Below are 60948 nucleotides of genomic sequence, written 5' to 3'. Positions count from 1 at the left end.
CTGCGAGAGTACAGGTTCGGATTCGAAGTCTTCATTGTGAATTCATTGTTTTCGTCAGAACATGCTTCAGTCGGAACGACCCGGCACAGGCCCGACAACGGCGCTCACCACCCTGATCTAGCCTTAATAATTTTCACTTCTCAACGTTCAGTTTATTCCCTTTAAGCGGAACGTATCCCAAGGACAACACAAATGAAACGCTTGCATGAGGGATTCACTCAGCAAAATGAGTTTTCCGGACAAGCTTACAGTGTACGAACAGATGAGCATCATAATAGATAGCCTTGATATTATGTTCCAGCTTGAGCCTGCATGCACTAACATTTACCAGACTTTAAAGGTAGACATGTCCCTTCTCGAACGGGTAGTCTAATTGACAACCCCCTGCCCCACCTTTCTTTCTTTTTTCGCAATAGTAAATAAAACTCAATAAAAAATAACGAGCACGAAAATCAAGACATGGAAAGCTAACGCAGATTACACGGTGGCAAAGACATCTACGTCGGTGAGAATTATATGAGGAGCAGAGCTCAAATATAGCACCTTGTTTTCGAGTGTCGGGTAACCGAAATCTGAGAAACAGCAGGACCGATAGGATACACACTTTGTAAAAGCATTAACCGGTATACAGTCAAACGCCATTGCAGGTTTTGGTGCCTCCGAAATCCTATGTTATATGGGTCACTTCGATGTAAAGATCGCCCACCGTACTGCTCAAAGTAGAGCAAGCTAAGTACATTGAGCAAGAGGAAATCTTTACTTAAGCTGAATTAGACAGACTAGTGAAATAATTCGCAAATTTCTTGCGCACACTCCTTCTGACAGAATGTGCGACTGCAGCTGACCTTAACGTGCGGAGGCTCAGGGCGTGCTTCGCGGAGAAACGCGGGCGCGACGCAAGGTAAATCTCCGCATCGCCAAATCATGCTGTCGCCTCCCTTGCCGTAAAAATGATTGATTCGTTTACAGGCTCTTAGTCACTGTTGCTTCCGTTGACATTCGCGTCCTTTCTGCCCTAGATGGCTTTGAAGATGTCGTCGGTCTCCAGTTACGATTGCATCACCATGACATCATCAACTGTAGCGTATTTGTGAGCCGTTGCATTTGCTGCTGTGTCACAAGCCACGTACGAATTGAAAGATTCGTAGAATATTGCAGCAGGAGTATGAAATACGCTGACGTTGTCACACTCGTCAAGTGAATCGCTGCCATTTCCGTTAGCGCTAGCGCAGCTCAGTGGCAATCTGCTGAAGGCAGACTGCAGTGTCGTCATCACTGCGCGGCTTTCCTTGTAAAGCAAGAAAAGTCAGTGTCCTAGTTGTACAGCAAAATTCGTTGTAGTGTACTTCGTTGTATAGATGTTCACAATCCACGTGAAAGTGATAAAGTGGGCCGCGACATAATCAATCCTTCTTTATACAGATGAGTTCGTTGTAGCGGCGTTCGCTGTAGTGGTGTCCGACTTGTATAAATAGACCTATTGGATACATACATCGCAAAAGCGTTAACCATTTATGTATGTATGTATGTATGTATGTATGTATGTATGTATGTATGTATGTATGTATGTATGTATGTATGTATGTATGTATGTATGTATGTATGTATGTATGTATGTATGTATGTATGTATTTCCATATTAATTATTACAAGAATTCACAACAACCATTCTTTACCAAACTAAGCATTAGGTAGGTATTAATGGAAGTTAGATTCAGCGTGACATCTTTATTCTAGCTGCCATTGCAAGCATTCTTATGCCATCGAAGACAGCGTATGTCAAAATGTTTAAAAAAAAGTATTGGCGGGAATACTCATGTTCTATTTTGTGTTCTTTGTAATTTATTTTGTGCTTGCTTTTAGCTCCTGCAAGCTCAGGGCGTGTCAATGAAAATAGATGAATAGCTACAATTATATTTTGTACAAATATTGATTGAAATATATTTTGCTGACTGTCTTATGAATAGAGACTAGAAAATGCTGCTAGAGAGCCTATCATAGGCCTTAGAGTTGTTACTTAAGGCGTATATAGGTGCCAAATAATGCCTTTTATGCATCTTTAGGTTGCATTAGTAAGAGCTTCCGCTGTGCATCCGAGCACAAATTATGGCTTTCTAAGGAAAACCGCCCACTAAACGCCTGTTTTATAACATTAACTTTCTTTTTTTCTAGAAAACGTAATGAGGGAAGTCGCCTAGGTTAGAAGATATATCTGCAATTTAGTGTGACTTGACTCCACAAGTTGAGAAACAGGGACAAACGATCGCCATCTCAAAATTTTCGGTTATCGTATAGCGTTTATTTCAGTGAGTATAGTTTTGTATGCAGAAAATGTACGCTCAACAACCACCGAAGTTAGGGGCACATATCTGTGCTTCGGAACGTTCGATGATTCAATGCCATCTAGAATTCTGCAACGTTCGCCTGTCTGGAATTTTGACAATTCTTTCGGTACCCACGACCAGGGATTTTTGGCGGAGACAGCTTGAAGTTTCGAACTCTATCAGCAACTGGTCCATTGGGGATGGTAGCGAAGATTTCCTGAAAGTCCAAATGGAGCCCACATTCCATGACGGAGTTGCGCCCAGGCATTCAAGTTTCTCAATGACGTTGACGTATTCAAAGTCATCTTTAAGTGTATTGTCGCTTAGAACAGTTTGAACCCTCTTCACAGCGATCCTCTCGTTTGATGTAAAGCTTTTAATGAGATCATCTACACCAGCAAAGTGTTTCGGGTAATAATCAAGTGGCTTCAGCCAAGTTTCCCAGCGGGTGATAATATTATAAAAAGACAATTCTACGATAAAGCCCGAAAAATAGTTATTTTTAGGTTCTTCAGACCTATTATAGGCACTGTCACTGCTTGTCACCCGTTCGGCGTCGGCGCGAAGTCACCGACCGGGTATACAAGCCGGTTGGTCGTTCTGCACTCAAGCGAACAAAGCGAAGGAGTCAGAATCAGGAGAAAGAGAGAAAAAAATATTTCTAGACTGAAAACGACACAGAATTTAAACGAAACACAAAAACCCAAGAACACTAACACACATGCACTTAATCTAGATCAATGATGAAGACAAGAGAAATACAATGAACGGTTAACAATAAACATAAGAATTACCAAAGAACAAAACACAATTAACCGTGCGCAACTAAAGAGACTTCAAAAGAAAACAAATGATGGCATACGCATGGCCGGGCAGCAGCAAATCCATAAAGCGTGGAGTCGACGGCAGAGTTTTCCCGAAGAACGCTGGCAAGCCGATCTCGTTGCGGTGGATGCGATTGCTGGGCTAGGTTTCCCGGGAGTCTAGGTCTGACGTCTCCCCTCGAGCAGGTTAAGCTAACTTGAGGGGAACTACAGTGATCTACGTTGCAGACGTTAGTTTGTCGTCTCTTACGTCAACTAGTAACTCGCAGTTGAGACGCGGCTAGGCGGCCCAGGCGATACTGGACGGTAGTAGCTCATTGACGCTTCTCAGCAGATTGTAGGCTCAGCTTCTAGACTGCTTCACTTCTAAATCCTGCGTTTAAATACCTTCTCCTTTCCCTAGTTCCCTGTGTTGGGGAAAGGCAGATATTGGTGACGATCCAATTAAGTTCACCCAATTGTATCCCTGCTCCTCCCAATTGTATCCCCGCCCCTAATTAAAAGGGGCGCGACCATACTAGAGTACAACTGGTCATACTGGTGTGGAACCGTGGTAGTGTGGCCGCTTCAATTGTGTTCTGAGCGCCGATGACACAACTAGTGCGCGTACTCTCAGGGATAAAATACTGCCGTTCTTATTCGATTGATTAATGAATTTGCTTTAGAGGATGTGGGAGAATGCCTGGTGAGCAGGTGTCCAGTTAAGTACACTCATTTCGAAGGTAACAGCCACGCCCGACTCGACAGGATTTACGTGTCTGCATGTTTGGTCCCAAACTGTCATGGCTATGACGTAGTGCCCGCGCCCTTCTCGGATGACTGCATGGTTCAATGTTTCATTGCAGCAAAAAAGAGAAGCAGCTGTTTTCAGTGGGATCTTTGGAATTAAACAACAAACTGCTCAATGATAAAGAATTCACTAAGGGTGCGGAAGACGAAATTAGTAAAGTCACTGGAGGTGGAATACATGAATTGGGCCAGGAATGGGAACTGTGCAAGCAGCAGATCAAAATAAAAGGAATTGAAAGGGCGAGCTGCATACGGTACGAAGAAAAACTAAATGAAACGCCGTTAAAGTCTATGCTAGAAAAATTATTAGCTCTGGAGTGCAAGGCGCCGGGATTACACATAGACGACGTTAGGAAAATAAAACAAAAACTAGAAATTAACGAAGAAGAACGCTATCGTGGAGCGCTTGAGCGCGCGAGAGCTGAACATCTAGCCGTGGCGGAGACGCCCACAAAACGGGCGCTAGGGATGGAAAAAGCGCACGCAAGAAGAAACTATGTCACTGAGGTACAATGGGCGGGTCGCACCGCAACAGATAATAGAGAAATCGGGCAAGCTTTCTTTGAGTATTACCAGGCATTATTCGATTTGCGTTATGTCGAACTGGACCGGTTTAAAGAATCGTATCTGCGGGCGATGCCACGACTAGACGAACAACGAAAAGCAAGACTGGAAACGGCAATTAGCGAGCAAGAAGTAGAGCGTGCAATTGATGATTTAAACCCTGGTAAATCGCCTGGGCCTGATGGCTTGAGTGCAGCGTTCTATAACGCTTTCAAGCAAACACTAGCTCCATTGCTGACTGCGGTATTCAATGAGGCATATGAAATAAATGCATTACCTCTGTCGTTTGGAAGGTCACCATAAAGTACTTATTCCGAAAACCGACAAAGTAGATAAACTTAAGCAGGTATCGTCGGACAGACCTATCGCTCTGACAAACGTAGACTGCAAAATCTACATGAAGGTTCTTGCCAGCTGATTACAGAGTGTTATAGGCGAAATAGTTGGCCCTCATCAAACGTGTGGGATCTAAGGCCGTTCCATCGTTTACAACATTCAGAAGGCGAGGTGTGTACTTGAATGCTGTGACGCCACATATGCACGTGTCGCACTACTACAATTAGATTTGGAAAAGGCATTTCATTGTGTGCCACATTGTATTTTGTTTAGCATCCTGGACTACATCAACATAGGTTCGGTCATCCGGGAGGGAGTGAGCTTGGCGTACCGTAACTGCACTACGAGGCTACTTGTTAATAAGTTGCTGGGGGCCCCCATAAACGTGAGACGTTCGGTGCGCCAAGGTTGCCCCCTCAGCCCTCTGTTGTTTGATATATATATTGAAGCACTGTGTCTGAACATAATACAAAGCGATGAAATTCGTGCATCTAGACTACAAGAAACAGAAGTTAAATTGCTTGCGTATGCAGACGATGTTGCGGTTTTTTGCGGGGACAAGAAAAGTATTAGTGAAGCATTTGAAGTGCCGTAGTGAAGCGTTTCAGTGAGGTAACCGGAAGTCGAGTGAATTGAGATAAGTGCCTGGGATTTTGGCTCGGAGAATGGTCTTCAACGACAGACGCATTTCGTCAACGTGGCTTGGGTTACAACACCTCCGAAGTACTTGGGGGTGCCGCTGGAATTTTATAGAGACACTTATCCGTACTGGCGAGCGCAGCTGCAAGAGACGCGAGAAAAAGCAGACAGATGGACAAGCGCTCGTCTATCTGTCTTTGCAAGAGCTACGGTATGCAATCTTTTTTTTTTATTAGTAAGTTGTGGTATGGGGGGTAATGCAAGTGCTACATTGTTCCCGAGTAAACGTGCAGAAGCTGCACCGTGTATTTGCTGTCTTTGTTTGGGCGTCCCCGTGGGAGCGGTGCGGCCGCACGAACTTGTTTTGGCAGGTGAAGGCCGTCGGATTAGCACTGGGACATTTGCTTGTGCGACAGATAGTAAACAGGTTTTTATTTTTTCGTGATGTTAGAGACCCATTCCTGCGCACAGTGTGTCAACAAAGACTCGTGAAAGCTTTGCCTAAGTATGTTGTTACAACGAAATGTATTTCAGGGGGTGTTTGGGGTTTTTTTAGAGCAATTGTTCAAAGTCTCAAATTTGTAAGCGTGCGTTTTTCGACGCAGTATTTGAGTAGCGTTAAAAGGAAAACATTGTACAGGGCTGTTTGTGACGCGCTGTTTCCAGTGCCCTTGTACATGATCATATACTCTGGAGGCCCAGGTGGCAATGTTTAAAAAGAGTTTAAAAAATGCAGGTGTCGCCGGGAGCCAAAACTTTCTTTTTCAGGTTACACACTGGAACTTGGACTGTTAAGTCCTTTCTAGAGGAAGGGGTTTTTTTTCTACCGTGGGGTTCCCACTGCCTTATATGCAAGCAGTTTGAGACAATAGATCATGTTTTTCTTCATTGCTGGCAAGGGGTATTTTTCTGGGACATGCTCCAAAGAACCACTAAAAAAGAATTACCGCTAGACTCTCACAGGATCAGGTACCTGCCAACCGATAATGAGGATGGCGTCCCTTTTGACCAGATTATGCTGATGCGCCTCCACAGTATATGGCGCTCCCGAATGGCTGGCTATTTTTGTGACCCGAACGAACGACTAACACGCATGTATTTTCGCTAAAGCATACACAGATTCCTGGAGACTTTGAAAGAGCAAACAGATGTTCCTGAGTGGCAGTCAAGGCTGGAGCCTTTGGTAGCGCTCAGGGAATATTAAAAATGACAACACCGGGCCTCAGTGGCATTTGGGCAACTTGTACCTTCTGGCGCCTTATATATTTTGTGTACTTGATTCGTACAGTGTCCAAGACCGGCAATTAAAAAAAAAAGTGGTAGTGTGGCCGCGTGGTCTATGGCGCTGGTTTTAGGCACCAGTATCTTCGGAGGCGTGGGTTCGAATCCCACCATTGCCAGAATTTTGCTTCTTTACGTACGCGCCCCGGCGAAATGCGCACGCGATCGTCATACAAGAGTCGAATCGTGGTAGTGTGGCCGCATTTTGCTTCCGGCTCCTCAGCTAAACGGATCGTGGGAACAGGGGCTCCGATGGACCGTCATATGCGGCTGTAGCCGCGGCAATAGGCTTTCGACGCAGGAAGATAAGGTCTCCGAGATTATTTTGCCTCGGCTACCTACAGGACGTATCGTTTTAAACAGGATTTATTTGCACGGCGACGCTCCTGTTCGCCCGTTCCATGTAGAAGATTTGCGGGACGCGTTTCAAGCTGTTGGTATGCTCTCTGGAGTCGTTGACTTTGGAGCGTACCAGATCAACCATGTATGGGCGGTGACGATGAAGACAGCCGAGGCTGCCCAAAAGCTGGCTGCACTGAAGGAGTTGCAGGTCAAGGGGCGTCGCTGCCTGGTCATCGACCCTAAAGAACAGCAGGTGAAGCTTCGTCTCCACTGGCTTCTTCATGGCGTGGAAGACGATGACGTAAAGACAGCGCTGGCCTCCTTCGGCAAAGTGACGGAAGCGACCCGCGAGCGCTGGCGAGTGGGTGGCGTTTCCGACAAGGGCTGGACGACCCGGGCAGTGCTGCTGCAGCTCAAGACTGGGATGAAGCCTGACGACCTGCCCCTGCAACTGCACTGCGACTACAAAATACTGATGAAGGTGCTGGCACGGCGTATGCAGTCAGCCATTAAGGAAATAGTCGGCCCACACAAGACGTGTGGCATTCGCGGAAGAACCATCTTTACTAACATTCATCAGATGAAGTGTGTGCTGGAGTCTTGTGACGCCATGTGTGATGCAGTTGCGATCCTCCAGCTTGGTTTGGAGAAAGTGTTTGATTGCGTTTCTCACGAGATATTGCTCACCATCCTTGAACATGTTAATCTTGGCCACATAATCACTGAGGAGGTGACCATGACGTACCGTAGTTGCTATACGAGACTTATAATTAATCAAACGCTGGGGCCCCCCATTAACGTGAGGCGCTCAGCTCGCCAGAGTTGTCCACTCAGCCCACTCCTGTTTTTTTGTTTACATAGAAACGCTATGTCAGGCCATCATTGAAAATGAATACATTAAGGGATTTTGACTACAAGCAGCAGAGGTGAAGTTATTGGTATATGCTGACGATGTGGCTGTATGTTGTAAATATACGCAAAGTGTATTGAACACTGTCAGTACCGTCAGACAGTGTGGTAACGTCAATAATATCTTTGTGTCAATTGTGCGCGCAAAATATTTTACTATGAATATCTTCGTGAACAGGCAGAAATATTTGGGGTTTTGGCATTGAGCATGGGCGTCCATACCAGACCACTTTTCGAAGGTAACCTGGGTCACGACGCTAATTATGTACCTTGGCGTACCCCTTGATGCCTACAAGGACACAAGCGAGTACTGGAAGGAGCGTACAAAAGAAATAACAGAAAAAGCCGACCGATGGAACGCCGGTCACCTGTTAATATTCGCGAGAGCAACAGCGTGCAACATGTTTCTCGTGACAAAGACCTGGTACGTAATGCAGGTCCTACAGTGCTCTCGGATTAATGTGCAGAAACTGCACCGCGTGTTGGCTGTTTTCGTGTGGGCATCGAGCTGGGAGCGATGCAGCCGAGATAATATCTTCCGGCGCGTGAAGGATGGCGGTCTGGGGTTGGCTCACCTCTTCTTGCGTCAACTAGTAAACAGGTTCTTCTTTTTTCGAGATACAAATGACCCATTTCTACGCACCGTTAGCCAAATGAGGCTGTCAAGATCACTTCCCGAATTCGTTGTAGGCACACAAATAATGCCAGGACCAGTTCGTGGTTTCTTTAGGAAAATAATTCAGAGTTCCTGTTTTGCGTGTTCGTTATTCAAGTGCATATTTGTGGAGTGTAAAACTTAAAAAGTTATATCGTGATTTGCGTGACAGTGTTTTGCTGGTACCTATGTACAGTCGCAATCAATATGAAGGCGATCGCGCGAGCATCGACCGGCGGGCCTTTCCAGGTGCATAGTGGCCGATATCGGAACTGCGACGATAAAGATTGCGTTGCCTGCTTTCCCTCGTAGGCTCGTTCGAGCTAGAAGCATCACCCCTATAACTTCCTCGCCACATTTTTCCTGTGTTTGTTCTCTGGGCTTCCCTTTATCTGCATTGTATATCATTTCTTTCTTCATTTTTGCCGATATAGCAGGGGCGGGTCTGTCTGCCGTCACAGGTTTTGATAACACTGTCACTGTTTCTACGGCCCACATGCGCCGGTCTGGTAATGCATAGAAGAAAAAGTCACCGGGCGTCCTCAGTGTGCAGCTTCCGGCGAGCATTTCAGAGTTATCAGAGCCTCTTCGTGACACATAAATGCCGTGTCTTTTGTTCCTGCCTTCAGTCGCTCCCAATATGCCACGGCGGTTAACTGCGGAGGAAAGGAGCGAAATAATCGGTCTAGGAAAGCCAGGCTTCTCTCAGAGTAAAATTGCTGCCATAGTAGGCCGTCCACAGAAATCTGTAAACCGTACACTCATGTTATCTTCGACTGGTCGCTTGTATGCGCCGAAACTGAGTCGTGTAGATCGGCCGTTTCCCGAGGTCAAAGGTAGGGGACAAGCGCGCAAGCCGAACGTGCGACTCGCTCTCGGAGGAGGAAATTGCTGATGTGAAACCACGTGACTACTGGCAACGTCCGATGTTTCGCCTATCCAAAGCTCCCGGCGCTGCCGGAAAAACCGGCGGACGTGCCGGCGGGACGAACGTTCGTCGAGACGCCAGCATGCAGCGGCCTAGGTTGCCAAGGTTACGGTGGTCCTTCGCCAACAGCAGCGACGCGGCGCTGCGATGACGTTTCAATCTCGATGACTGCTCCGACGACAGGGCTCGGAGCTCCTCAGGGCGCTCCAAGATAGAGGAGAGCAATCGAAAAGAACCAGCCGAACGCAGGGCGCGCACCCTCTTTCAACTAGCCGAAGACAACGCCGCTCGCGAGAGCGCTCCAGAGTGCTCAGAAACGACCAGCCAAAGATAGCATCAATGCCTATTTCAGAGAGAACCGTGTAGCGTATGCCCTTCATCGTCGCAGGCCCAGGAAAACGACTGAATATGAAGACCACCTCATCGCAGCTGCAGCCGTCCAAAACCCCTTCAAAACAGCAAAAAAATTGCCGAGCAGCTCGACGTTGATGTTAGTATGCCCACTATTCGAAGGCGACTTCATGAGGCAGGACTATAGAGTCACATAGCTGCAAGGAAGCCCCTCCTTACAGCAACTCATTTTCAGAAACGGTTAGAATTTGCAACCGTCACAGAAACTGGACGACGCACCAATGGCAGCAAGTTATATTCAGCGACGAGTCCACATTCTCCACTTGCTGGAATCAGCGCCTCCGCGTCTGGAGGGTCTCCGGGTCCAGGTGAAATAGTAAGATAGGAATGTGCATGCTTTTTGCGCATTTCAAAATTGATTTTTTCTTTCTCTTTTTCGGAAGGTGCGATGAGGAGAACGTCCTGAACTTTGCTGCCAGCGGGCGTGTCTCTGTGAACGTGTGGAGTGCCATCAGCTACGCAGGTCTTGGCCCGCTGTACCGCATTCCGAGGAGGCTGGCAGCTGAAGCTTACATAGAAATTTGTAACAACATTCTTCTCCCATATGCTATTAATGTACCCTTCCCGGACGGTTGCTCTCATTTTCAACACGACGGGTGCCTTGTACACCGGTGAGCATAAGTATACGGACCACGGGAGCGCGTGCCAAACTGCATCGACGCGCCGTCTACCGACGCGGCGCCTGCTGTCGAGAGGGCCGCTAGAGCAGCGGTACGCACGCGCGTCCCATCATATCTGCTGGCCTGACATGTAGCTTTGCCTGACGTCGCTGTGGTGCTCGTAGACTAAGCGTCCACTGGGCCTCGTTTTCGCTGCTCCATCACATCTGGGCCATTGTTTTACGCAGCGGCTGCGGCTGGGCTGGCACGCGCGTCCGCCGCGCTTCGCTTTCATTCTTTCGTTGGGGGAATTATCGCACGCCGCACTGCCTTCTCTGACGCCTTTAGATGACTCGCACAAAGTGGCCTTCTGCGGCTTTGTGTTACCTCGAACTGTTCCAATGCTTGCTGCCACAGGTAGAAGCAAGGTTTTGCAATCGGTGTCCGCCGTCGCGTTAAGAAGTAGAACTGAGCTGCAGGGGCTACTATGCTCCGCAAGCAGCAGGATGCTAAAAGGAGAAATTAGCGGCACCGTACTGCCTTTATTTCTTCAAACCCTTCAACAAGGCTTGAACAAGAAAGCACGCAAGGGTGCCACTACAGACAGCAGCGACAACGCTGACACATGCGCGAGAATATACAACCAGGTTCAGCTGTGCGGTGCACGCTGCCGTGAAGTTCCAATTACGGTTGCCTCCTTGCGAATTATGCCTTAATTCGTTTTGACTCTTTTATAGCAACTTGTGCGGCTGCAGGCAAAGATTAGAAACGAATGGCAGTGTTAAACACCGAAACAGTTGATAGTACTATAATATTCTAGTATTGTAGTTACAGGAAAATGAAGGCGCAGTAGATGTCACTCCTGGTACAGAAGGGAGTGAAGAAAAGGACGGAGAAATTGCGTGATAGAGGGCACCGGAACGATACGGGGGCACTTGAGACTTTTTTCGTGCTGTTAATGTGAAAGTGTTGATTGGAGACGTCATAGATCAGTATCTGATCTTTAATCGGTTGCCTTTAATAATCGCAACCATGAGTATTCAATTATAACCCCCCCCCCCAAGAAGACATAGATCATGCCTTCACTTCCTTGATTTTCCTCCATTCACTCTAGTGCTAACCGAAATTCAGGTGTGCAGTTATCCCTTTTAGCGAAGTATCAGAGCCCACGTAAGAATGGGATAGAGAAAGCACCTTTTCATTCCTATGACCGAGTACCTTGGGTGGTTTTCGGTGTCGTTTTTTTCTGGACGCTGCCACGTCCGCCGCTTTCTCCTGCCGATTACTCATGTAGAGAGAGAGAGAGAGAGAGAGAAGGGAAGACGGAAAGGCAGGGAGGTTAACTAGACTGAGTCCAGTTTGCTACCCTACACGTGGGGAGGGGAATGGGGAGTGAAAGAGGAAGAGAGAGAACTTAAGTGTAGGACGTCTATAGTCGGGCACACAAGTCTGTTGCCCTCAGGTAGCGAAAAAGCGCTCGAACGGCTTTCTGGGCCAATGAACTGTGAGGCCAGGCTCCCAAGATCTTCGCTTCCGTAAATGGCCTGTCATCCAGTCTATTTAAGGCACACTGGAGAGTCTCACGTTGATTATCGAAGCGAGAACAGTGGCACAGAAGGTGACTGATGGTCTCTTCACACTTGCACTTAGCGCACATTGGGGAATCCGCCATTCCAATACGGTAGCTGTAGGAGTTGGTGAATGCTACTCCTACCCACAGCCGACACAGCAGTGTTGCGTCACGTCGTGGAAGGTTCGCTGGTAATGTAAGTTTCAGTGATGGGTCGAGGCTGTGTAAACGACACTTAGAGTTCTGTGGTGTATGCCAGCAACCTAACGTGATTGCACGAGCGAGACTGCGAAGCTCTCTTGCAGCGTCGACTCTGGATAAAGGTATAAGGAGTGTCGGTGAGCCAGCCTGGGCACGTCGGGCAGCGTCATCGGCGAGGTGATTACCAACGACGCCACAGTGTCCCGGCAGCCACTGAAATATGATATCATGTCCTCTTTCAGATGCGCAATGGCAGGTTTCGTTGATTTGTGAGTTTTGTATGATCAACCACGTAAACGTCGTAAACTTCGCAAGCTCTGGAGGGCTGCTTTCGAGTCACAAAATATTGCCCATTTGTTGGGCGGTTCTTTTTCAATGTATTCGACAGCAGCGCGAAGAGCGGCCAGTTCAGAACCTGTAGATGTCGTTACGTGTGAAGTCTTGAACTTGATGACGACCGATTGAGATGGTAGAACAACGGCGCCCGTAGAATTTTCCGAGACGGAACCATCCGTGTAAACATGAATTCGGTTAGCGTATGAACAATGCAGAAGTTCCAATGTGATCTGCTTGAGAGCCGCGGTGGTCAGGCTAGCTTTCTTCACTATTCCTGGAACAGCGAGGTACACAGGAGGCTTCTTCAAGCACCACATAGGGGATGGCGTTCTTGTTGCGGGTGAGTGCCTCAAAGACAAAGAGTGCCGGTTAGCCGCAATTGATCTGGAGAACGCTGCCTTGGGTCTTTTCTCAGGCAAGTGAGTGAGATGGTGGTCAGGAACTCTGTAAATATGGCGAACATGCGCCCGGAGTGCGTCGATATCTATATAGGTCCTTATTGGGTTGTCTCTCGCGGTGGCAATTGTTGCCACGGTTGAAGCATTTCGAGGTAGCCCCAGACATGTTCGAAGGGCTTGGCCTTGAATGCTCTGTAGGACATGGATGTTAGTTTTGTTAACATTGGACAGCACCGGTGTGCTGTATCGCAAGTATCCTAGGAAGAGCGTCCTGTATAGTTGAAGCATAGATGCCACGGATGTGCCCCACGTTTTTCCGGCAAGAAACCTTAGTATATGGGAGATAGAAGTAAGCCTCTTCTTCAAGTATGAGATGTGGGGGCTCCATGAAAGGTCTCTGTCTATAATAACGCCTAGGAATCGGTGAGTTTTTGCGTAGGAAATTGGTTGGTGGTCAATAGAAATGGGGTACCAGGTCATGGGCTTGTGGGTAAAGGCGACTAAGGCGCACTTCTCGGTCGAAATGCTGAGGCCTTGCGCACTCAGGTACGATGATGTTAGGGTCACTGCTTTTTGGAGCCGTGCACGCACCTGGAGACGTGTAACTGCCGAGGCCCATATGCATATGTCGTCAGCATATATTGAAAGGTTTACTGTATGTGGTAGAACGTCGGCAAGGCCAAGGATGGCAAGGTTGAACAAAGTGGGGCTAAGAACCCCACCCTGAGGGACGCCACGGTAAGTGTAATGGTCAGCAGTTCGGCCATCTGCACTGTGCACAAAGAAGGATCTTTTGAATAGATAGCTCCGAATCCACCGAAACATGCGTCCACCAATTCCGTTATTTTCCAGGGCATCAAGGATTGCTTCATGCGTTACATTATCATAAGCGCTTTTCACGTCGAGGAATAGTGCAACCGATATACGCTTGTGGTGTTTTTCTTGTTGTACAGACGTGACTAGGTCGATGACGTTGTCAATAGAGGAACGGCCTCTTCTAAAACCAGCCATGGCATCGGGGTATACGTTGTGGCGCTCAAGATACCATTCTAGGCGGGTGAGAATCATTCTTTCCATGACCTTCCCAACACAGCTGGACAGCGCAATGGGTCGGTAGGACGCTAGGTCAAGTGGCGACTTTCCAGGCTTCAGGAGTGGTACCAAGCGGCTGGACTTCCACCGCTCAGGAACGACGCCATCATTCCATGACTGGTTATAACATTCCAGTAGTCTGCTTCGGCCATCTTCACCTAGGTGGCATAAAGCAGCGTAGGTGATGCCGTCTGGTCCTGGCGACGATGAGCGCCTGCAGGAGGCCAAAGCAGCGTCCAATTCCTCAAGTGAGAAGGACACATTCAATTCTGGGAAGCGTGTCGCAGGAACCTCACCCAGAATTTCGCTACTGATGGTGACCACACTGCCCGCAATCTTCACACAGAAGGATTACTCATGTAATAATTTCGATCAGCTGGGAGCTTCAATATGTGCTGCACTCGCAGAGCTAATAGATGCGGCAGTGTGCAGTGCAAATGAGGAATTAAAGAAAAAAGTGAAACCTGACACTATCGTTACTGAGAAGACCGCCCGCTCTTTGTGGAAGAGCCTGACTGTAACGGAAGCTAGCATAACTTTATTCCTGGAACATAAAAAAAAATGTCGCGCAAGGCGGCTTTTCCTAGCATAGGTTGACGCTCGCACGATGACCTTCCAATTCATTGCGTCTGGTCTAGCAGTATACAAAAGATTACGACACGTGCGTATCGGTCTGCTGACGCGTACAAGAAAAAACGAAATTTGGGACTTGCTAGAAGGTAGTGACAGCAGCTCAAGGAACTGCGAAAAGAGAGAGGGAATGTACCCCACCCCACGGATGGTGATGACGTAACATGGCGCTGCTCCTTTCCTCGGTCGCCGCTCGAGCGATCACCTTCATATTGATCGCCACTGTACAGGGCCCCATACAGTGGAGGCCCAGGCCTAGACGTATTTAAAAGGGTAAAGAAGTTGCCAGTTCAGCCAGCCACTAAATCTTTCTTCGTTAAATTACATACCGATACTCTACCCTTTAACATCTTTCTTGAACAACGTGGGTTCTACATGCCATGGGGAACCCACTGCCTTATATGTAAAAAACAGAAAGCATAGATCATGTCTTCATACACTGTTGGGAATGGGTCTTTTTCTGGGACGTGTTGCAAAGGACTCTAAAAAGGGAGCTACCTATATACGGAATCAGGTTTCTGCCGGTACATGAGGACGAAGGTTTCCCGTACGACCTGATCATGCTTACGGGCCTCCACTGTTTATGGCGTGCAAGAATGGCGGGCTACCATTCTGACCCGGATGCCCGACCGGCGCGTGTGTACTTCCATGAATGCATGCAGCGGTATGTGCAAGTGCAGAAGTTGAAACACCCTGTTCCTGCGTGGCTGTCGAGGGTTGAACCCCTGACAGCACTAAAGAAATTTTAATCCGACAACGTCGTGCCACAGTAGCGGACGGCAACGAAAGTAAATATTAGTGGTCTTTGTTCGGTTTATGTATTCATTCCTTTTTGGTTCTTTGGTCTTTGGGTATATAATTTAAGGAATTTGTGTTATGACATGTCGAGGACTGGCAATAAAGAAAAAGAAATGGTAGTGTGGCCGAGTCATTCTGCTTCCGGCAGCCGAGCTGAGCGGTCAGCAGAATCATGGGCTCCAGTGGAGCAGCGACAGCGGCCACTTTTGGCCGCGGAAACAGGCTAAACGACGATAAGGAGTATGCCTTTATATTGCCGCAACTGCCTAAAGGACAAATGGTGATTAACACCGTCTTTTTGCACGGTGATGTTCGCGCCAGACCTTATAAGGTGGAAGATTTCCGGGACGCCCTTCTGCCGACGGGCCTGCTGCCTGATGTGGTATGCATAGGGGCGTACCAGATCAACTACGTCTGGGCAGTGACCCTGAGCGATGCGACTGCCACAAAAAGGCTTCTGGACCTTAAGGAACTCCAAGTGAAGGGACGACGATGCGTCATCGTTGACCCGCAGGATCAACAGATGAAGCTAAGGCTTCACTGGCTGCTGCACGGCGTTGCCGATGAGGACGTTCGAACGGCATTCGCGGCTTTCGGCAAGGTGGAGGAGGTGAGCCGGGAGCGGTGGCGCGTCGAAGGCATGGCAATGAAGACCTCAACCACCAGGACCGTCATTCTCAAATTGAAAAGCGGCATGAAAGTGGAGGACCTGCCCCATCAGATCCGCGTCGGCGGCGAGTTGGCCTTGGTCGTCGTGCCCGGTCGACCGGTGCAGTGCCTGCGCTGCCACGGCACGGGACACGTCCGCCGTGAGTGCAGAGTCCCCCGCGGTTCTCTATGCAGACGTTTCAGCCACGTCGACGCTGACTGCATAAGATCTTATGCCACCGTAACAGGCCCAGTAACTTGTGACGTTGCGGCAGAGCACGTCATGGACGTGGCCGAGGCGGAGGACGCTGCTAAAGGAACTCTAGCCATGGTCCCGGCAGCGACAGCCAGTGGGACGACGAGTTTGGCCGGAGACAGCAAGGTGGCTGAGACTACCCTGAAGCCGAGTGGGACGGTACAGGTCGCAACCGCTATGGGCCAGTCTACGCGGAGCAGTAGTGAAGACCCGCTCGACAACGGCGCGACGGCGATGCAGCAGGACGAGGCCGTCCACGATTCCGACCGGACTGCGACTCTTGGTGCCCCAGTTAAGCGACCCCACGACCAGACTAAGGACCGGAACGAGGGTGCGACCAGCACCAACGAAGGGCCGCCTACAAAGACACCTCTTGGGAGGCGCACGAGCTTGAAACCAAAGCCGAATATCCCACCTGAGAGAAAGCCTGCGGACAAAGTGCCGTCCACAAGCAACGCCGGGAAACCGGGAGGTCCCGGAGGCGGCTAGCCGAGGGCTAGTCGTGAACGGTAAGCACCATGCTCCGGGCCTACTTTTCACTTTAGCTCAACATGGCTCAGATACCGTCCCTTAATATTGCCACCTTAAACGTGAGAGGGTTGGCGGCTAGTCGTAGGCAAAGTCAGGTCCTACGGTTGGTCACTGATCACGATGTCGACGTACTAGCCGTCCAGGAAACTAAGGTTGACGGGGAGGAGGAGACCGGGAGCATGGTGCGCCGTTTCACGACTAGGTATTTTGCGGTGGTAAGCCATGCGTTAGGCACGGCTGGGGGGTGCATTCTTCTTGTGAAGAAACTGCCTGGACTGCAGATTCAAAGTACCTTTTCTTGTCAGTCTGGAAGGATTGTTTTTTGCGTTATTGTTTTGTGCGGTTTTCAGTTCCGCGTCATATGCGTATATGCACCCAATTTAGTAGAAGAGCGTGCCCGTTTCTTTTCGAACCTTTCGCAGTATGTTCGATGCGATAAGCGCGTTATGCTGTTAGGAGACTTCAATTGTGTAATGAGCGCTAGAGACAGAGCCAATAATGCCGGTGTGCGTGACAGAAGCAGTGAAGTCTTGTCAAAACTAATTAGTGAAAATGAACTCGATGACGTTTTTGAGTGTCTGGAAGGGGGGCGTGACGTGACTTTTACACGTTTTCAGGGCAGTAGCCATGCGCGATTGGACCGAATCTACATTTCGCTGGATACAATTCCAAGATTCCACGGTTATTCTGTAGTGCCCGTATCGTTCTCAGATCACTGTCTCGTAATATGTAAGGTCGGTATAGGGAAACGCAAACATGAGTTTAATTGGGAGATGTGGAAAATGAATACCTTGTTATTAAATGATGAGTCTTTTGTAAAGGCAGTACGGGATGCCATTAATGAAATACGCGAAGATGCAGCTGAAACAATAGGTGAAAAGTGGGAATGTTTTAAACAAAAAGTTAAAATGAAAGCCTTAGAAAGGTCAAGCTGCCTCAAGTTTGAGAGGAAATATAAAGAAAAGGGGTTGCGAACGCTACTTCAGCAGCTGATAACGCTCGAGTGCAGAGAGCCTGGTCTGTACAAAGACGATGTGCGGAGCGTCAAGGAAAAGCTTGAACAGTTCGACATAGAACGTTACCAAGGTGCCATCGTGCGAGCACGAGCAGATGTATTAGCGGCGGGGGAGACGCCCACAAAAAGGGCGCTTGGACTCGAGAAGGCGCACGGACGGCGAAACCATGTCGATAAGATTTTAATGAACGGGGTTGTTGTTGAGGACAACAAAAGCATAGGTCGCGCCTTCTTTCAGTAGTACCAGTCGCTCTTTGCATTTCAGGCCGCGAATGTAGAGAGTTTCAAAGCCGATTTTCTTCAGCGGATGCCGAGACTGGCAGATGACGCTAAAGAACGATTGGAAGGCAACATTACCGAGCACGAAGTTGAAAAGGCAATCGGCGATTTGAACTCGGGCAAGTCGCCTGGGCCTGATGGACTCTGTGCGAGGTTATATAAGGCTTTCAAAAGAGAACTGACCCCATTGTTAGCAGATGTATTTAATGACGCGTACGAGAAGAAATTATTGCGCCCATCTTTTGGAAAAGCGCACACAATACTAATCCCTAAGAGTGATCAAACAGACAAACTCAGATTCATGTCATCCTATAGACCTATATCACTAACAAACATTGATTACAAGATCTTTATGAAGATTTTAGCTGCGAGACTTCAAAGCGTCATCAAGGAAATTGTCGGAGACCACCAAACTTGCGACATCAAGGGGCGGTCCATTTTTTCGAACATCCATCAGATGCGGTGCGTGCTCGAGTGCTGTGACGTCACCGATGGTGGCGTTGCAGTTCTTCAGCTCGATTTGGAAAAAGCGTTCGATTGTGTCGCTCACGTTATTTTGTTGGGCGTGGCCTTGGCGTACCAGAATTGCACAACAAGATTAATTGTCAATAAGTCTCTGGGGGCCCCCATTAAAATCATGCGTTCAGTACGCCAAGGCTGTCCCCTCAGTCCGCTGTTATTTGCCATCTATATAGAAGCAATGTGTGTAGTAATTAACGGAAATGACAAAATACGTGGTTTCAGATTAGCAGCGACAGAGGTGAAGTTGCTCGCATGCGCAGATGACATTGCAGTGTGTTGCACAGACAAACCAAGTGTAACGGAAACAGTGTCGGTAGTGAAACATTTCTGTGATGTCACGGGTAGTAGAATAAATTGGGGCAAATCCCTAGGCCTGTGGCACGGGAAATGGGTGTCTGCACCGGACAACTTCGCGAACCTCAACTGGGTCAAAACGCCGACGAGGTATCTGGGTGTTCCTCTCAATAGCTACAATAGTAGCGATGAATATTGGAGGAGCCAAGCCGATGAAATGAAAGAAAAAGCGGACAGATGGAAGGGTGCGAAGCTGTCTATTTTTGCAAGGGCGACAGTCTGTAATATGTTTTTTGTCACCAAGTTATATTATGTCATGCAAGCGTTGTATTGCTCGAGAGCAAATGTGCAAAGGCTGCACAGAGTGTTTGCTGTTTTCATCTGGGGGTCAACACGGGAAAGGTGCAGCCGAACAAATTTGTTTAGAAGAGTGAAGGACGGGGGTGTGGGTTTGGCTCATCTTTTTGTTAGACAACTGGTAAACCGATTCTTGTTTTTTCGCGATGTGCGCCATCCTTTTCTGCGCACCGTATGCCAGCTCAGGTTGAGCGGCGCTTTGCCGGCACATGTTGTTAGTACTGCAAGCGTTACCGGATCACTTCGTGGCTACTTTAAGGAAGTGGTCGAGAGCGTAAGATTTCTTTCTGTTCGCTTTTCCATGGAATACCTTTGCGAAGTGAAAAGTAAAAGATTGTATAAAGATGTGTGCGACATTGTTTTCCCAGTGCCGTTATACAGAGCCATTTACAGTGGAGGGCCAGGACTGGATGTACTTAAACGGGTAAAACGCATGGAGGTGCCACCAGGGGTAAAAACCTTTTTTTTAAGCTTCACACCGGAACGCTCTCCGTGAAGACTTTCATGGAAGAGCGAGGTTGTATCCTACCATGGGGAACGCATTGCTTGATCTGCAAAAAGCAGGAAACCATAGATCACATTTTCTTGGAATGTTGGGAGGGGTTTTTTTTCTGGGACATCTTAAAGCGAACCCTGAAAAAGATTTACCAGTGGACCCCCAAGGGATAAGGTATCTGTCAATTAAGGATGATGACGGGGTTCCATATAATTTTATTATGTTGAACGCTCTCCTCTGTATATGGCGGGCTCGTATGGCAGGGTACTATTGTGATCCTGACGCTAGGCCCGCTCGCGTTTATTTCAGAGAATGTATGTCGCGATTTATAGAAATACAGAAAATGCAGCAATGTGTTCCGGAATGGCTGTGGAGGCTAGAACCTCTTACATCCATGAAGGAATTTTAAGTTGACAACGCCTGTCCAATAGAGCAAACGGCTTTGTTGTACGGTGTGACTCTTTTCTTTCTTTTCTTTTTGTTAGTATTGCAATTGTGATACTGTAATGTGTGTAACCTGCACGTTCTGAGAAAAACCGGTAATAAAAAAAAAAGTAGTGTGGCCGAGTGGTCTAAGGCCCTGGTTTTAGGCACCAGTCTCTTCGGAGGGTGGGTTCAAATTCCACCACTGCCAGAATTTTGTACTTTACGTACGCGCCTCGAAGAAAAGCGCACGCGATCGTCATACAAGAGGCAAATTGTGGTAGAGCGGTCTAAGGTGCTGGTTTTAGGCACCAGTCTCTTCGGAGGCGTGGGTTCAAATACCACCACTGCCAGAATTTTGTTTCTTTACGTACGCGCCTCGAAGAAAAGCGCACACGATCGTCATACAAGAGGCGAATTGTGGTAGTGTGGCCGAGTGGTCTAAGGTGCTGGTTTTAGGCACCAGTCTCTTCGGAGGCGTGGGTTCAAATCATACCACTGCCAGAATTTTGTTTTACGTACAGGCTTCGAAGAAAAGCGCACGCGATCGTCATACAAGACGCGAATTGTGGTAGTGTGGCCGAGTGGTCTAATGCGCTGGTTTTAGGCACCAGTCTCTTCGGAGGCGTGGGTTCAAATCATACCACTGCCAGAATTTTGTTTTACGTACACGCTTCGAAGAAAAGCGCACGCTATCGTCATACAAGAGGCGAATTGTGGTAGTGTGGCCGAGCGGTCTAAGGAGCTGGTTTTAGGCACCAGTCTCTACGGAGGCGTGGGTTCAAATCCCACCACTGCCACAATTTTGCTTCTTTACGTACGCGCCTCGAAGAAAAGCGTACGCGATCGTCATACAAGAGGCGCGTTGTGGTAGTGTGGCCGAGCGGTCCAAGGCGCTGGTTTTAGGCACCAGTCTCTTCGGAGGCGTGGGTTCAAATCCCACCACTGCCAGGATTTTGCTTCTTCACGTACGCGACTCGAAGAAAAGTGCACGCGATCGTCATACAAGAGGCGAATTGTGGTAGTGTGGCCGAGCGGTCTAAGGCGCTGGTTTTAGGCACCAGTCTCTCTGGAGGCGTGGGTTCAAATCCCACCACTGCCAGAATTTTGCTTCTTTACGTACGCGCCTCGAAGAAAAGCGCACGCGATCGTCATACAAGAGGCGAATTGTGGTAGTGTGGCCGAGTGGTCTAAGGTGCTGGTTTTACGCACCAGTCTCTTCGGAGGCGTGGGTTCAAATCATACCACTGCCAGAATTTTGTTTTACGTACACGCTTCGAAGAAAAGCGCACGCGATCGTCATACAAGAGGCGAATTGTGGTAGTGTGGCCGAGCGGTCTAAGGCGCTGGTTTTAGGCACCAGTCTCTTCGGAGGCGTGGGTTCAAATCCCACCACTGCCAGGATTTTGCTTCTTCACGTACGCGCCTCGAAGAAAAGCGCACGCGATCGGTATACAAGAGGTGAATTGTGGTAGTGTGGCCTCATTCTGCATCCGGCAGCCGAGCTGTTCGGATCGTAGGGTCATGGCCTCTTCCGGGGCAGCGACAGCGACCACTTTTGTTCGCGGAAACAGGATCACCGACGACGATAAAGATTATCCGTTTATTTTGCCTCAGCTGCCGAAAGGACGAGTTGCCTTTAACACCGTGTTTTTACACGGTGATGTACGCGCCAGACCTTACAAAGTCGAATATTTTAGAGACGCCCTTCTGCCGACGGGACTGCTGCCGGACGTGGTATGCATAGGGGCGTACCAGATAAACCACGTCTGGGCGGTGACCCTGTCTGACGCCACTGCGACCAAGCGCCTCATGGCCCTTAAGGAACTGCAAGTGAAGGGAAGACGGTGTGTCATCGTGGACCCGCAAGACCAGCAGGTGAAGCTTAGGCTTCACTGGCTGCTCTGTGGCGTTACAGACGAGGACATACGGACGGCGTTCATGGCTTTCGGCAAGGTGGAGGAGGTAAGCCGGGAAAGGTGGCGCGTCCATGGCCTGGGCGACAAGACGTCGACAACCAGGACTGTGCTTCTAAAGCTGAAAAGCGGCGTGAAAATGGAAGACCTTCCTCATCAGGTCCGCGTCGGCGGAGAGCTGGCATTGGTGGTCGTCCCTGGTCGACCCATGCAGTGCCTGCGCTGCCAAGGCACGGGGCACGTCCGCCGGGAGTGTAAAGTTCCGCGCTGTTCTCGCTGCAGACGGTTCGGTCATGTTGACGCCGACTGCGTCAAATCCTACGCCGCCGTGACAAGCCCAGCAGTGAACGACGTGGCCGCAGAGCACGTCATGGACGTGGTCGAGACGGAGGACGCCGCTACAGGCATCGGAGACCTGGTACCGACAGCGGCATTCGGCGAGACGTCGACCGTCGGCGCAGAAGGCACGGTTGCTCAAGGTACTGAGAAGCGGAGTGGGAAGGCGCAGGGCGCGACTGCTGTGGGCCCCGCGACGGGAACCATTAGTGAAGACCCGCCCGACAACGGTATGACGGCAATGCAGCAGGACGACGCTGTGAAAGACTGCGACCGGACTGAGACTCTTGGCGGGCCGGTCAAACGCCCCCACGACCAGACCAAGGACCAAGGCGAGGGTGCGACCAGCACCACCGAGGGACCACCGTCAAAGACGCCCCAGGGGAGGCGGGTGGGCTTCAAACCAAAGCCGAATGTGCCGCCTGAAAGAAAGCCTGTGATCAAAGTGTCGACGACAAACAATGCCGGGAAGCCGGATGGCCCCGGAGGCGGCTAGCCAAGGGCTGGTCGTGAAGAGTAAGCACCATGCTCCGGGCCTACTTTTCTCGCTAGATGAAGATGGATGAAATACCGTCACTTAGTATTGCCACACTAAATGGGCGAGGGTTGGCGGCTAGTCGTAGGCAATGTCAGGTCCTACGGTTGGTAACCGACCATGACATAGACGTACTAGCCGTCCAGGAAACCAAGGTTGACGGAGAGGAGGAGACCGGGAGCATGGTGCGACGATTCACGACTAGGTACTTTGTGGTGGTGAGTCATGCGGTAGGCACCTCCGGGGGGTGCATTCTTTTTGTGAAGAAGCTGCCGGGTTTACATATTCAAAGTGTGTGGTCCTGTCTGGATGGAAGGATTGTTTTATGTGACTTTACGATCTCTGACTTTGAGTTTCGCGTCATATGCGTTTATGCGCCGAATTCTGTAGACGAGCGTGTCCTCTTTTTTTCGAACCTCTCACAATATGTTTGCTGTAATAAGCGCGTTGTGTTATTAGGGGACTTCAATTGTGTGTTGAGTGCTAGAGACCGAGCCAACAATGCCGGCGTGCGTGATAGAAGTAGTGACGTTTTGTCAAAATTAATTAATGAAAATTAACTTGATGATGTTTTTCAATGTCTGGAAGGGGAGCGTCAAGTGACATTTACGCGTTTTCAAGGCAGTAGTCATGCGCGACTGGATCGCATGTACATTTCGTTGGACACGATTCCAAGATGCCACGGTTATTGCGTTGTACCCGTGTCATTTTCGGATCACTGCCTGGTAAAATGTAACATATGTATAAGGAAAAGGGAACATGCATTTAATTGGCATCAATGGAAACTCAATGACTTGTTATTAAATGATGCATCTTTTGTAAAGGCAGTGCGGGATGCGGTTAATGAAATACGCGAAGATGCGGCTGATACAATAGCAGAAAAGTGGGAATGTGTTAAACAAAAAGTTAAAATGAAAGCCTTAGAAAGGTCAAGCTGCCTCAAATTTGAGAGGGAATATAAAGAAAAGGGTTTGCGAACACTACTTCAGCAGCTGATAACGCTCGAGTGCAGAGAGCCTGGTCTGTACAAAGACGATGTGCGGAGCGTCAAGGAAAAGCTTGAACAGTACGACAAAGAACGTTATCAAGGTGCCATCGTGCGAGCAAGAGCAGATGCACTGGCGGCAGGGGAGACGCCCACTAAAAGAGCGCTCGGTTTAGAGAAGGCACACGGAAGACGAAACCATGTCGATCAACTTTTAATGAATGGAGCCGTTGTTGACGACAACGAGAGCATAGCACACGCCTTCTTCCAATACTATCAGTCGCTCTTTGCATTTCAGGAAGCGAATTTAGAGGGTTTCAAAGCGGACGTTCTGCACCGCATGCCGCGTTTGAGTGATGAAGCTAAGGAGCGATTAGAAGGGAAAATAACGGAGAGGGAAGTCGAAAAGGCAATCGACGATTTAAACTTGGGCAAGTCACCGGGACCAGGTGGACTCAGCGCCGCCTTATATAAGACATTGAAAAGAGAACTGGCCCCTTTATTAGTAGAAGTATTTAATGAAGCGTACGAGCAGAAATCATTGCCACCTTCTTTTGGGAAAGTGCACACCATTCTAATTCCGAAGAACGATAAATTAGATAAACTGAGATTCGTATCATCCTATAGGCCCATATCACTAACAAATGTGGATTACAAGATATTTATGAAGATCTTAGCGACTAGACTTCAAGGCGTAATAAAGGAAATAGTCGCAGACCATCAAACATGTGGAATCAAAGGGCGAACAATTTTTTCTAACATCCATAAGATGCGGTGTGTGCTCGAGTGCTGTGACGTCACCGGTGGCGGCGTTGCAGTTCTTCAGCTTGATCTTGAGAAAGCGTTCGATTGCGTCGCTCACGTTATTTTGTTCTCCATATTGGATCATGTTAATGTCGGTACCATCATCACTGAGGGTGTGGCCTTGGCGTACCAGAAGTGCACTACAAGGTTAATTGTTAATAAGTCGCTGGGGGCCCCCATTAACATCATGCGTTCAGTGCGCCAAGGCTGTCCCCTCAGTCCTCTGTTATTTGCTATATACATAGAAGCAATGTGTGTGGCCATTACCGCAAATAACAATATACGTGGTTTTAGATTGGCAGAATCCGAAGTGAAGCTGCTAGCGTATGCTGACAACGTTGCAGTGTGTTGCACAGACGAACCAAGTGTGACTGAAACAATTGCTGTAGTAAAACATTTCTGTGACGTCACGGGCAGCAAAGTCAATTGGGGCAAATCCCTCGGGCTGTGGCACGGGGAGGGGTCTTCGGCACCGCAATACTTCGCCAATGTCAACTGGGTGAAAACTCCGACGAAGTATCTGGGTGTTCCCCTCGACAGGTACAAGAGCAGCGATGAGTACTGGAGGAACCGAACTAATGAAACAAAAGAAAAAGTGGACAGATGGACAAGCACTAACCAGTCTATTTTTTCAAGGGCGACAATTTGTAATATGTTTTTTATAGCGAAGTTATATTATGTTATGCAAGTGTTGCATTGTTCCAGGGCAAATGTGCAAAGGCTGCACAGAGTGTTCGCGGTCTTCATCTGGGGATCAGCATGGGAGAGAGCAAGCCGAACCAATTTGTTTAGAAGAGTGAAGGACGGGGGTGTTGGCTTGGCACATCTTTTTGTTCGACAACTTGTCAACCGCTTTTTGTTTTTTCGAGATGTGCGCGATCCTTTTCTGCGCACCGTATGTCAACTCAGGTTGAGCGACGCATTGCCGGCGTATGTTGTTAGTACGGCAAGCATGACCGGAAAACTTCGGGGTTATCTTAAGGAAGTGGTCGACAGTGTGCGCTTCCTTTCAGTTCGTTTTTCAAATGATTATCTGTTTGAACTTAAAAGGAAAAAACTGTATAATGATGTGTGCGACATTGTGTTCCCAGTGCCGTTATACAGAACCATATACAGTGGAGGGCCAGGACAAGACGTCCTTAAACGGGTGAAACGAATGCAGGTGCCACCGGGGGTTAAAACCTTCTTTTTTAAGCTCCACACAGGAACGCTCTCTGTGAAAACGTTTGTGGAAGAACGAGGCTGTCTTGTGCCGTGGGGATCCCACTGCTTGATCTGTCAGAAGCCGGAGACCATTGATCACGTTTTCTTGCATTGCTGGGCGGCTGTTTTCCTTTGGGACGTGCTAAAGCGAACGCTGAAAAAGGAGTTACCGGTGGACCCCCAAGGGATCAGGTATCTGCCAATTAAAGATGAAGACGGAGTACCGTATGATCTTATTAAGCTGAACGCCCTCCACTCTATATGGCGAGCTCGCATGGCCGGGTACCATTGCGACGTCGACGCTCGGCCAGCGCGTATGTATTTCAGAGAGTGTATGTCCTTATTTATTGAAATGCAGAAAATGCAAAAGTGTGTACCGGATTGGCTGTCGAGGCTCGAACCTCTGACAGTCATGAAGGAATTTTAATTTGACAACGTCAGTCCTATGCGGATAGACGGCTTTGTAGCGCTTTTTTGTTTCTCGCCTTCGTTTTCTCTTGCAAGAGGCTTGCATTTGTGTCATGAGTGTGAAATTCATATGTACGATGTTATATTCAAAACCGGTAATAAATAAAAAAAAAAGTGGTAGTGTGGCCGAGCGGTCTAAGGCGCTGGTTTTAGGCACCAGTCTCTTCGGAGGCGTGGGTTCAAATCCCACCACTGCCAGGATTTTGCTTCTTCACGTACGCGCCTCGAAGAAAAGCGCACGCGATCGTCATACAAGAGGCGAATTGTGGTAGTGTGGCCGAGCGGTCTAAGGCGCTGGTTTTAGGCACCAGTCTCTCTGGAGGCGTGGGTTCAAATCCCACCACTGCCAGAATTTTGCTTCTTTACGTACGCGCCTCGAAGAAAAGTGCACGCGATCGTCATACAAGAGGCGAATTGTGGTAGTGTGGCCCATTCTGCTTCCGGCTCCCGAGCTGAACGGATCGCGGGATCATGGGCTCCAATGGAGCGGCATATGCGGCTGTTAGCCGCGGCAACAGGCTTTCGACGGAAGAAGATAAAGATTACCAAATAATTTTGCCTCGCCTACCTACAGGACGTATTGTTTTGAACACAGTTTTTTTGCACGGCGACGCTCGTGTTCGCCCGTTTCGTGTAGAAGATTTTCGAGACGCGCCTCAAGCTGTTGGTATGCTCTCTGGCGTCGTCGCCCTTGGAGCATACCAAATAAACCATGTATGGGCGGTGACGATGAAGACAGCCGAGGCTGCCGAAAAGGTGGCGGCCCTGAAGGAGCTGCAGGTGAAGGGGCGTCGCTGCCTGGTCATCGACCCCAAGGAACAACAGGTGAAGCTTCGTATCCACTGGCTTCTGCATGGGGTGGACGACGAAGACGTCAAGACCGCGCTGGCCTCCTTCGGCAAGGTGACGGAAGTGACCCGGGAGCGCTGGCGAGTGGATGGCGTTTCCGACAAGGGCTCGACGACCCGAGCAGTGCTGCTGCAGCTGAAGGCAGGAATGAAAGTCGACGACCTGCCCCACCAGATCCGCGTCGCCGGCGAGCTTGCGCTGGTGGTAGCCCCAGGACGTCCCATGCAGTGCCTGCGCTGCCGGGGCTCTGGCCACGTTCGTCGTGAATGCAAGGTTCCCCGTTGCTCGCGGTGCAGGCGTTTTGGACACAACGACGCGGACTGTGTGCGTTCATACGCAGTAGCCGCGGGTTCGGCGGAGAGCGAGCCGTCGACGTTAGACCACGTAATGGACGTGACCGAGGCGGAGGAAGCGGCCACGGGAGCTGGAAACGGCAAAGTGGCGGCAGAAACCGGCGCGAAGACGAAGCAAGCCGAAGGAGGAAGGAATATCCCTCCCCCCAAAGAGCCAGCAGCTACAGTCGAGAGCGTGAAGACGGCCCCGCAAGAAAATGAGAGCCACCAGCCAGCTACGGATGCAACGCAGGCAGAGGCGGACGACAACGCGACACCTGCTAGCGCCCGCGTCGAATCCGTCTCGGCACCGGTCAAGAGATCCCTGCAGCACGAGGAGAAAGTCGACGGAAAGGCCGGCGGTGACTCCGAGGCACCACCCGCTAAGACGCTACCTGGAAGGCGCTCCACCCTCAAGCCTAAGCCGAACCTGGAGACTGACCGTAGGCTTACCCCGAAGCCGACCAAAGAGGAACCCGGGCGACGGCCGCCGGATGGCCACGGAGGCGTCTAGCGGTCAGCTAGACGTTAAGGTGAGCACCATGCTCCGGGCCTTCTCCCCTCCGGTTTTCACCAATAATGGCTACCAACCCGTCGCTTAGCCTCGGCACGCTAAACGTTCGAGGTCTGGCCGCCAAAAGGAAACAGAGTCAGGTTTACAGCCTACTAGTGGACCACGACCTCGACGTTTTAGCTGTGCAAGAAACCAAGGTAGACGGCGAGGAGGAGACCGGGAGCATGGTGCAAAGGTTCACGTATAACTACTATACGGTAGTGAGCCACACCTTAGGGACTTCGGCAGGGTGTGTGCTGTTCGTGAGGAAGCTCCCTGGTCTTGTTATAGATGGTTACTTCTCCTGTACTTCTGGTCGACTTGTCTTTTGTGACTTCAGCTATTGTAATGTCCAATGGCGCGTGTTTTGCATTTATGCGCCTAATACTGTGCAAGAGAGGGCAAATTTCTTTTTGAGTTTAAAGCGTCATTTACATGTGCAAAAAATGATAGCCTGTGTAGGCGACTTCAACTGCGTATTGAAAGCTGAGGATAGGTCTACGCGTCGCGTGGTTTGTGACAAAAGTAGTGATATCCTGGCGCAGATCACACACGAATTCGAATTAGAAGATATCGCAGAATGTTTTCGCGGTCATGGAGACGTAAGCTACACTCACTTTCAGGGCACAAGTCACGCACGCTTAGACCGTATCTATCTTTCATATGATTTAGTTGAAAAATGCCAGTGCTACACAGTTACGGCCATATCATATTCTGACCACTGCCTGGTAAAATGCACGGTGGGCAGGAAGAAAGAACGAAACAAGTTCGTCTGGGAACTGTGGAAATTCAATGCAGAGCTGTTACGGGATGAAACTTTTAACGAAAATGTAGTGGCTGCTCTGAATTCTTTTGGAACAGACAGTTCTACGAAATTTGGTGAGGAATGGGAGTTGCTGAAGCAAAGCATTAAATTGAAGGCAATCGAAAGAAGTAGCGTACTGCGATATGAACAAAAGGCCAGAGAAAAGGATTTAACAACATTGCTAGAAAAATTTGCGAAGCTTGAATGCATGCAACCTGGCGCCTATCAACAAGATATGCGCGCCGTTAAGAAGAAGCTCGAGGTATTCGACGAAGATCGCTTCCGAGGTGCGCTAGTGCGCGCCAGAGCAGAAAGGCTATCATGCGGGGAAACGCCAACGAAAAGAGCACTGGGGTTAGAAAAAAAGCTCTCGAGACGTAAGCAGATTGAGGCTATCGAATATGAAGGGGTGGTATTAACGGATAACAATAATATAGGGCGTGCTTTCTTTGAGCATTACAAAGAACTTTTTACATTCAGGCCTGTCAACATGCACGATTTCAAGAAATTATTTTTGCAACGAATCCCACAGCTGTCGAGTGAGGTTAAAGAAACCTTAGAACGACCATTAACAGAACATGAAGTGATGAAAGCCATCGAAGACCTGAATCCTGGGAAGTCGCCAGGTCCAGACGGTCTTTGTGCCGCATGGTACAAATCGTTCAAAAGCCACCTAGCTCCTATCTTAACAGCAGTTTTCAATGAAGCATATGAACTGAAAATACTTCCACCATCCTTTGGCCAGTCCCATACAGTACTAATACCGAAAACAGAAGAGACCGAAAAGCTCAAGCAACTTTCCTCCTACAGACCCATAGCGCTTACTAACTGTGACTACAAAATATTGATGAAGGTGTTGGCACGACGGGTCCAGTCAGTTATTCAGGAAGTAGTCGGCCCACACCAGACGTGTGGTATTCGTGGAAGAACCATTTTCACTAACATCCATAAAATGAAGTGTGTGCTGGAGTGTTGTGACGCCATGTGCGAAGCAGTAGCCATCCTCCAGCTAGACTTGGAGAAGGCGTTTGATTGTGTTTCTCACGACATATTGCTTACCATCCTTGAACACGTTAATTTTGGCCACATAATCACTGAAGGGGTGACCATGGCGTACCGGAGCTGCTATACCAGACTTATAATTAATCAGATGTTGGGGGCCCCCATTAACGTGAAGCGCTCCGTTCGCCAGGGTTGTCCACTCAGTCCACTCCTGTTTTGTGTCTACATAGAAACGCTATGTCTGGCCATCATTGAAAATGAATGTATTAAGGGGTTTAGTCTTCAATCAGCAGAAGTGAAGCTACTGGCATACGCTGACGATGTGGCTGTGTGCTGTAAGGACAAACAAAGTGTATTGAATACTGTTAATATCGTCAAAAAGTTTGGTAACGTCACTAACAGCTACGTTAACTGGCAGAAATGTTTGGGGTTTTGGCATGGAAGATGGGCGTCTACACCAGACCACTTTTCGAACGTAAACTGGGTCACGACGCCAGTTAAGTACCTTGGAGCACCCCTTGATGCCTACAGGGACAGTAGCGAGTACTGGAAGGAGCGGACAAAACAACTAAAAGAAAAAGCCGACCGATGGAACGCCTGTTACTTGTCAATATTCGCGAGAGCTACAGCGTGCAACATGTTTCTCGTGACAAAGATCTGGTACGTAATGCAGGTACTACAGTGCTCTTGTATTAATGTGCAGAAATTGCACCGTGTGTTCGCTGTATTCGTGTGGGCATCAAGCTGGGAGCGATGTAGCCGAGATAATCTCTTCCGGCGCGTGAAGGATGGTGGTCTGGGGTTGGCGCACCTCTTCTTGCGTCAACTGGTGAATAGATTCTCCTTCTTTCGAGATACAAACGACCCATTTCTGCGCACGGTGATCCAAATGAGGCTGTCAAGATCACTTCCCGAATTCGTTGTAGGTACGGAAATAATGCCAGGACCAGTCCGTGGTTTCTTTCGGGAAATTGTTCAGAGTGTTTCCTTTTTGCGTGTTCGTTTTTCAAGTGCATATTTGTGGAGTGTAAAACGGAAAAAGTTATATCGTGATTTATGTGACAGTGTTTTGCTGGTACCTATGTACAGAGCCCCGTACAGTGGAGGCCCAGGCCTAGATGTATTGAAAAGGGTGAAGAAGATGCCAGTTCAACCAGCCACTAAATCGTTCTTTTTTAAATTACACACTGGTACTGTACCTGTTAAAATCTTCCTTGAACAACGTGGGTTCTCCATGCCATGGGGAACCCACTGCCTTATATGTAAAAAAACAGAAAGCATAGATCACGTTTTCATCCACTGTTGGGAAGGGGTCTTTTTCTGGGACGTGCTACAAAGGACTCTAAAAAAGGAGCTACCTATAGATCCCCACGGAATCAGGTTTCTGCCAGTATATGACGACGAAGGTTTCCCGTACGACCTGATCATGCTTACGGGCCTCCACAGTTTATGGCGCGCAAGAATGGCGGGTTACCATTGTGACCCGGATGCCCGACCGGCGCGTCTGTACTTTTGTGAATCCATGCAACGGTATGTGGAAGTGATCAAGATGCAACAGCCTGTTCCTGAGTGGCTGTCGAGGGTTGAACCCCTTACAGCACTAAAGGAATTTTAATCCGACAACGTCGTGCCACAGTAGCGGACGGCAGCGAATGTAAATATTACTGTTCCTTGTTCCGTTTGTGTATTCATCCCTTTTTGCTTCTTTGGTCTTTGTTTATATCATTTAGGAATTTGTGTTGTGTTATGTCGAGGACTGGCAATAAAGAAAAGAAAAAAAAATGGTAGTGTGGCCGAGCGGTCTTAGGCGCTGGTTTTAGGCACCAGTCTCTTCGGATGCGTGGGTTCAAATCCCACCACTGCCGGGATTTTGCTTCTTCACGTACGCGCCTCGAAGAAAAGCGCACGCGATCGTCATACAAGAGGCGAATTGTGGTAGTGTGGCCGAGCGGTCTAAGGCGCTGGTTTTAGGCACCAGTCTCTTCGGAGGCGTGGGTTCAAATCCCACCACTGCCAGAATTTTGCTTCTTTACGTACGCGCCTCGAAGAAAAGTGCACGCGATCGTCATACAAGAGGCGAATTGTGGTAGTGTGGCCGAGCGGTCTAAGGCGCTGGTTTTAGGCGCCAGTCTCTCTGGAGGCGTGGGTTCAAATCCCACCACTGCCAGAATTTTGCTTCTTTACGTACGCGCCTCGAAGAAAAGTGCACGCGATCGTCATACAAGAGGCGAATTGTGGTAGTGTGGCCGCATTCCACTTCCGGCCACCACAGCGGACGGTCACGGAATGTTGTGCTCCGTAGGGGCGGTTCATGCGGCCCAGCCGGGCCGCGGTATCAGGCTTACGGAAACGTCTTCACAGGATTACCAGCTTGTTTTGCTGCATCTGCCATCAGGTATGACCGTGTGTAATACCGTGTTTTTGCACGGTGATTTGAAGGCCAGGCCCTATCGAGTCGAACATTTTCGTGATGCGCTTGACCGTCATAAGCTGTTGCCGGAGGTGGTGGCCCTCGGGGCCTACCAGATGAACCATGTCTGGGCTATAACATTCAAGGACGAAGTCGGAAAAAAGAAGCTGCTGTCAGCGAAGGCCTTTAGCGTCAAAGAACACCGCTGCGTCGCCATTGACCCTTGCAACCAGGATATTAGAATGAAGCTGTTCTGGCTCCTTCACACGACTCCCGACGAGGACGTCAGAGCAGCCTTGGCACCGTTCGGAACGGTGACCGAAATTTCCAGGGAGCGGTGGCGAGTACCATGGTGCGGCGACAAAGGTTCTCACACGCGTCTGGTATCGTTAGGCTGAAGGCTGGTATGACCATGGAAGACATCCCGCATCAGCTACGAGTAGCAGAGGACCATGCGCTCGTGATTGTGCCAGGCAGAGCTCCGCTCTGCCTCCGATGCCGCGGCACCGGCCATATACGGCGCGAGTGCCGTGTGCCACGCTGTGGGCTCTGTCGTCGTTTCGGCCACGACGAGACCCAGTGCGTGAGAAGCTACGCTAACGTGACCGGGTCTGGCCGGAGCGACGCGTTAGACGAGCACTTAATGGATCAAGCGGACGCGGAAGAGACTGCTGGAGCGGGCGGAGACCCACGAGGCACGGAAGAGAAGCCAGTGGTCATGGCAAGCGTCAAGTGCCAACCCAGAAAGGGCAGTAGCGAGGCAGTGGCCAAGAATGAAGTGCAAAGTGAACCGTCTGCAGAAAATTCTACGGTGCGTGAAAGTGAGGGGGACGCGGAGGCTGCCGAGGGCGTTCTGCGACAGGGCAACTCTGGCGCTGCCTTCATCGAAGAATCCGGCGAGAAAATGGACCAGGCCAGCGCCGTTTCAAAGAGACCTCGCGAAATACCCGATCAAGATGTCAGGCTTGAGCAAGACGACGCTGTCAGCAGCGAAGGGCCACCCACGAAGGCTTCCTCTTTCCGGCGGTCTACACTCAAGCCCAAGCCGAACGTTCCGCTCGAGAGGAGGCCGACGCGAGAACATCCACCTGAGGGGCGCCAGACGCCGACCAATCCGCCAGGTGGTCGGCAGACGCCGACCGTCCCACCAGACGGGCGACAGACGCCGACTGTCCCACCAGATAAGCGGACAACGCCGACAGTTCCCCCGCGGTAGCGGGGTGCTGTTCGGTAGAAGGCTCAGTAAGGACTAGGTGCTGCGGAACCTTTAAGTGAATGATGAGTAGCGCATTTGGTAACGTCATGCCTTCGCCGTATGAGACGGAGCTTATGATGGTGCAGGGTTTTTGTTTTTTGTAAGTTTGGCGGTCTTTGATTTCCGAAATGTATTGTAGTTTGTGCTTGCTCTTCTCTTTCAATGGCAAATAATCATGGAATAGCAATACGTATTGGCACGCTTAACGTACGAGGGTTAACGGCTAGACGGCGACAAGCACAATTAAGTCGCCTGATGCTGGAAAACGACATAGATATTCTTGCTGTTCAAGAAACTAAAATTGAAAGCGAAGAGCAAACGGACAAAATGGTTCAGGTTTTTAAATCCCGTTACAACACTTGTGTTTGTCATGGAGTAGGTAAGGCCGGTGGCTGTCTTTTATTTTTGCGTAATTCAATAGGTATTGTTGCGCAGAGTGTAATGTCGGCCCAAGATGGGCGATTGGTCCTATGTGATTTCTCTTTCAATAATATTGATTGGCGAATTGTCTGTGTGTACGCTCCAAACAAAATTAGTGATAGGAAATTTTTTTTTAACTTTGTTGAGTCACACCTGACGTGTGAAAGAAATGTTGTTCTTCTTGGTGACTTCAATTGTGTTTGCATGTCCGAAGATAGGGTGCCCAGTAAAATAATACGGGATACAAGTGCGCATCAACTCTGCGCAATCGTGGCAGACTATGATTTAGTAGACGTTGGAAGCATATTAAGCGGTAACAGTGTTGTTTTTACTCATTTCCAAGGGCAGAGTCACGCTCGACTAGATCGTTTGTACGTATCAGGAAACCTTGCGCGAACGGTCACTAGCTACGCAGTAAAGCACGTGAGCTTCAGTGATCACAGCCTAGTAACGTGTACATTGGGCACGAAACATAGAGGGTCTCACTTTAACTGGGAACTGTGGAAAATGAACGAAACGATCTTAAGTGATGAATGGTTTGTCAAAACGGTAAAAGGAAAAATTGACGTAATGCAAATAGATGCTACAACAAATTGGGCTGAGCTGTGGGAGCAGTTTAAAATTGAAGTGAAAATGAGTGCGATCGAGAGGGCTTGTGTGATGCGTCATAAAGCTAAACAAAGAGAGAAAGAACTGCAAAGCATGCTCGATTATTTTCTAAACGCGGAGTGTACAATACCGGGATTGTTTTCGAAACAGATTAGAGAAATTAAACGCGAACTTGAAAGGGTGGACGCTCAAATTCACCAAGGAGCCGCGATAAGAGCACGATCCGAGAGGCTGTGGCTGGGAGAGGCGCCAACTAAGCGCGCGCTCAGTGACGAAAAGGGTTACGCATCCAAAAACATAATAAAAGAAATTTGTTTTAACAACACAATGTCAAAAGACCCAGAAGTAATTGAAAAAGCTTTCGTTGAACACTACCGAGCGTTGCTCGGTAGGCAGGTGCCCGTAACAGAAGAGTTTGTGAACACCTTTCTAACACTTCTGCCAAAATTACAAGACGAAATAAAAGAGGGACTCGAGAGACTGATCTCTGCGAAAGAAATTACAGAAGCCATAGAAGACTTGGGTAAAGGAGAGGCGCCTGGACCAGACGGCCTAGGAGCAGCTTTCTATAAAACTTTCAAGGCCGAAATAAGCGAGATACTGCCCTGTGTAATATCAGAAGCTCATGAAACTAAGCACTTGCCGCCATCATTCAGAAAAAGTCATGTTGTGCTTATACCGAAAACGACCGATACGGTAAAGCTGAAATCTGTCGCTGGATACAGGCCCATAAGTCTTACAAATTCGGATTATAAAATCTACATGAAGGTGCTCGGAAAAAGGATGCAGTCAGTTATTAAATCCATAGTAGGCCCACACCAAACATGCGGTATCAGCAATAGAACAATATTGTCGAATATTCGCATCCCTAGGAGTATATTGGAATGCTGTGATGCGAACCTCGAATGTGTAGCAATGGTTCAGTTAGACCTAGAAAAAGCTTTTGACAGGGTTGCTCACAGCATACTTCTTGCCCTGCTAAAACACATTAATGTAGGCAAATTGATTCAGGACGGAGTAGCCATGGCTTATGAGAACTGTTCCGCTCACCTAATAATCAATAAAAGACTCAGCGAAAATATACCAGTATTATCCAGTGTGCGCCAGGGGTGCCCTTTGTCGCCCTTACTTTTTGCGATTTTTTTTTAACCTTTCTGTTTGAAGGTACGAGAAAACGAAAACATTCGCGGCTACCGTCTTTTAACTCAGGAAGTAAAAATACTAGCTTACGCAGATGACATCGCACTTTTTTGCATTGACCAAGAGAGCATTCGGGAGGCAGTCAAGGATGCAAGAAAATTTTGCAGTCTAACGGGGAGTGCCATAAGCTGGCCAAAAAGCTTAGGCTTCTGGCACGGTGAATGGGACAGCCGGCCTGCAGTGTTAGAAACAGTACCGTTCACAGATACGCCAACCAGTTATCTTGGTGTTCCTTTGGAATACTATCGCGATACCACGACGCAATGGACTGAACAAACTGAGCGGGCTAAAGCACAAACAACGAAGTGGGGAGGCAGGAATCTGTCAATATTCACGAGAGCCACTGTCTGCAATTTATTTCTTGTCGCTAAAGTGTTTTATATGTTGCAAGTTTTATGTATATCCCGAGTGTGTGTACAAAAGTTGCACAGGGTTTTTGCTATGTTCGTGTGGGGATCAGGATGGGAGCGCACGAGTCGTCTGAATCTGTTTCACGCTGTGCAGAAAGGAGGGCTGGGTTTGTCGCATTTATTTTTGAAACAAGTAGTGTCGCGTTTCATGCTCTTGCGCGACGAAAGCGATTGTTTTTTGCGGTGCGTTATCCAGACGCGATTAGGTGACGCACTGCCAGAATATGTTGTGACGTCGTATGGCATACGACAAGTGGTTGTCCGGGGTTTTTTGTTTGAAGTGATATGCTCTTTCCGTTTTCTAAAAGTACACTTTTCTTTGGAATACCTGAACACAGTCGCAAGAAAGCGATTATACCGAGATTTAGTTAATATCATGTGTCCAGTACCAATATACCGTGCAGTATATGCACTGGGGCGTGAGCAGAATGTCATAATAAGAGTTAAGAAAATGCCTGTAAGCGCAACAACAAAAACTTTTTTTTTCATGCTGCACACTGGCACGCTTCCTGTCAAGCCATGGCTGCAGGAGAAGGGGATCTTTGTACCCTGGAGTGTGAATTGACAAATATTTCAGAAACCGGAGACAATGGAGCACATATTTCTGGAGTGCAGGGAGTCAGTCTTCCTTTGGGACATTCTACAAAGGACACTAAAAAAAGAATTTCCTTTAACACCTTTTGGAATCCGTTTTTTACCGTTTGAAGAGACAGAAGGAGTTCCATGTGATATGGTGATGTTACTCTGCATGCACAGCGTGTGGAAAACACGAATGGCGGTGCGTAATGAGGATGTTGACGCAAAACCGGCCAAAGGATATTTTGCTGAAAATGTATTGTACATTCGCGAAGCGGTTAAAGCGCTCAGCGAACCACCTGAGTGGTTAACAGCATTTGAACTGCTTGCAAACATTCAGCCTTTTTAAACCAAAATTAAACGACAAGGTACACCCGCACATTGAACTGTCTTTTTTGTTTTGTAATCGCAGCGGAGAATAGCTGTGAATCGTGTATTTGTTATAAAACAGGCAATAAAGAAAAAAAGTGGTAGTGTGGCCGAGCGGTCTAAGGCGCTGGTTTTAGGCACCAGTCTCTCCGGAGGCGTGGGTTCAAATCCCACCACTGCCAGTATTTTGCTTCTTTACGTACGCGCCTCGAAGAAAAGCGCACGCGATCGTCATACAAGAGGCGAATTGTGGTAGTGTGGCCGAGCGGTCTAAGGCGCTAGTTTTAGTAACCAGTCTCTTCGGAGGCGTGGGTTCAAATCCTGCCAGAATTTTGGTTCTTTACGTTCGCGCCTAGAAGAAAAGCGCACGCGATCGTCATACAAAAGGCGAATTGTGGTAGTGTGGCCGAGCGGTCTAAGGCGATGGTTTTAGGCACCAGTCTCTTCGGAGGCGTGGGTTCAAATCCCACCACTGCCAGAATTTTGCTTCTTTACGTACGCGCCTCGAAGAAAAGCGCACGCGATCGTCATACAAGAGGCGAATTGTGGTAGTGTGGCCTCATTCTGCATCCGGCAGCCGAGCTGTTCGGATCGTAGGATCATGGCCTCTTCCGGAGCAGCGACAGCGGCCACTTTTGGTCGCGGAAACAGGATCACCGACGACGATAAGGACTATCCGTTTATTTTGCCTCAGCTGCCGAAAGGACGAGTTGCCTTTAACACCGTGTTTTTACACGGTGATGTACGCGCCAGACCTTACAAGGTCGAAGATTTTAGAGACGCCCTTCTGCCGACGGGACTGCTGCCGGACGTGGTATGCATCGGGGCGTACCAGATTAACCACGTCTGGGCGGTGACCCTGTCTCACGCCACTGCGACGAAGCGCCTCATGGCCCTTAAAGAACTGCAAGTGAAGGGAAGACGGTGTGTCATCGTGGACGCGCAAGACCAGCAGGTGAAGCTTAGGCTTCACTGGCTGCTCTATGGCGTTGCAGACGAGGACATACGGACGGCGTTCATGGCTTTCGGCAAGGTGGAGGAGGTAAGCCGGGAAAGGTGGCGCGTCCATGGCCTGGGCGACTAGACGTCGACAAGCAGGACTGTGCTTCTAAAGCTGAAAAGCGGCGTGAAAATGGAAGACCTTCCTCATCAGGTCCGCGTCGGCGGAGAGCTGGCATTGGTGGTCGTCCCTGGTCGACCCATGCAGTGCCTGCGCTGCAAAGGCACGGGGCACGTCCGCCGGGAGTGTAAAGTTCCGCGCTGTTCTCGCTGCAGACGGTTCGGTCATGTTGACGCCGACTGCGTCAAATCCTACGCCGCCGTGACAGGCCCAGCAGTGAACGACGTGGCCGCAGAGCACGTCATGGACGTGGTCGAGACGGAGGACGCCGCTACAGGCATCGGAGACCTGGTACCGACAGCGGCAGTCGGCGAGACGTCGACCGTCGGCGCAGAAGGCACGGTTGCTCAAGGTACTGAGAAGCGGAGTGGGAAGGCGCAGGGCGCGAATGCTGGGGGCCCCGCGACGGGAACCATTAGTGAAGACCCGCCCGACAACGGTATGACGGCAATGCAGCAGGACGAGGCTGTGAAAGACGGCGACCGGACTGAGACTCTTGGCGGCCCGGTCAAACGCCCCCACGACCAGACCAAGGACCAAGGCGAGGGTGCGACCAGCACCACCGAGGGACCACCGACAAAGACGCCCCAGGGGAGGCGGGTGGGCTTCAAACCAAAGCCGAATGTGCCGCCTGAAAGAAAGCCTGTGATCAAAGTGTCGACGACAAACAATGCCGGGAAGCCAGATGGCCCCGGAGGCGGCTAGCCAAGGGCTGGTCGTGAAGGGTAAGGACCATGCTCCGGGCCTACTTTTCTCGCTAGATGAAATGGATGAAATACCGTCTCTTAGTATTGCCACACTAAATGTGCGAGGGTTGGCGGCTAGTCGTAGGCAATGTCAGGTCCTACGGTTGGTAACGGACCATGACATAGACGTACTAGCCGTCCAGGAAACCAAGGTTGACGGAGAGGAGGAGACCGGGAGCATGGTGCGACGATTCATGACTAGGTACTTTGTGGGGGTGAGTCATGCGGTAGGCACCTCCGGGGGGTGCATTCTTTTGGTGAAGAAGCTGCCGGGTTTACATATTCAAAGTGTGTGGTCCTGTCTGGATGGAAGGATTGTTTTATGTGACTTTACGATCTCTGACTTTGAGTTTCGCGTCATATGCGTTTATGCGCCGAATTCTGTAGACGAGCGTGTCCTCTTTTTTTCGAACCTCTCACAATATGTTTGCTGTAATAAGCGCGTTGTGTTATTAGGGGACTTCAATTGTGTGTTGAGTGTAAGAGACCGAGCCAACAATGCCGGCGTGCGTGATAGAAGTAGTGACGTTTTGTCAAAATTAATTGATGAAAATGAACTTGATGATGTTTTTCAATGTCTGGAAGGGGGGCGCCAAGTGACATTTACGCGTTTTCAAGGCAGTAGTCATGCGCGACTGGATCGCATGTACATTTCGTTGGACACGATTCCAAGATGCCACGGTTATTGCGTTGTACCCGTGTCATTTTCGGATCACTGCCTGGTAAAATGTAACATAGGTATAAGGAAAAGGGAACATGCATTTAATTGGCATCTATGGAAACTCAATGACTTGTTATTAAATGATGCATCTTTTGTAAAGGCAGTGCGGGATGCGGTTAATGAAATACGCGAAGATGCGGCTGATACAATAGCAGAAAAGTGGGAATGTGTTAAACAAAAAGTTAAAATGAAAGCCTTAGAAAGGTCAAGCTGCTTCAAATTTGAGAGGGAATATAAAGAAAAGGGTTTGCGAACACTACATCGGCAGCTGATAACGCTCGAGTGCAGAGAGCCTGGTCTGTACAAAGACGATGTGCGGAGCGTCAAGGAAAAGCTTGAACAGTTCGACAAAGAACGTTATCAAGGTGCCATCGTGCGAGCAAGAGCAGATGCACTGGCGGCAGGGAGACGCCCACTAAAAGGGCGCTCGGTTTAGAGAAGGCACACGGAAGACGAAACCATGTCGATCAACTTTTAATGAATGGAGCTGTTGTTGACGACAATGAGAGCATAGCACACGCCTTTTTCCAGTACTACCAGTCTCTCTTTGCATTTCAGGAAGCGAATTTAGAGGGTTTCAAAGCGGACATTCTGCACCGCATGCCGCGTTTGAGTGATGAAGCTAAGGAGCGATCAGAAAGGAAAATAACGGAGAGGGAAGTCGAAAAGGCAATCGACGATTTAAACTTGGGCAAGTCACCGGGACCAGATGGACCCAGCGCCGCCTTATATAAGACATCGAAAAGAGAACTGGCCCCTTTATTAGTAGAAGTATTTAATGAAGCGTACGAGCAGAAATCATTGCCACCTTCTTTTGGGAAAACGCACACCATTGTAATTCCGAAGAACGATAAATTAGATAAACTGAGATTCGTATCATCCTATAGGCCCATATCACTAACAAATAGGGATTACAAGATATTTATGAAGATTTTAGCGACCAGACTTCAAAGTGTCATAAAGGAAATCGTCACAGACCATCAAACTTGTGGAATCATAGGGCGAACAATATTTTCTAACATCCATAAGATGCGGTGTGTGCTCGAGTGCTGTGACGTCACCGGTGGCGGCGTTGCAGTTCTTCAGCTTGATCTTGAGAAAGCGTTCGATTGCGTCGCTCACGTTATTTTGTTCTCCATATTGGATCATGTTAATGTCGGTACCATCATCACTGAGGGTGTGGCCTTGGCGTACCAGAACTGCACTACAAGGTTAATTGTTAATAAGTCGCCGGGGGCCCCCATTAACATCATGCGTTCAGTGCGCCAAGGCTGTCCCCTCAGTCCTCTGTTATTTGCTATATACATAGAAGCAATGTGTGTGGCCATTACCGCAAATAACAATATACGTGGTTTTAGATTGGCAGAAACCGAAGTGAAGCTGCTAGCGTATGCTGATGACGTTGCAGTGTGTTGCACAGACGAACCAAGTGTGACTGAAACAATTGCTGTAGTAAAACATTTCTGTGACGTCACGAGCAGCAAAGTCAATTGGGGCAAATCCCTCGGGCTGTGGCACGGGGAGTGGTCTTCGGCGCCGGAATACTTCGCCAGTGTCAACTGGGTGAAAACTCCGACGAAGTATCTGGGTGTTCCCCTCGACAGGTACAAGAGCAGCGATGAGTACTGGAGGAACCGAACTAATGAAACGAAAGAAAAAGTGGACAGATGGACAAGCACTAACCAGTCTATTTTTTCAAGGGCGACAATTTGTAATATGTTTTTTATAGCGAAGTTATATTATGTTATGCAAGTGTTGCATTGTTCCAGGGCAAATGTGCAAAGGCTGCACAGAGTGTTCGCGGTCTTCATCTGGGGATCAGCATGGGAGAGAGCTAGCCGAACCAATTTGTTTAGAAGAGTGAAGGACGGGGGTGTTGGCTTGGCACATCTTTTTGTTCGACAACTTGTCAACCGCTTTTTGTTTTTTCGAGATGTGCGCGATCCTTTTCTGCGCACCGTATGTCAACTCAGGTTGAGTGACTCATTGCCGGCGTATGTTGTTAGTACGGCATGCATGACCGGAAAACTTCGGGGTTATCTTAAGGAAGTGGTCGACAGTGTGCGCTTCCTTTCAGTTCGTTTTTCAAAAGATTATCTATGTCAAGTGAAAAGGAAAACACTGTATAATGATGTGTGCGACATTGTGTTCCCAGTGCCCTTATACAGAGCCATACACAGTGGAGGGCCAGGACAAGACGTCCTTAAACGGGTGAAACGCATGCAGGTGCCACCAGGGGTTAAAACCTTCTTTTTTAAGCTCCACACTGGAACACTTTCCGTGAAGACGTTTATGGAAGAGCGAGGCTGTCTTGTGCCGTGGGGATCACACTGCTTGATCTGCAAGAAGCCCGAAACCATCGGTCACGTGTTCTTGCACTGCTGGGCGGCTGTGTTCTTCTGGGACGTCTTGAAGCGAACACTGAAGAAAGAGTTACCTGTAGACCCCCAAGGGATCCGGTATCTGCCAATTAAGGATGAAGAGGGAGTTCCATACGACTTTATTATGCTGAATGCACTCCACTGTATATGGCGGGCTCGCATGGCAGGGTACCATTGCGATGCCGACGCCCGCCCGGTTCACATATATTTTAGAGAATGTATGTCGCGGTTCGTTGATGTACAGAAATTGCAAGAATGTGCACCGGATTGGCTGTCGAGGCTAGAAGCTCTGACAGCCATGAAGGAATTTTAATTTGACGACGCCGGTCCCATACGGACAGTCGGCATTATTGTAATTTTTTTTCTGTCTTTTTTTCTTCCCCGCAAGCTTGTATTCCTGACATGTGTGTAGTATTTGTATATTCAGTGTTATGTCGAAAACCGGCATTAAATAAAAAAAGAACAGTGGTAGTGTGGCCGAGCGGTCTAAGGCGCTGGTTTTAGGCACCAGTCTCTTTGGAGGCGTGGGTTCAAATCCCACCACTGCCAGAATTTTGCTTCTTTACGTACGCGCCTCGAAGAAAAGTGCACGCGATCGTCATACAAGAGGCGGATTGTGGTAGTGTGGCCGGCATTCTGCTTCCGGCAGCCGTGCTGAGCGGTCAGCAGAATCATGGGCTCCAGTGGAGCAGCGACAGTGGCCACTTTTGGCCGCGGAAACAGGCTGAGTCACGATAAGGAATAAGCATTTATCTTGCCCCAACTGCCTAAAGGACAAGTGTTGATTAACACCGTATTTTTGCACGGTGATGTTCGCGCCAGACCTTACAAGGTCGAGAATTTTAGAGACGCCCTACTGCCGACGGGACTCTTGCCTGACGTGGTATGCATAGGGGCGTACCAGATCAACCACGTCTGGGCAGTGACCCTCAGCGACGCGACTGCCACAAGAAGGATGCTGGACCTTAAGGAACTACAAGTTAAGGGACAACGGTGCGTCATCGTTGACCCGCAGGACCAGCAAGTGAAGATTAGGCTTCACTGGTTGTTCTACGGCGTTGCCGACGAGAACGCCCGGACGGCGTTCGCGGCTTTCGGCAAGGTGGAGGAGGTGAGCCGTGAGCGGTGGCGCGTGGAAGGCATGGGGACCAAGACCTCAACGACCAGGACCGTCCTCTTCAAACTGAAGGGCAGCGTGAAGGTTGAGGACCTTCCTCATCAGATCCGCGTCGGCGGTGAGTTGGCCTTGGTCGTCGTTGCCGGTCGACCGATGCAGTGCCTGCGCTGTCACGGCACGGGACACGTCCGCCGAGAGTGCAGAGTCCCCCGCTGTTCCCGGTGCAGACGTTTCGGCCACGTTGACACGGACTGCGTGAAGTCTTTTGCCGCTGTGGCAGGCTCACCAGCTATTGACGTGGTGGCAGAGCACGTGATGGACGTGGCCGAGGCGGAGGATGCGGCTAAAGGAACCGGTGACACGGCCTCGACAGCTACAACTAGTGGGTCGACGACTATGGAGGTGGACGGAAAGGCGGCTGAGGCTACCCAGAAACCGAGTAGGGCGGAACAGGTCGCTACGACTGAGGGGCAGGCGACGGGAAGCGTCAGTGAAGACGCCCCTGACGACGCGACCGCAATGCAGCAGGACGAGGGCGTCACCGACGACGACCGTACTGGGGCTCTTGCTGCCTCCGTCAAGCGCACCCACGACCAGACGAAGAACCGCGAGGATCGGGCACCCAGCACCAGTGAAGGACCGCCGTCGAAGACGCCTCATGGGAGGCGGATTGGCTACAAGCCAAAGCCCAATGTACCGCCTGAAAGGAAGCCTGCCGACAAAGCGGCCACGTCTAAGGACACCAACAAACCGGGAGGTCCCGGAGGCGGCTAGCCGATGGCTAGTCGTGAGCGGTAAGCACCATGCTCCGGGCGTACTTTACTTTTCTTTTAGGTCAAGATGGCTCAAATACCGTCCCTTAGGATTGCCACATTAAACGCGAGAGGGCTGGCGGCTAGTCGTAGGCAGTCAGGTCCTACGGTTGGTCACTGACCACGACATAGACGTACTAGCCGTCCAGGAAAAGTAAGGTTGAAGGAGAGGAGGAGACCGGGAGCATGGTGCGACGTTTCACGACTAGGTATTTTGTGGTGGTTAGCCATGCGGTAGGCACGGCTGGAGGGTGCGTTCTTCTTGTGAAAAAGCTGCCTGGACTGCAGATTCAAAGTACTTTTTCGTGTCAGTCAGGAAGGATTGTTCTCTGTGATATTGTTATGTGTGATGCTGAATTCCGCGTCATAAGCGTATATGCGCCGAATTCAGTAGATGAGCGCGTCCGTTTTTTTTTCGAACCTTACACAATATGTATGTTGTAATATGCGCGTGATGCTGTTAGGCAACTTTAATTGTGTGTTGAGTGCTGGAGACAGAGTCAATAATGCAGGTGTGCGTGACCGAAGCAGTGAAGTGTTATCAAATTTAATTAATGAAAATGAACTCGATGATGTTTATGAATGTCTGGAAGGGGGGCGTCAAGTGACTTTTACACGTTTTCAGGGCAGCAGCCATGCGCGTTTAGACCGAATGTACATTTCATTGGATACAATTCCAAGATGCCACGGTTACTGCGTAGTACCAGTGTCGTTTTCAGATCACTGCCTAGTGAAATGTAACGTAGGTATAATGAAAAGGCGACATGTATTTAAATGGGACACGTGGAAAATGAATGCCTTGTTACTAAATGACCAGCCCTTTTTACAGGTGGTACGGGATGCGGTTAATGAAGTTCAATGTGATGCTGCGGGAACAATCGTCGAGAAGTGGGAATGTTTTAAACAAAAGGTTAAAATGAAAGCGATAGAAAGGTCTAGTTGCAAAAATTCGAGAAGGAAATGAAAGAAAAGGGTTTAAGAACACTGCTTGGGCAGCTGCTAACGCTTGAGTGCAGAGCGCCTGGTGCGTACAAAGACGATGTGCGAAACGTCAAAGAAAAACTTGAACTTTTTGACAAGGAACGATATCAAGGTGCAATAGTGCGCGCACGAGCAGACGCACTAGCGGCAGGGGAGACGCGCACAAGAAGGGCGCTCGGCTTGGAGAAGGCGTATGGACAAAGAAACCATGTCGACCAGATTTTAGTGAACGGGAATGTCGTTGAAGACAGTGATAGCATTCGTCAAGCCTTCTTTGAGTACTACCAGTCGCTTTTTGCATTTCAGGAAGCGAATGTTGAGGGTTTTAAAGCAGGTTTTCTGCATCGCATGCCACGTTTGAGTGATGACGTAAAAAAGCTATTGGAGGGAAAAATAATGGCGAGCGAAGTCGAAAAGGCAATCGACGATTTGAACATGGGTAAATCGCCGGGACCTGATGGAATCAGCGCGGGTCTATATAAAGCTTCTAAAAGAGAGCTGGCGCCTTTGCTTGCGCATGTATTTAATGACGCATACGAAAAGAAATCATTAGCACCTTCCTTTGGAAAAACGCACACCATTCTAATACCGAAGAGCGATCAAATAGACAAACTCAGATTCGTGTCATCCTACAGACCGATTTCACTAACAAACGTCGATTATAAAATATTTATGAAGGTTTTAGCTAGCCGGCTTCAAGGCGTCATCAAGGAAATAGTCGCAGACCATCAAACTTGTGGCATCAAAGGGCGATCTATTTTTTCAAACATCCATAAGATGCGATGTGTGCTCGAGTGCTGTGACGTCACCGGTGGCGGTGTTGCAGTTCTTCAGCTCGACCTAGAGAAAGCGTTCGATTGTGTCGCTCACGTTATTTTGTTTGCCATCTTAGATCATGTTAATGTCGGTTCCATCATCACTGAGGGCGTGGCCTTGGCGTACCAGAATTGCACAACAAGATTAATTGTTAATAAGTCTCTGGGGGCCCCCATTAACATCATGCGTTCAGTGCGCCAAGGCTGCCCCCTCAGCCCGCTGTTATTTGCTATCTACGTAGAAGCAATGTGTGTAGCAATTAATGAAAATGACGGAATACGGGGTTTCAGATTGGCAGCGACAGAAGTGAAGTTGCTTGCATATGCAGATGACATTGCAGTGTGTTGCACTGACAAACCGAGTGTAATGGATACAGTATCTGTAGTAAAGCATTTCTGTGCCGTAACGGGTAGCAGAGTAAACTCGGGCAAATCGCTAGGGCTGTGGCACGGGGACTGGTTTTCTGCACCCGACTATTTCGCGACCGTGAACTGGGTGAAAACTCCGACAAGGTATCTGGGTGTTCTCCTAGACAGGTACAATAGCAGCGACAAATACTGGAGGAACCAAACCAAAGAACTGAAAGAAAAAGTAGATAAATGGAAAGGTAATAACCTGTCCATGTTTGCAAGAGCGACAGTTTGTAACATGTTTTTTATTACTAAGTTATATTGCGTCTTGCAAACACTGTATTGTTCTAGAGAAAATGTGCAAAGGCTGCACAGAGTGTTTGCGGTTTTCATCTGGGGATCAACATGGGAACGGTGCAGCCGAACAAATTTGTTCAAAAGATTAAGGATGGGGGTGTGGGCCTGGCGCATCTTTTTGTTCGTCAAGTTGTAAACCGATTTTTGTTTTTTCGCGATGTGCGCGATCCTTTTCTGCGCACCGTATGCCAGCTAAGGTTGAGTAACGCTCTGCCGGCACATGTTGTTAGCACGGCAAGCATAACGGGAACGCTACGTGGATATTTTAAGGAAGTGGTCGACAGTGTACACTTCCTTTCTGTTCGTTTTACAAATGATTACCTTTGTGAAGTGAAAAGGAAAACATTGTATAGAGATGTATGCGACATTGTTTTCCCAGTGCCCTTATACAGAGCCATATACAGTGGAGGGCCAGGACAGGATGTACTTAAAAGATTAAAACACATGCAGGTACCACCAGGGGTAAAGACCTTCTTCTTTAAGCTACACACCGGAACGCTCTCTGTGAAGACGTTTCTGGAGGAAAGGGGTTGTCTCGTACCTTGGGGGTCGCACTGCTTGATATGCAAGAACCTCGAAAATATAGATCACGTTTTACTACATTGCTGGGCGGTAGTTTTCTTCTGGGACGTCTTAAAGCGAACCCTGAAGAAAGAGCTACCGGTGGACCCCCAAGGTATCAGGTATCTGGCCATTAAAGATGACGACGGGGTTCCCTATGACTTTGTTATGTTGAATGCTCTACACTGTATATGGCGGGCTCGCATGGCAGGGTAGCACGACGAAGTGTCTTCTTGACAGAACGCTTGTTTCTGTGCTCTCTGCATTTTTGGTGAACTCTTTGCCTTTCGGGGTGCCTCACCTCCCCGTCTTGCGACCATGGACGCGGAGCATGCCACAGGCCCGCCTGGCCAGAAGTCATCACGGCTGTCAACCGCAAGGAAGCGAGTTGGCTCCCCCAGCGACACCGAAGACACCGAGCTGTACTCTATGTCGGAAGACGACTCATCCGACGACGGCTTCATACCCGTCCGGAGTAAGAGGGCGAAGAGAAAGATCGCCAACACAGCGCCGTCACCTCCTGCGAGCACTACGACTATGAAGTCAAGGCCTGCGCGCTGGCCACACGTCATCATCTTTATGCCGGAAGAACCGTCAAGCAACCTACGGTTGCTGAACAGGCAAGCCCTATCCATTTTTCTGGAACGTGCGGTGCCGGATCAAATTAAAGACATCAGAATAAACCCACGCAAGAATATACTCGCCATAGACGTGTACAACGCGAGTGCGCTTGGAACACTTCAAGAAATCATGGAGCTTGGCGGAATCAAAATGCGCCCCTTCATCCCGATCGACGACACATCGATAGCCGGTGTAATTTACGACATTGACATTGCCATTCCCAATGAAGATTTACCTAGCCTCATCAAGCCGGCTAACGAGGGCACGATCATTACGCAAGTGCGCCGTCTTGGGAACTCGCGCTGCGTAAAAGTAATCTTCAAGGGGGATTGCATACCCTCCCACGTTAAAGTCGGACATTTTCGACATCCAGTTCGACCATTCATCCAGAAGCCGCTTCAATGCCATCAGTGCTTCAGGCTAGGACACGTAAAGGGCGTGTGTCCCAACTCGCTTCTGTGTCCCCGTTGCGCTGAACCTCATGCAGAAGTGACCTGCGGTGCCACAGTTCTGAAGTGCGCCAACTGTAGCGGCCCTCACGCAGCCTCGTCGAAAGACTGCCCCCGCATCAAGAGGGAGCGCGCGGTTCTTAAGCAAATGGCCAGAGACAATTCGGCCCACAGGGAGGCAGTCGAAGTAGTCCGGCGTCGGCGTCTACGTCGGCACCGTCGTACGTCTTCAAAGAAGGCGCATGAGCGAAGCGATAGTACCCGCTCCACTACGGAACCATCTAGTCGCGACGCGAAAGGGCCCACCACTTCCACGAGGGCATCAGATAAGACTCTTTCTTTAGAGGAATGGCCTACGCTACCGAGCCGCTCCCTTGCTAAGCAACCTCAGAAGGTCACGGCGCCACCGGAGCCTTCTCCGGCCATTGATGATTCACCTAAAACAGATCAAGTCATCTCGGTGCTACGTTCCCTCATGGAGGCCATCCGAACGATTTTAGTTGAGATGGGGACACCGTCTGCTCGAAGCGCACTTAAAGTGCTGGACGCCTTAAGCCCAGTGCTTGCATCCCTCAACTAGAAAGATGGCTACCCATACCCCATCCTTCCGAAAAGAAGTCAAGGCAGCGTCTGTCATGCAGTGGAACGCCAGAGGGCTAAAATCACGAATTTCAGATTTCCGTCAGTATGTGTACACCAATGTGTTTCCACTCATCGTCATTTGTGAGCCCAACTTGTCGAAACCAATCAGACTGTCAGGGTACGAATGTTTCATGTCATCAACAAATAGTGCATGCAGCAAGATCATCGTTTTTGTTCGACGTGAACTCACCTATGTTTTGCAACCAATTGCGCCCCACGACGACAATCAGTATATTTGCATCACAGTTAAAAAGAACAAACTCTTGTTTACTCTCATCGGCGTGTATATATCGCCTTCCAGCAATTTCGACACTAAAAGATTAGCGGATATTTTGAGTGTTTGCCCCGCCCCATGGGTCATCATAGGAGATTTCAATGCACACCATCCAGCATGAGGAAGTACAAAGACAAATGCAAGAGGACGAAGATTATCAAGCATCGCCTACAACTATGGCCTTACTCTCTTGAACGATGGTAGCCCCACCTTTCTTCGAGGCGTGACGTACGGCAGCTGCCTCGACCTTGCTTTTGTGTGTAACTCTCTCGCCAGATATGTGAAGTGGTTACCAGATATTGAGACACATGGGAGTGATCACATTCCCACCTATCTGACCATCAAAGGCTTGTCGTCTAGATCTGGCCCACGAAATACCATTCGGACGATTCAATGGGCCAACTTCAAATCTGATATGGAAGATGCCTGCAGCGAGGGCCTACCCTCTGGGTTAGAACAAACAATTAAAAATACGATGCGGAACGCCACTCGCATACTGACGATATCTCACACGCGAAACGACTTCGACATAGAATTAGAGCGACTTCGCGCACTTCGTCGCCGGGCGGAACGTCGATATCGGCGTACAAGATCAATCCATGACCTTCGGGCAGCCAGGAGGATACAAAAGAAGATTCAGCGTCGAATGAATAGATTAGCGTCGGAACGTTGGGCAACGTTTTGCCAAACACTCGACCCCCGCAAGCCGCTGTCTCACATTTGGAAAACGGTGCAAGGTCTGCGTTGCCTTCCGGAACAGCGTTTTCCATTCAAGGCACTCGCGCTTTTCGAAGGGCGGCAAGACATCGCTGTCGCAGAAGACTTTTGTGCGCGAATGGCAGACCAAGCGACACGTCCAGATCCTCCAGCCCGAGATGATGTCCCCCATTCCCGAGATTGCCGCATGGACCTTCCTTTTACAATGGAGGAGCTCGAGGCGGCACTAGCTCTCTGCAGGCGCTCATCATCTCCGGGTCCAGATGGTATATCATACCGAGCCTTGTGCTATCTCGGAGAATCCGCACGGATAGCACTATTGAGTCTCTACAACACCTCATGGCAGGAGGGAAATGTTCCTGACGAATGGAAAGTGAGCCGCCTGGTGCCAATCTTGAAGCAGGGCAAATCCCCGCTAGAGCTCACCTCTTACCGCCCGATAGCGTTGGCCAGCTGTGTAGGAAAGATAATGGAACGGATGATCCTTGGCCGCCTGGAATGGTACCTTGAACACTACAAGATTTATCCGAGTTCCATGGCTGGCTTCCGACGTGACCGCTCTTCCATCGACAATGTCGTTGATCTCGTTTCATATGTCCAGCACGAAAGGTCCCGTAAACGTTTATCTGCAGCTTTATTCCTAGATGTGAAAGGGGCATACGATAACGTATTACATGAGGCTATTCTCGACGCTCTTGTGACGGTTGGCTTAGGTGGCCGAGTATTTTTATGGATTGCAAGTTACCTATCTGCAAGATCATTCTATGTATTAACTGACGATGGGCCAACTACGCGACGCTATACCAGCAAGGGCGTTCCTCAAGGCGGTGCTCTCAGCCCGACGCTCTTCAACCTCGCTCTTATTGGGCTTGCTGACCACTTGCCAACTACCACCAAAATTTCAGTATACGCAGACGACATCTGTCTCTGGACTTCGGCAGTCACACGTCCTCAGATACGTGCACGGCTTCAGAGAGCGGCTACTTTGACAGTGAGCTACTTGTGTGAACAAGGTCTCAGCATATCGTCAGAAAAATGCGCCCTAGTGGCGTTTACTCGCAAACCAATGACGCCTTATGTCATCTCAATCAATGGGCGGACCATTTCCTATGTCAGAACCTACAGATTTCTTGGCGTAATTATCGACCGAGACCTCTGTTGGAGCCCGCACGTAGCTTACATGAAACGACGCCTAACAGCAACCTCCCAGTTGTTTAAATACCTGACAGGAAAGACGTGGGGGATGTCAGTAGACGCAATGCTGAGACTCTACAGAGCTCTCTTTCTCGGTTTTTGAAGATACAGTCTACCTGTACTGAACAACACCTGCAAGACAAATATTCGTGTTCTGCAAGCAGCGCAAGCTCAAGCACTCAGAGTTTGTCTTGGTTTGCCGAGATGCACGTCAACTGAGGCAACTATTGCGATTGCTCGGGGCCATCCAATGCAGACTCACATCACTGTGGAAACCCTGAGAACGCATATCAGACATTTGGCACGGGCCCCCTATCACCACCTTGCAACACTACCTTCAGACAGGCACCAAGCATCATTCTCAAAAACTATTGTCAAGTACAACGACAAACTTCCCTCGGGCTTCACCGCTGCATCTAAACCATCGATGCCCCCTTGGTGCCTTGTCAGCCCCACAGTCCATCTCAACGTGCCAGGAATCGGGAAAAAGTCTGAGCTGTCGTCGCCTGTGCTGAAACAACTGTCTCTGCTTCTTCTGCACGAGCGGTACGCAGACCGTGCACATATTTATACTGACGGTTCCACAAACATCCAGTGTTCGTCCGGTGCTGTAGTCGTCCCAGAAAGCGGTATTACCATCAGCTTTAGGACTGACCACCCAACGACTTCTACATCTGCGGAACTAGCTGCTCTTCGAGCTGCACTTTGTTTTGTCAATCGGGAACCACCTCGACAATGGTCAATTTTCAGCGACTCAAAGGCAGCCCTACAATCTGTACTATCAGCTCTGCGTCGTGGGCCATTCGAACAGCTCGTATTCGATATTAGATGCCTACTTCATACATCACATGAGAAAGGACATCACGTGACGTTTCAGTGGCTGCCAAGTCACTGCGGCGTCATCGGAAATGAAGACGCCGATAAAGCCGCTCGGACAGCTCTTGAAGACACACAGGAAGAGGCCATACCACTTTCACGGTCCGACGCAGCCAGCAGACTTCAAGTGCTTGCACGGGAGATCACGCTCTCTCTATGGTACACACCCAGCAGCCAGACCAACCGCAGCAATCATCAACACGACCTGCCCTCCTTGATGCATCTATGTATGCCAACCGGACTCCGCCGAAGTGAGGCCACCCTGCTTTATCGCTTATGGCTAGGGGTGGCCTTCACGAAATCTTACTCGTTTCGCATTGGAATGGCCGACAACGCTCTCTGCAATGCCTGTCTTTGCGAGGAGACGCTGGAACACATTCTGTGCGACTGTCCTGAATATAACATTCAGAGACAGTCCATGGCGTCCGTTCTAGCGCACCTTGACAACAGACCATTGTCAGTTGCAACCATTTTCACATATCGCCGACTGAAGTCATCGCAGCTGAAGGCGACGAAGGGACTACTTCGGTTTATGAAGGATACGGGCTTGGACAAGCGGCTGTGACAGTGATGTCACGTACCGCACAAGAGTGACAGACTGTAACCAACGATGTGTGTGTGCCGTGCTATGTGGCCTCTATCTCTTCTCCCCTTCTTTCATCCCCCCATCCCGCTCCCATGTGTAGGGTAGCAAACCGGTTAGGCAAAACTGGTTAACCTCCCTGCCTTCCTTCTCCACTTTTTCCTTCCTTCCTTCCTTCCTGACGCTAGGCCAGCTCGCGTTTACTTCAAAGAATATATGTCGCGATTTATTGAAATGCAGAAAATAGAAGAATGTGTACCGGATTGGCTGTCGAGGCTAGAACCCCTGACAGCCATGAAGGAATTTTAGTTAGACAACGCCGGTCCAATATGGACAGACGGCTCTATTGTACGGTTTCTTTCTTTATGTACCTTCCATTGTTTTCTTTTTCTTTCTCCTCCAGTGGTTGGAATTTTTGGTACATAAGTGTCTGCTAACTGTATGGTCTTAGTAACGTCGAAGACCGGCAATAAATAAAAAAAAAGTGGTAGCGTGGCCGAGCGGTCTAAGGCGCTTGTTTAAGGCACCAGTCTCTTCGGAGGCGTGGGTTTGAATCCCACCGTTGCCAGATCGTTTTGCTTCTATACGCACGCGCGTCGGCAAAAGGCGCACGCGATCGTCATACCGCAGTGGAGCCGTGGTAGCGTGGCCGAGTGGTCTAAGGCGTTGGTTTAAGGCACCAGTCTCTTCGGAGGCGTGGGTTCGAATCCCCCCGCTGCCAGATCGTTTTGCTTCTACACGCACGCGCGTCGGCAAAAGGCGCACGCGATCGTCATACAGCCGTGGAGCAGTGGTAGCGTGGCCGACATTCTGCTTCCGGCAGCCGAGCTGAGCGGTCCGCAGAATCATGGGCTCCAGTGGAGCAGCGACAGCGGCCACTTTTGGCCGCAGAAACAGGCTTACCGACGAAGGCAAGGAGTACCCGTTTATTTTGCCGCAACTGCCGAAAGGACGAGTAACGATCAACACGGTGTTTTTACACGGGGATGTACGTGCGAGACCCTACAAGGTTGAAGACTTCAGGGACGCCCTATTGCTGACGGGCCTGCTACCTGACATGGTATGCATAGGGGCGTACCAGATTAACCACGTCTGGGCGGTGACTCTCAATGATGCGACTGCCACAAAACTCCTGCTGGCCATGAAGAAAATGCAAGTGAAGGGACGACGGTGCGTCATTGTTGACCCACAAGACCAGCAGGTGAAGCTTAGTCTTCACTGGCTGCTGCACGGCGTTTCCGATGAGGACATCCGGACGGCGTTCGCAACATTTGGCAAGGTGGAAGAGGTGAGCCGAGAGCGGTGGCGTGTCCAAGGCATGGGAGACAAGACCTCTACTACCCGGACTTTGCTCCTGAAGCTGAACAGCGGCGTAAAACTGGAAGACCTGCCTCATCAGGTGCGCGTCGGCGGAGAGCTAGCATTGGTGGTCGTTCCCGGGAGGCCCATGCAGTGTCTGCGCTGCCAATGCACGGGACACGTCCGCCGAGATTGTAAAGTTCCCCGCTGTTCAAGATGCAGGCGTTTCGGCCACGTTGATGCTGACTGCGTCAAATCGTATGCAGCCGTGACAGCACCAGCAGCGAGTGACGTTGCTGCAGAGCACGTTATGGACGTGGTAGAGACGGAGGACGCCGCCAAAGGAACTGGAGACCTGGTTCCGACAGCGACAGTCAGTGGGACATCCACCGTCGGCGCAGAAGGCACGGTGGCTGAGGCTGGCGAGAAGACGAGCAAGACGGTACAGGTCCTGTCTTCAGTGGGTCATGCTGCGGGGGGCGTTAACGACGAGGCACCCGATGATGACACGACAGCAATGCTGCAGGATGAGGACACCAACGACGGTGAGCAGACTGCAACTCTCGGTGCCCCAGTCAAGCGCCCCCACGACGCGACCAAGGACCGGGACGGTAGTGCAACCAGCACCAACGAGGGGCCACCGCCGAAGGCGCCTCATGGGAGGCGGATGGGCTTCAAGCCAAAACCTAATATTCCGCCTGAAAAGAGGCCTGTTGTCAAAGTGGTGATGGCGACCAACGCCAGCAAGCCGGAAGGTCCCGGAGGCGGCTAGCCGAGGGCTAGTCGTGAGGGGTAAGCACCATGCTCCGGGCCTACTTTCTTTCTTAGTTAAGATGGCTCTCTTACCGTCACTTAGTATCGCCACATTAAACGTGAGAGGGTTGGCGGCTAGTCGTAGGTAAAGACAGGTCCTACGGTTGGTCACTGACCAAGACATAGATGTACTAGCCGTCCAGGAGACCAAGGTTGACGGAGAGGAGGAGACCGGGAGCATGGTGCGGCGTTTCACGACTAGATATTATGCGGTCGTGAGTCAGGCGGTAGGGCCGTCCGCCGGTTGTGTTCTGTTTGTAAAGAAGTTGCCTGACCTTGTTGTTAAATATGTATTTTCATGTCAAACCGGAAGGATTGTTTTTTGTGATTTTGTTTTTCGTGAATTGGAATTCAGAGTCATGTGCATATATGCACCGAATGCTGTGGAAGAACGCGCTTCATTTTTTGCGAACCTTTTTCAGTATATTAGCACTGATAAGTGCATGATTTTGTTGGGGGATTTTAATTGTGTTTTGAGTGCTCGGGATAGAGCCAATAATGCCGGTGTTCGTGACAGAAGCAGCAGTGTGTTGACTAAACTAATCAGTGAAAATGAACTGGACGATGTTTGCGAGTGTCTGGAGGGGGAGCGGGAAGTACTGTACACGCGATTTCAAGATATTAGTCACGCGAGGTTAGACCGCATGTACATATCGCAAGACATGATTCCAAAGTGCCATAGTTATTCTGTGGCACCAGTATCGTTCTCAGATCACTGCTTGGTGAAATGTAACATAGGCACGGAGAGGAAGAGTGAATCTTTTAATTTGGACCTATGGAAAATGAACGCCTTACTACTAAAAGACCAACCATTTGTAGAGGCAGTACATGAGGCCGTTAGGGAGGTTCGTGAGGAAAATAGTCAAACAACAGCAGAGAAATGGGAAGGGTTCATACAAAACGTAAAAATGAAAGCCTGTGAAAGATCGAGCTTTTTAAAGTATGAGAAGGAAATGAAAGAAAGGGGCTTGCGAAAGACACTTAGGCAGCTGATAGCGCTTGAGTGCGAAGAGCCAGGGCCGTATAAACAAGATTTGCGAACCATTAAAGAAAAAATCGAACAGTTCGACAAAGAACGGTACCAAGGAGCGATTGTGCGCGCAAGAGCAAATGCATTAGTAGGTGGAGAGACGCCCACTAAAAGGGCGCTTGGACTTGAAAAAGCGCAAGGTCGAAGGAATCACGTCGATAAGATTCTGTGGAATGGCACAATTGCCGACGACAGTAAGAGTATAGGCCAAGCGTTTTTCGAGTATTACCAGTCCCTTTTTGCGTTTCAAGAAGCGAATGTAGACGAGTTCAAAAAGGTCTTCCTCGGTCGCATGCCGCGATTGAGTGACGACACAAAAGAACGATTAGAAGAGAAAATAACAGAAAGCGAAGTTGAAAAGGCAATTGATGATTTGAATCAAGGCAAATCACCAGGACGTGACGGCCTGGGCGCTTGTTTATATAAAGCTTTCAAGAAGGAACTGTCACCGTTGCTAACACAGCTGTTTAATGATGCGTATGAGAACAAAGCTTTTCCACCTTCTTTTGGCAAAGCGCATACCATACTCCTCCCTAGGAGTGGTCAAGTGGAGAAACTTAGGCTAGTGACATCTTACAGGCCGATATCTCTAACCAATGTAGATTATAAAATTTTTATGAAGGTTTTGGCAGCCAGACTTCAAAGTGTAATAAAGGAAATTGTCTCAGATCACCAAACGTGTGGGATCAAAGGAAGGTCGATTTTTTCGAACATTCACACGATGCGGTGCGTGCTCGAGTGCTGCGACGTCACCTTGGGCGGAGTCGCAGTGCTTCAGCTCGACCTCGAGAAAGCCTTTGATTGTGTCTCGCATGGTATTTTGATTGCCATTTTGGATCACGTTAATATTGGTTCCATCATCGCTGAGGGAGTGGCGTTGGCGTACCAGAACTGCACAACACGATTAATTGTGAATAAATCATTGGGGTCCCCCATTAACGTCATGCGTTCTGTGCGTCAGGGCTGCCCCCTCAGTCCTCTTTTGTTTGGAATTTACATAGAAACTATGTGTTTGGCCATAATTCAAAATGATCAAATACGCGGCTATAGTTCAGCACAATGCGTTGGCGGGCTAGTTGGTGCGAATCCATGAATCCATGGGTGTTGGCTTGGCACATCTTTTTGTTCGACAGCTTGTCAACCGCTTTTTGTTTTTTCGCGATGTGCGCGATCCTTTTTTGCGCACCGTATGTCAGCTCAGGTTGAGCGACGCACTGCCTGCATATGTTGTTAGTACGGCAAGCATGACCGGAACACTGCGCGGTTATTTTAAGGAAGTGGCCAACAGTGTGCGTTTCCTTTCAGTTCATTTTTCAAACGATTATCTGTGTCACGTGAAAAGGAAAACACTGTATAAAGATGTGTGCGACATTGTGTTCCCAGTGCCGTTATACAGAGCCATATGCAGTGGAGGGCCAGGAAAAGACGTCCTTAAACGGGTGAAACGAATACAGGTGCCACCAGGGGTTAACACCTTTTTTTTGAGCTCCACACAGGAACGCTCTCTGTGAAGACTTTTGTGGAAGAACGAGGCTGTCTTGTTCCGTGGGGATCCCACTGCTTGATCTGTCAGAATCCGGAGACCATTGATCATGTTTTCTTGCATTGCTGGGCGGCGGTTTTCTTATGGGACGTTTTAAAGCGAACGCTGAAAAAGGAGTTACCGGTGGAACCCCAAGGGATCAGGTATCTGCCAATTAAAGATGAAGACGGAGTACCGTATGATTTTATTATGTTGAACGCCCTCCACTCTATATGGCGAGCTCGCATGGCCGGGTACCATTGTGACGCCGACGCTCGGCCAGCGCGTATATATTTCAGAGAGTGTATGTCAGTATATATTGAAATGCAGAAAATGCAAGTGTGTTCCGGATTGGCTGTCGAGGCTCGAACCCCTCACAGTCATGAAAGAATTTTAATTTGACAACGTCTGTCCTATGCGGATGGACGGCTTCGTTGCGCTTTTTTTGTTTCTTGCTTTCCTTTTCCTCTTGCAAAAGGCTTGCATTTGTGTCATGAGTGTGAAATTCATATGTGCCATGTTATATTGAAAACCGGTAATAAATGAAAAGAAAAGGTAGCGTGGCCGAGCGGTCTAAGGCGCTGGTTTAAGGCACCAGTCTCTTCGGAGGCGTGTGTTTGAATCCCACCGCTGCCAGATCGTTTTGCTTCTATACTCACGCGCGTCGGCAAAAGGCGCACGCGATCGTCATACAGCCGTGGAGCCGTGGTAGCGTGGCCGAGCGGTCTAAGGCGCTGGTTTAAGGCACCAGTCTCTTCGGAGGCGTGGGTTCGAATCCCACCGCTGCCAGGTTGTTTTGCTTCTTTACGCACGCGCGTCGGCGAAAGGCGCACGCGATCGTCATACCGCAGTGGAACCGTGGCAGCGTGGCAGAACGGTCTAAGGCGCTGGTTTAAGGCACCAGTCTCTTCGGAGGCGTGGGTTCGAATCCCACCGCTGCCAGATCGTTTTGCTTCTATACGCACGCGCGTCGGCAAAAGGCGCACGCGATCGTCATACAGCCGTGGAGCCGTGGTAGCGTGGCCGAGCGGTCTAAGGCGCTGGTTTAAGGCACCAGTCTCTTCGGAGGCGTGGGTTCGAATCCCACCGCTGCCAGGTTGTTTTGCTTCTTTACGCACGCGCGTCGGCGAAAGGCGCACGCGATCGTCATACCGCAGTGGAACGGTGGCAGCGTGGCAGAACGGTCTAAGGCGCTGGTTTAAGGCACCAGTCTCTTCGGAGGCGTGGGTTCGGATCCCACGGCTGCCAGATCGTTTTGCTTCTATACGCACGCGCCTGCAAAAGGCGCGCGCGATCGTCATACAGCAGTGGAACCGTGGTAGCGTGGCCGAGCGTTCTAAGGCACCAGTCTCTTCAGAGGCGTGGGTTCGAATCCCACCGCTGCCAGATTGTTTTGCTTCTTTACGTAAGCGCGTCGGCGAAAGGCGCACGCGATCGTCATACTGCAGTGGAACCGTGGTAGCGTGACATTCTGCTTCGGGCTCCCGAGCTAAACGGATCGCGGAATCATGGGCTCCAATGGAGTGGCATATGCGGCTGTTATCACGGCAGCAGGCTTTTGACGGAGGAAGATAAAGATTTCCAGATTATTTTGCCTCGGCTACCGACAGGACGCATCGTGTTAAACACAATATTTTTGCACGGTGACACTCGTGTTCGCCCGTTTCGCGTAGTGGATTTTCGGGACGCGCTTCAAGCTCTTGGTATTGTCTCTGGCGTCGTCGCCCTTGGAGCGTACCAAATCAATCACATATGGGCGGCAACGATGAAGACAGTCGAGGCGGCCCAAAACCTGGCTGCACTGAAGGAGCTTCAGGTCAAGGGGCGTCGCTGCCTGGTCATCGACCCTAAAGAACAGCAGGTGAAGCTTCGCCTCCACTGGCTTCTTCATGGTGTGGATGATGAAGACGTAAAGACTGCGCTGGCTTCTTTTGGCAAAGTGACGGAAGTGTCCCGGGAGCGCTGGCGAGTGGATGGCGTTTCCGACAAGGGCTCGACGACCCGAGCAGTGCTGCTGCAGCTGAAGGCTGGAATGAAAGTTGACGACCTGCCCCACCAGATCCGCGTCACCGGCGAGCTTGCGCTGGTCGTAGCCCCAGGTCGTCCCATGCAGTGCCTGCGATGCCGGGGATCTGGTCACATTCGTAGAGAATGCAAGGTTCCCCGTTGGGGGGAGGGAGCACCCGGTGCAGGCTTTTCAGACACAACGACGCGGACTGTGTACGTTCATACGCAGTAGCCGCGGGGTCGGCGGAGAGCGAACCGTTGACATCAGACCGCATGATGGATGTGACCTAGGCCGAAGAAGCGGCCAAGGGAGCTGGAAACAGCAACGTGGCGGCAGAAATGAGCAGGACGACCATGCCGACTGAAGCAGGACCGAATAATGTCCCTCCTCCCGACAAGCCAGAAACCACACTAACCACCGTCAGGTCCGCCCAGAAAGAGCATGAGAGCCGCTAGCCGGTTACTGATACTATGGAGGCAGCGGAAAACGACAACGCGACCCCTGCTAGCGCCCGCGTCGAAAGCGTCTCGGCACCGGTCAAGAGGTCCCTGCAGCAGGAGGAGAAAGTCGACGGAAAGGCCGGCGGTGAATCTGATGCACCGCCCGCTAAGACGCTACCCGGAAGGCGCTCCACCCTCAAGCCTAAGCCGAACCTGGAGGCTGACGGTAGGCTCACCCCGAAGCCGACCAAAGACGAACTCGGACGACGGCTACCGGATGGCCACGGAGGCGTCTTGCAGTCAGCTAGGCATTAAGTGAGCACCATGCTCCGGGCCTTCTCCCCTCCGGCTTGAATCAGTAATGGCTACCAACCCGTCGCTTAGCCTCAGCACGCTAAATGTTCGAGGTCTGGCCGCCAAAAAGAAAGTGTTAGGTTTACAGACTACTAGTGGACCGTGACCTCGACGTTTTAGCCGTGCAAGAAACCAAGGTAGACGGCGAGGAGGAGACCGGGAGCATGGTGGAAAGGTTCACGTATAACTACTATACGGTAGTGAGCCACGCATTGTGGACTTCGGCAGGGTGTGTTCTGTTCGTGAGGAAGCTCCCTGGTCTTGTCTTAGATGGTTACTTCTCGTGCACTTCTGGTCAACTTGTGTTTTGTGACTTCAGCTATTGTGATGTCCAATGGCGCGTGTTTTGCACTTATGCGCCTAATACTGTGCAAGAGAGGGCAAATTTCTTTTTGAGTTTCAAGCATCATTTCCATGTGCAAAAAATGATAGCCTGTGTAGGCGACTTGAACTGCATATTGAACGCTGAGGATAGGTATGCCCGTCGCGTGGTTTGTGACAAAAGTAGTGATATCCTGGCGCAGATTACACATGAGTTCGAATTAGAAGATATCGCTGAGTGTTTTCGCGCTCACGGGGACGTAAGGTGCACTCACTTTTAGGGCACAAGTCTCGCACGCTTAGACCGTATCTACCTTTCACATGATTTAGTTGAAAAATGCCAGTGCTATACAGTTACG

The 60948-nt window shown here is 49.7% G+C and overlaps 20 non-coding genes across 20 annotated transcripts; all 20 read left to right on the top strand.

The window, feature by feature from the left end:
* Positions 1-20869: 20869 nt before the first annotated feature.
* TRNAL-UAG (transfer RNA leucine (anticodon UAG)) lies at positions 20870-20951 on the top strand. Its single transcript has one exon. It is a non-coding gene; the product is annotated as a tRNA-Leu (tRNA).
* A 214-nt stretch (positions 20952-21165) lies between these two features.
* On the top strand, positions 21166-21247 carry TRNAL-UAG (transfer RNA leucine (anticodon UAG)). The gene has a single exon. It is a non-coding gene; the product is annotated as a tRNA-Leu (tRNA).
* A 69-nt stretch (positions 21248-21316) lies between these two features.
* On the top strand, positions 21317-21398 carry TRNAL-UAG (transfer RNA leucine (anticodon UAG)). The gene has a single exon. It is a non-coding gene; the product is annotated as a tRNA-Leu (tRNA).
* A 69-nt stretch (positions 21399-21467) lies between these two features.
* Positions 21468-21549, top strand: TRNAL-UAG (transfer RNA leucine (anticodon UAG)). Its single transcript has one exon. It is a non-coding gene; the product is annotated as a tRNA-Leu (tRNA).
* Positions 21550-21618: 69 nt separating this feature from the next.
* TRNAV-UAC (transfer RNA valine (anticodon UAC)) lies at positions 21619-21700 on the top strand. Its single transcript has one exon. It is a non-coding gene; the product is annotated as a tRNA-Val (tRNA).
* A 66-nt stretch (positions 21701-21766) lies between these two features.
* Positions 21767-21848, top strand: TRNAL-UAG (transfer RNA leucine (anticodon UAG)). Its single transcript has one exon. It is a non-coding gene; the product is annotated as a tRNA-Leu (tRNA).
* A 4962-nt stretch (positions 21849-26810) lies between these two features.
* TRNAL-UAG (transfer RNA leucine (anticodon UAG)) lies at positions 26811-26892 on the top strand. The gene has a single exon. It is a non-coding gene; the product is annotated as a tRNA-Leu (tRNA).
* Positions 26893-26961: 69 nt separating this feature from the next.
* On the top strand, positions 26962-27043 carry TRNAL-UAG (transfer RNA leucine (anticodon UAG)). Its single transcript has one exon. It is a non-coding gene; the product is annotated as a tRNA-Leu (tRNA).
* Positions 27044-32018: 4975 nt separating this feature from the next.
* On the top strand, positions 32019-32100 carry TRNAL-UAG (transfer RNA leucine (anticodon UAG)). Its single transcript has one exon. It is a non-coding gene; the product is annotated as a tRNA-Leu (tRNA).
* A 69-nt stretch (positions 32101-32169) lies between these two features.
* TRNAL-UAG (transfer RNA leucine (anticodon UAG)) lies at positions 32170-32251 on the top strand. Its single transcript has one exon. It is a non-coding gene; the product is annotated as a tRNA-Leu (tRNA).
* Positions 32252-32320: 69 nt separating this feature from the next.
* On the top strand, positions 32321-32402 carry TRNAL-UAG (transfer RNA leucine (anticodon UAG)). The gene has a single exon. It is a non-coding gene; the product is annotated as a tRNA-Leu (tRNA).
* A 5182-nt stretch (positions 32403-37584) lies between these two features.
* Positions 37585-37666, top strand: TRNAL-UAG (transfer RNA leucine (anticodon UAG)). Its single transcript has one exon. It is a non-coding gene; the product is annotated as a tRNA-Leu (tRNA).
* A 214-nt stretch (positions 37667-37880) lies between these two features.
* TRNAL-UAG (transfer RNA leucine (anticodon UAG)) lies at positions 37881-37962 on the top strand. The gene has a single exon. It is a non-coding gene; the product is annotated as a tRNA-Leu (tRNA).
* A 4957-nt stretch (positions 37963-42919) lies between these two features.
* Positions 42920-43001, top strand: TRNAL-UAG (transfer RNA leucine (anticodon UAG)). Its single transcript has one exon. It is a non-coding gene; the product is annotated as a tRNA-Leu (tRNA).
* Positions 43002-53288: 10287 nt separating this feature from the next.
* TRNAL-AAG (transfer RNA leucine (anticodon AAG)) lies at positions 53289-53370 on the top strand. Its single transcript has one exon. It is a non-coding gene; the product is annotated as a tRNA-Leu (tRNA).
* Positions 53371-53441: 71 nt separating this feature from the next.
* TRNAL-AAG (transfer RNA leucine (anticodon AAG)) lies at positions 53442-53523 on the top strand. The gene has a single exon. It is a non-coding gene; the product is annotated as a tRNA-Leu (tRNA).
* A 4497-nt stretch (positions 53524-58020) lies between these two features.
* Positions 58021-58102, top strand: TRNAL-AAG (transfer RNA leucine (anticodon AAG)). Its single transcript has one exon. It is a non-coding gene; the product is annotated as a tRNA-Leu (tRNA).
* Positions 58103-58173: 71 nt separating this feature from the next.
* TRNAL-AAG (transfer RNA leucine (anticodon AAG)) lies at positions 58174-58255 on the top strand. The gene has a single exon. It is a non-coding gene; the product is annotated as a tRNA-Leu (tRNA).
* A 71-nt stretch (positions 58256-58326) lies between these two features.
* On the top strand, positions 58327-58408 carry TRNAL-AAG (transfer RNA leucine (anticodon AAG)). The gene has a single exon. It is a non-coding gene; the product is annotated as a tRNA-Leu (tRNA).
* A 71-nt stretch (positions 58409-58479) lies between these two features.
* On the top strand, positions 58480-58561 carry TRNAL-AAG (transfer RNA leucine (anticodon AAG)). Its single transcript has one exon. It is a non-coding gene; the product is annotated as a tRNA-Leu (tRNA).
* The last annotated feature ends 2387 nt before the right edge of the window (positions 58562-60948 follow it).

This window comes from Dermacentor variabilis, chromosome 1 (genome assembly GCF_050947875.1).
Source record: "Dermacentor variabilis isolate Ectoservices chromosome 1, ASM5094787v1, whole genome shotgun sequence".
Lineage (NCBI taxonomy): Eukaryota > Metazoa > Arthropoda > Arachnida > Ixodida > Ixodidae > Dermacentor > Dermacentor variabilis.
This window is presented reverse-complemented; position numbering and strand designations above follow the sequence as displayed.